The sequence below is a fragment of the Notothenia rossii genome, assembly GCF_949606895.1.
Source record: "Notothenia rossii genome assembly, chromosome: 7".
Taxonomy (NCBI): domain Eukaryota; kingdom Metazoa; phylum Chordata; class Actinopteri; order Perciformes; family Nototheniidae; genus Notothenia; species Notothenia rossii.
The window spans coordinates 48,324,185-48,396,273 of record NC_136905.1 but is presented as its reverse complement, the minus strand read 5'-3'; the positions used below and the strand labels follow the sequence as shown (position 1 = coordinate 48,396,273).

Below are 72,089 nucleotides of genomic sequence, written 5' to 3'. Positions count from 1 at the left end.
ACCAAATAGCTGTCAAAGGACACCAGAAAACAAAATTGTAGACCTGCACCAGGCTGGGAAGACTGAATCTGCAATAACTAAGCAGCTTGGTGTGAAGAAATCAACTGTGGGAGCAATTATTAGAAAATGGAAGACATACAAGACCACTGATAATCTCCCTCGATCTGGGGCTCCACGCAAGATCTCACCCCGTGGGGTCAAAATGATCACAAGAACGGTGAACAAAAATCCCAGAACCACGCGGGGGACCTAGTCAATGACCTGCAGAGAGCTGGGACCAAAGTAACAAAGGCTACCATCAGTAACACACTACGCCGCCAGAGACTCAAATCCTGCAGTGCCAGACGTGTCCCCCTGCTTAAGCCAGTAAATGTCCAGACCCGTCTGAAGTTTGCTAGAGAGCATTTAGATGATCCAGAAGAAGATTGAGAGAATGTCATATGGTCAGATGAAACCAAAATAGAACTTTTTGGTAAAAACTCAACTAGACGTGTTTGGAGGAGAAAGAATGCTGAGTTGCATCCAAAGAACACCATACCTACTGTGAAACATGTGGGTGGAAACATCATGCTTTGGGCTGTTTTTCTGCAAAGGGACCAGGACGACTGATCCGTGTAAAGGAAAGAATGAATGGGGCCATGTATCGTGAGATTTTGAGTGACAACCTCCTTCCATCAGCAAGGGCATTGAAGATGAAACGTGGCTGGGTCTTTCAGCATGACAATGATCCCAAACACACCGCCCGGGCAACGAAGGAGTGGCTTCGTAAGAAGCATTTCAAGGTCCTGGAGTGGCCTAGCCAGTCTCCAGAACTCAACCCCATAGAAAATCTTTGGAGGGAGTTGAAAGTCCGTGTTGCCCAGCGACAGCCCCAAAACATCACTGCTCTCGAGGAGATCTGCATGGAGGAATGGGCCAAAATACCAGCAACAGTGTGTGAAAACCTTGTGAAGACTTACATAAAACGTTTGACCTCTGTCATTGCCAACAAAGGGTATATAACAAAGTATTGAGATGAACTTTTGTTATTGACCAAATACTTATTTTCCACCATAATTTGCAAATAAATTCTTTAAAAATCAGACAATGTGATTTTCTGGATTTTTTTTCTTCTCATTTTGTCTGTCATAGTTGAGGTATACCTAGGATGAAAATTACAGGCCTCCCTCATCTTTTTAAGTGGGAGAACTTGCACAATTGGTGGCTGACTAAATACTTTTTTGCCCCACTGTAGGTATGGCCCTACAATATCAGAATCAGAATCAGAATACCTGTATTAGTCCCACAGAGGGGAAATTTGCAGCGCTACAGCAGGAAAGAGCCACAGACAGCTTAGTGTTGCATATCTTACCTGCGTTAAAAAAAGTACTTAGTTATAATATAATAAACAATATGCTAAAAAAGTACTAAGTTACAATATCATAAACAATAAACAATATGCTAAAAAAAAGATATTTTTTTAATACCAGCGGTAACCGGCAAAGCGCCGGGCAAAAAACAATCTTCAAATAAAAGAAAGTCACCGGAGGAGTTAAAGGAGAGTGACAGGGAGCATGAGAAGAAGAGGGAGAGAACGTTTCAGCCAGCTTGATCGATGGAGTTGGCTTCTAGTGGTGCAGTGACGCGTCCTAAAACCCTTTTATAATCTATCGATTAGATTTATGATTTGAAAATTATAAAAGTAGGATAGACATGTGGAGATTATCCGGCTGAACAAAATCCGCATTTATCAAACAGGTTCGTTTTCCACAGACTTTATTTCCAGCTATTTTCCAAAACCCTGTGGAGAAGTTCCATTGCTTTTTTGTCGAGGGAACCAGCGGCTTACTTCCTGGTTTTATGACGCATCACTGCACCTCTCAATATGATGCCAATATAAACAAGGTCTTCTGTTGGCTCTTTACATCAATGCCGACCTACGCTGACAAGTAAGTGAAGAGTAGAAAATATAAAAGGTATTGGCTATAGGGAAATGTCCCAGCAGTTTAGGATAATGAAGGTTCTAATCTAATCTACTACATAGCCATTACATTTCTAACTCCTAATGACGGCAGAAAGCGCATTATACAAATAATAATACTCATAATAATAGCAATGTTTTAACAATGACCACAATATAATTATTTTAATAAACCAAATATGATCAATTGAGGAAAGTGAGGAAGAACTGATGATTCAAATGTTGTAGTACAAGTAGTAATGTAGTTAGCATAAATTACTATTGCAACAAATGTGTTAATTTTCTTCATTATTAGTCGATTTTCTTTGGACGAATGCTCCGTGCCAGTTGTTACAATGGTGGGGCCAGTGATAATACAATTCCACCGGCCCGGAGGGCCAGTGGCATTTTACCCTTAATGTCTACCCTCGTAAGGCATAGCATGATAGGTCCACTTTAAGTGATTTGATCATCAAAGGCAGTGGCGAGCCGTGACTTTTATACCTAGGCCCTCTAAACGTAAAAAATAGAGAACGTGAACTTTGGAAGTAATCTCAGGTGCTGCGTCGCAGCGTTCAGTGTAATTTGCTCACATTGGGTTCAACGGGTCATAGAGCGAGCAAGTCATTTCATTGGACGAGAGGCATACTATGAGAGCTGGTCACAGGGATCCGTTCAAATGTAGTCAGTAATTTGAGGAAGTGGCGAAAATCCTCCAGCATTACGGCCCCTACACACGGCGTGTGTTGTCGCTTGCCCGCGGGGGGGGCTGAAACTCGACCAACAACCAATCACATGAATCTCCCGCCCCAGACACACAAGCACGCGGTTTGATTGGCTAGAGCTTATACTGGCATATGATTCGATTGGCTGATGCCTCCATTGAGGTGTCAAAAGTAGAACATTGCTCTACTTTTGCAGCGAGCACCACGAGAGAAGCTACGCTATGCTCCCACAATGCAGATTGGCAAATTGTGACGTCACCCCATTCAAAGTGAATGGGCAGAAGCGTTGAAGCGGCAACGCACGCCGCCGTGTGTAGGGGCCGTCATTGAAGTCTCCGGTTTGGGAACATTTTGGTTTCGCAGTTACGTACAAGGATGACGGACAAAGACAGGTGGACTGAACCAAAGCTGTTGGCATTGTTCAACAAAAAATTGTTACGCGGCTGGCAATACATCAAACTTGCACACTCATTTGAAAAGGCATCACCCGAACGTGAATATCACCGTTACCAAAAGAAAAATGACTGAAGTGCAAACAACTCCCACTAGCATTTAAGCCTACAACACTCGCAAAAAGTTCAGACCGAGCCAAAGCTATTACAAACGCCAAATATCCTTATGTTGCCATGTTAGCAAAGTGCTACCTGGCTGTATCTGCTACCTCTGTCCCTAGCGCAGTTGTTCTCAAACTTTTTCTGTCAGGCCCCCCCTTTGGTCAAAAAAAAAGTCGGGCTCCCCCCAACACAAATAGTCAGGCTCAGTGGCGGCGCCAGAGATTTATTTTGGGGTGCTGTGGGGTAGCTTGACGTTTCATAGAGGGTGCTCAAAAATGTTGGGTTTCCCATTAATGTACCGGGCGGGTCAATATCACTATAAAGTAACTTTGGTGTCCCCATCAGAATCACTCAGTTATCATGAAAATTTAGCAGAATAATGAAACTCTGAGGTCTTATTCTAAATGGCCAAACATTTACACACATATCAGTACAATGATAAGTCTCTTGAAATGTGTTTCCTTCCTTTTATACCGTATTTTTTAATTGGATGTACATGATTTTGGCATGTCCCACACACTGCTCTGCTAACTACAGTGTGTGTAATAAGTGGTTAAATTATACTAAATTAAAAACTTATATATATGTTTTTATTGTTCACAACGAGTTATTTGATAAAACGAGTCATTTTGATCATGTGTATTCTATTTTCATAATAATATTGAACATTTTGCATGTGTCCTTGACATTTGCTGTCCAACCTGTCATTATGGGGAAACTGCCCCATAAAAAAACATCTGATGTTTTCAGTGACATCACTACCACCATTTTGTCTTTCTTCAGTGGAGGCTGAGACATTGGCTAGGTGCAGAGTAAGTATTTACACTTATATTTTGTGATTTTAATCATATTATGTGTGTAGTTGGATGTTGTCAAGCTTAACATGTCCACTCTGTCATAGTTACATTTCAATTAATATAAAAACATTTCAGAAATTCGAACTATATTTGTTCAACAGTACACAGTCACCTTGCTAACTGAATCATGTTGCTAACTGAAGGTCCACCATGTGCTCATTAAATGCTAATATTAGCCAAAAATGTCCACCCTGTCATTGTCCACCCTGTCAGCAAGCCTTCCATGACAGGGTGGACATGGTTTGTGACAGGAAGGACATGCACATAGTTTATGCCACATGCTGATAAATGTGTGTAATATTATAATAGCTATTACACACATTTTATAACACTACATGCTATACATAGTAGGAGTGGACAATATGGACTTTTTGGGGCAATTTCGGAATCAGCAAGCCTAGTTTGATAAGGCAAGCCTAGTTTACCTGGACCGCCAATTAAAGTGTGTAAGGGAACATTTTGAATTGTCTTTTTCAAGGAATGAGCTCAAAAGGAGCTGAGATAGCAAGGAGATATCGGGAACGTCGTGATGCTGACCCGGACAGAAGAAGAAAGTACCTTGAGAAAGAGAGGGACAAATGGAAAAAAGACAGAGAGACTGGAACGAAGAAGGGTGTCAATGAGCTTAGTGAGAGAGCGAAGAGGGCAAAAAGAAAGAAATGGAGAGAGGCAAAAAGTCAAGACAGAGCCAGAGACAGGGCCAGTGCTTTGCTACAGTCAGAGACACCACCAGACTCCCCTGCAGCTCCTGAAAATCAGCCTGAGCCAGGGCTTTCCAGGTTAGATCATTGGAAGTTTAGCTGATGACTTATTAGAAAGTTTAGATTTATTTGAAGGACAATTATCAACTGTTTATGTCCCCATAAAACGACATATTGATGACTAACTCGTTAAAATCTTACTAAAAATCCTTATATAATAATATACAAACATTTTGTGTTTCAGGCAACAGCGTCTAGGGGCAAGTGCTAGAAGAAGGTCGAAGAGGAAACTGAAAGATCAGATTGAAATATTGGAGGCACAGCTCGCAAAAGAGAAAACTAAAACTGAGAAATATAAGAAGAGGCTCCATAGGGCCAAGAAAGGAAGTTTGTCTAAATCACCACGATCAAAAGTCAATGCTTTGTTGGGACGTACAAAAGTGAATTCACCCATCAAAAGAGCTCTTATTTTCCATACATCCCTGATTGAAGATATTAAAAGAAAATATGAAAATGCAAAAACAAACAGAGAGAAGCAGTTGATAGCAAAAGTGATCAGTGGAAACATTCAGAAGAAGTACAAGCTCCAAAAGCATGCACAGACTGCTTTTGGCTACTCTAACAAGAGAGCAAAGTATCCTGTGGATCTTACCTACCATGGGAGGAGGTGCGTCAGTCGAAATGAGTTGAGGAAGAACGTTACATCGTTTTTTCTTCGAGATGATGTTAGTCGAATGACGACTGGCCGCAAACAAACAGTCACACTGCTGAAGAAAAAGATGCAGAGGAGGTTGCTTACCGATACAAGGAAGAACTTGCATAGGAAGTTTCTCTCTGAGCACATTGGCCAGGTGTCATACACCTCCTTTTGCCGTCTCAGACCCTTTTGGGTGGTAACCCCCTCTTCCTCTGACCGTGACACATGTCTCTGCAAAAAACATGAGAACTTGCAATTCATGGCCAATGCCTTGCAGAGCCAAGGGTTGCTGTCCTCAAGAAACATTGAGGAAATGTCTGAAGCAACCATGTGCGACCCGAAAGCCAAGGTCTGTGCTTACGGTGAGTGCAGTGAATGCCTCCTAACTTGTCACCCGATGCTGACAATTCCTGGGGAAGAGACCATTCGTTTTTCTCAGTGGATGACAGAGAAGATCACGAAGGATGAGAAGGTGTCAACAATCACAGTGAAAAGGGAGATAACAACAACGCAGCACGACCTTAACACAGATTTCCAGGAGAGGCTTCTCCATTTTAAGCGCCATGTCTTCAACATTAAATGGCAGTTTAATGCCTACAGGGAGCTCAGGAGGAGCCTGAAGCACAACGAGTCCCTTTTGCATATAGATTTTAGCGAAAATTACTCATGCAAGTACAGCCGAGAAATACAATCTGTGCATTTTGGAGGCTCACACCAGCAGGCCAGTCTGCACACTGGAGTGCTCTACACCGCTGGTGGACAAGTGCCGCACACCTTCTGCTCCATATCACCCTCCAGAAGACACGACCCTGTGGCCATCTGGGCCCACCTTGATCCAATTCTGAAGGTAGTGAGAGAACGACACCCTCAAGTCAGCATACTTCATTTTTTCAGCGACGGGCCTGCAACGCAGTATCGACAAAAGGGAAATTTCTTCTACCTCTCAACGGAACCCTACAAGTATGGCTTCAAAGAAATAACGTGGAATATTTTGAGGCTAGTCATGGGAAGGGGGCACCAGACGGTGTTGGTGGCGTCCTCAAGAGGTCAGCAGACCGAATTGTGGCCCATGGAGGAGACATCGCTGATGCCCAGAGCTTGTATGACAAGCTGAAAAGCCTGGACACATCTGTTGAGTTGTTCTTCGTCCCAGAGAGGGATATTGAATCAAAGACTCAGGTAAAAGCTATAGTCCGTTATCCAATTCACCCCATAGTCCTTCTGCCTCGGTTTCAGATCCCTGTCCCCCCTCTCCCGTCCAGATTACAGACTAGCTTTGTCAAATCTGATCCTTTCATGTGTTGTGGTTAAATAAAGTGTATTAATGTTTGATTCCCTCCCCCCCTATCACTATAGGTACCTGCAATAGCTGCGGTAAAAGGCACTCTAAGAATCCACCAAGCTATCAGTCTGACACCCGGCCAGATGAAATACCGAGACATTTCATGCCTGTGTAAAAGGGAGGAAGGTGTTTTGGACTGCCCCTGCTTTAACCTTCAAGAGGTCACTCTAGCTGATGTTCCTGTTTCATCTGATGAGTCCCCAGCAAGTGGAAAGGCACCAGATAACCCTAGGAGACCAGCAATGATTGAGGTGAAGCACATTGGAGAGTGGTGCGTCGTTAATTACGACAATGAAGCATACCCAGGTTTCATCATGGATGCAGAAGGGCACAGTGTGAAAGTTAAGTGTATGCACCGCAATGGCATAAACAAGTTCCATTGGCCAAGTCCCCGGGAGGACATATGTTGGTACTATGACTGGCATATACAGGACTGTCTCAGAAAATTAGAATATTGTGATAAAGTTCTTTATTTTCTGTAATGCAATTAAAAAAACAAAAATGTCATACATTCTGGATTCATTACAAATCAACTGAAATATTGCAAGCCTTTTATTATTTTAATATTGCTGATTATGGCATACAGCTTAAGAAAACTCAAAAATCCTATCTCAAAAAATTAGAATAGTTCCTCAGACCAAGTAAAAAAAAAAGATTTATAACAGCAAAACACAATCAAACATTTGAAAATGTCCATTAATGCACTCAGTACTTGGTTGGGAATCCTTTTGCACGGATTACTGCATCAATGCGGCGTGGCATGGAGGCAATCAGCCTGTGGCATTGCTGAGGTGTTATGGATGCCCAGGATGCTTCAATAGCGGCCTTTAGCTCATTAGCATTGTTGGGTCTGGTGTCTTTCAGCTTCTTCTTCACAATACCCCACATATTCTCTATGGGGTTCAGGTCAGGGGAATTTGCAGGCCAATCGAGGACAGTAATGCCATGGTCAGTACACCAGTTACTGGTGGTTTTGGCACTGTGGGCAGGTGCCAGATCATGCTGGAAAATGAATTCCTCATCTCCATAGAGCTTTTCAGCAGACGGAAGCATGTAGTGCTCTAAAATCTCTTGGTACACAGCTGCATTTACTCTGGGCTTGATGAAACACAGTGGACCAACACCAGCAGCTGACATGGCTCCCCAAACCATCGCTGACTGTGGGAACTTCACACTGGATTTCAAGCAACTTGGATTTTGCTCCTCTCCAGCCTTTCTCCAGACTCTGGCGCCTTGACTTCCAAATGAAATACAAAACTTGCTTTCGTCTGAAAAGAGGACTTTGGACCACTGTGCAACTGTCCAGTGCTTCTTTTCCTTAGCCCAAGTCAGACGCCTCTTCCGTTGTCTTGAGTTCAGAAGTGGCTTGACCATGGGAATACGGCTATTGTAGCCCATTTCCCGGACACGTCTGTGAACAGTGACTTTTGATACCTGGACTCCAGCTTCAGTCCACTGTCTTTGAAGCTCCCCCAAATTCTGGAAGCGACTCTTCTTCACAATGCTGTTAAGGCTGCGGTCATCTCTCTTGGTTGTGCAGCGTTTCCTGCCACATTTCCCCCTTCCAACAGACTTTTTGTGGATGTGCTTTGAAACTGCACTCTGTGAACAGCTTGCTCTTTGAGAAATTTCTTTTTGTGTCTTACCCTCCTGATGGAGGGTGTCAATGACGGTCCTCTGGACAGCAGTCAGATCAGCAGTCTTCCCCGTACTTGTGATTTAGTTTACTGAACCAAGCTGAGTGTTTTTCAAGGCTCAGGAAACCCTTGCAGGTGTTTCGAGTTAATTAGACGATTCAAGTGATTCGTTGAACACCCTACTAGTATACTTTTTCATGATATTCTAATATTTAGAGATAGGATATTTGAGTTTTCTTAAGCTGTATGCCATAATCAGCAATATTAAAATAATAAAAGGCTTGCAATATTTCAGTTGATTTGTAATGAATCCAGAATGTATGACATTTTTGTTTTTTTAATTGCATTACAGAAAATAAAGAACTTTATCACAATATTCTAATTTTCTGAGACAGTCCTGTACTTTGCCTAATACCAGAACCACAGGCTCTGAACAAGCGCTCAGTACAGATTGAAGCGTCTGCTTGGAAGTATGTGGAAGAGCAACTACAGAAATGAGCCATGTCTCTGCAGAAAGGGAGAGACTGTTTTGGAGACGCGTCTAAGTGATCTCTCTGTAACATGCTTCTTTTTTTTTAAATCAACTGTTCTCCACTTTAAAAAATTGTTCTTCTTGTTCTACAGTTGAATGTTTGACTTTCACTGTGCAGAATGATGTACAGAATTTAACACAAGAAGGCCACATTAATGTTCTTTATTCAGTGGCCGCATGCAGGTAGAGTGGATCAAAACCAGTCTGTTCAACTGGTCATTTCCCCCTACATGGGAAAAGGACCTCTGACATTTTCTTTTACATCATTTCCTTTAGATTTATTGCATTTATGAGACCATTCAATGACATTTCACAATGTGTCCACCCTGTCATGCCCAAGGTCCACCCTGTCATGTCATTGTCCACCCTGTCATTTTCATGTTTTATGAAAATAAACAAAATATGTTCACAAGTTACCAAAACCTTTTGTGTAATTCCTTTCTAACAAATGAGGGCCAAATAGTATTGTTTGAAAGTTTGACCAGATATCTTTGTTGTTAGATTTTATTTAGAAAAGAAAGTGCAACTCTTGCAGATTTTATAGAGAAACAAATAGTTTGCCATAATTTCATTATTATCCAAATACTTTTTCCATTAACTAAAATATAATGTTGAGAAAGGGACTAAATTGCTTTCTGAAAATGTATATTTTTTAATCACTATGTAATTACAATGTATTTACTCTACTTTGAATGTGTCCATGACAGGGTGGATTCATTCACAGTTTGCATGTACATTGTCTGCTTGCTGTTAATTTATAAAAAGTGTGGGAGCTTGACCAACATCCATTTCTAACAGCATAACATATACTTAATACAATGAATATGAAGTTCAATGGAAAATCTCAGCTTTTTTTTTTGGAAATGGGGAAGTCTCAAATGCACCGTATGGTGATATTGACCCGGGCGCTACATTAGAATTTTCTACTGCAACACTCCCCACGCAAATACACGATGTACCCGTGATTGTTACAATGAAGGCTCGATACTCAGCTCACGGCATATAGGTGTAAGCAGGGGTAAAGTGCTATTTTTATAGGTGGTGTGTGGACCTTACATAGGGGGGTCCGGGGGCAAGCTCCCCCGGGAAGATTTTTAAATATTGAAGTTAGTTATGGAATGGTTTGGAGCAGGAGTTAAAACAAAGCACAAGCATAATTCAGTTTAAAATAATGTACAGAAACACTTTTTTGAAAAACTATGAGAATGAAGAGAGGTGATTGAAGATGAGAAATTATTGTAAATGTATGTATATGTAAAGATGTGAGTAGAAATAACTTGCAGAAATGGTTTAAAGGATAATCATTGATTAGCAGTAAGTAAGGGGTGGGAATTAATAAGCATTTGCTTCATCCTGCTCCCTTTCGGACAAATATGATTTATTATTCTTATTATTATTATGAATATTTTTGTTGAATATATAAATATTATTATGAATTGATAAATACTGTATTCTAACAATACGGTATTCTTTTTTTCACATTTATTCTTTTTTATTTTGTTTTTTTAAATCTGTTTGAAATAAAGATGGAAATGAAAATGAAATGAAATGAAAAGCATCAATCTGGTTCACTTTGAGATCAAATTAAGAGATCTATGGATACATCTCTCAACACCCATTTGAAACAGAACTGTAAACAAATGTACTTTTTCTTTATGGATATTTTACAAATCACCCTTTTAAACTTTATTCTTTTTTTATGTCATATAGTATTTCATACCTGTTTTGAAACCCCCCCCCCCACCGCACACTTTGAGAACCACTGTCCTAGCGAGAGGGTGTTCTCCACAGCAAGAGACATTGTTAGTGCCAGCAGATCTGCCCTTTCGGCAAGCAATGTGGACAAGTTCATTTTTCTTAAAAAAAACATGAAAATACAATGACAAGCAAGTCATAATGTCAAACTGGCTGCTTAGGTACTAGTACAGTACAGTTCAAATTCAGATTATTTCAGTTCATCGAAATGCTGCACATTAATGTTTATTTTATTATATTTTGTATTTATTTGAGTGAATATTCACAGTTTGATAATAATTAAAAACCCGAAACTAATATGTTATGTTTTGTGAATACTAGTGCAGTAAAGTTAAAGAGCAACTTGCAGGGTTATTTTTTTTCTACATTTATGCTTAAACTTGTTTGAAAATTACAATTAAAAAAAGTGAATGCAGGATTTGATATGTTTTTCGAGACATAAGGGCAGGAATTCAGAGGGTAAGGAGCAATTTTGAGCTCTGCTCTGAAAAACGGCTTTTTTTTAAGGTCATACGTCAAACGCATCATATTACATCACAAAGGGGACACATCTCCGCTCCCTGACCGCAGGAATAGTTAGTAGTTGCGTTGAGCAGTTGTGTTGAGCGGTTGTGTTTTAGTGAGCTGGTATTTTTCGGTAGTTTTACATTGTATTTCATTGTATTGCTCTCTCCCCAAAAACAAAAACGACGCCATATGTCACTGTAGTGTATATTTATGTATATTTTTTGAAAATCTAGTGTATACATCATTTTCCTACACATTTATTCACAGGTGTCTTTAACCTGGAAGTTGCTCTTTAAAATACAGATTATTTCAGTTCTTCTAAATGCTGCACCTTAAAGGTGGGCTAGGTAAGTTTGAGAAACCGGCTCGAGATAGGAATGCTCTCAACAGCCTCTTGTTTTTTTAACGCTAATTTGGGTGACTTGTGTAATTCGTGGAGAACCGAAGAGTTTTCGTTTGGGGGGGGGGGGGGGGGTGGGGTCCGTCCGTCCGTCCGTCCGTCCTTCAGTCCGACAGACGACTTCTCACTTCAAAAAAGAAGAAGAAATTTAGACCGCAAAATAATTAAACAAGCGAGTGCCTGTTTTTCCTGGCCAAGGACAGGTTGCTGGAACACAACACGAGCGTAACGTGTCTTCACGTGGTATTAGGGCTGGGCGATATGGTCTCTAAATTATATCGCGATATTTACTGACTATATCGCGATACACGATATATATCGCGATATTCTGAAATTTCCTCTAAAACACATACATTTTTTTAATTTAACCCCTTGATGTTTACAGTCACGCCAATATGATGATTCTAGTAGTCCCTGCAACATATGTCTGCATTAAAACATTGTTATTTATACTGTCTTCATTCGTGGTTTCTATTAAAACGATTTTAACCAACACACAAAAAATATATACTTGTATAGGCCCACAGTTAGCTGCAGTCTAACGGTTATATTAGCCTACATATATTTGCCTTGAGTAACATTAAGGAGGTTTGGGTTTTTTGTAGCCTCACAGTCTCAGTCACACAGGGTCTGCCACTAACTTAACATTGGACTGAGCAACTGTTTTATTGACAGTCAGTCGATGTGCACATCAGGCTACAATATAGAAAGAAATGTGGCTCATAATGTTGGCTAACTTACTTTCTGCTTCGTCATTCTGTACCATACGGGGGGTTCTGAATACATCTGTGATTTTAGCACATTTCGCTGCCTCCTCCTCGCATGCTTTTTTCTCCCTTTCCCTCTCTGCACCACCTTTTCTCCTTTTTTTCGCAGGATGGGGGTCCATCCTTCCACAATTATTAAGGCTGCCGGTGTCAGCTCAGTCGGTCCAGTCCACACTAATGCAAACAGCAGCGCGCTGGTCTCGTGAGAAACGGAGTGGAACAACCATCTTCATTATTCTCCTGAAATGTAAATGTGCCCAATCGCTAGTCTGACAGGTGCGTGGTTGACACTGCGCCTCATACCGGTGCGACTTTATTTTGGACACCTGCCTGCCGCATTCATGGATTTGGCCTGCAGTCACCGCATCTGGGCTGAATTAAACACGGGCCATGTCAGCAGGCCACATCATATTATGCCAGCGTTGCGTTCACAAGACATACACAAAAATAATAACATGTTGTGCTAAGGTTTAAACTAGCTAACCTTTATTTCGCTCTCCTCAAAACAAATGCCTCTCTGTCACTGTGCGTGTGTGTAATGTTTGTGTGCAAGTTGGGCGGGGCCTGCGTGTGTGCCTGCGTGTGTTACTGTATATATGAGGGAGAAAGGAAATCTCATTTTGGCCGCGGGCAGGAAACTGATTTGACAAAATAATACTCGATGTTCACGATGTGGTCATTTACGACATCGCATGTAGTGCAATCCACGATGTATCATGTCAACTCGATATATCGCCCAGCCCTACGCGGTATATGTCTCGTCTGAAAGGAGTGTAGACTAGAGTGCTGACGGAGAGCACCGGAATGCCGCTCCAGCTCTTCAAATATTGCAGTACCCATAAGGAGCCGGACACACCGCAGTGTTTGCGAGGCTGTGTCTTTAGTTGTAAGCACAGTGGCGATATGTTGTTATTAGCATCTGGTTAGCTAGCTATGCTAACACATTTAAAGAGCTTTTCTACAACCAGGGAAGAGATCTCTCTCCTGAGAGGCTCAAATAACCTCAGCTCAGTGAGGTTAAGGCACACCTTGATATGATCATTATGGTTATTAATGAGACATTAGAGACCAAATGAAAAACAGGTATAAAATACTATGACAATAACAAAAAAGTTGTTAAAAATAACAAGAATAGAGTTTAAAAGGGGAGTGATTTGTAAAATATCCAAAATATCTGCTTACAGTTCTGTTTCATATGGGTGTTGAGAGGTGTATCCATAGATCTCTTAATGTTGCTCTCAAAGTGCACCAGATTGATGCTTTTAACTTCAATATTAAAAACAAATCTTCCCTGGGGAGCATGCCCCTGGACCCCCCTAGAGGAGGTTAGGTCCCCCCACCACTTAAATCATGTTCACATGGATAGGATACTAAATACATTTACACACATCTTGTGTCCATTTCTTTCTGTTTTGGTGTTCATGCCAAAACCGTGCACATGCATGCACGAGTCATGGTAAAATATCTGGATTAAGAGGTTGCTTTTTCTTTGCACAGCATGAAAGAAAGGCCAAATGAATGGGCTGTGATTTTAGTTTTTTTAAGCAGAGGCTGAGTTCAATCATTTGTACGGCCCTCGGAGGATGTTGTAAAAATTGAAAGGAAAAAGGTTCCCTAGCCCTGCTCTAAATAATAATAAAAACCCTTGATTTATAACTTAACATCTCTGTCTCCTATTGATCTGAGTATATTATAAAGAACAGCCAGTTAATTGAAGCATTATAGCACAGGCCTTTGTCAGATGGTATATTACGCTGGTTTTTTTCTGCTTCGAATAGTTCTCTCTTTTTTCACCATACCTGTGTTTGCATCACTGAATATAACAAGGATTATAATACGTAACCCGGCGTTATATCTCTCACAGGCTCCACCCTCTACTGGACTCTATGGGTACAGTGGGTGGAGCCCCGATGTATGCATGCACTGTCGTCCAACACACCGTTCCACCTCACTGTCCCTGACCGGCTTTAGCAGCCGCGGCGCCTCACTTACCTCTCCCTCGGTTGTAACCGTGGAGAAGTCCGGGCTGCGGCCGATAGAGCACACCCTGACGCGCTTGCCTCACAAAAAAGTGTGCTCGAAAAACATTGCTGAGGGCTCCCCTGCATCCGCCTATAGGCAGAGAGAGAAAGTCTGCATCCCTGTATGGGTTCACTATGCACTCTCTCCTGAGTCCCTAAAGAGCACGGGGAGAGCGCAAGTGCCCCCTATGTCCCCACACTCAAACATTGACCCCGTGCAGAGTGTGTATAGACTATAGCAGGGGTCGGCAACCCCTGGCACGCGGCACCGTAACCAGTGGCACACTAGGAATAAGTGGAATAAGTGTACAAAATATTTAAATTGTATTTTCGGATCCTGAACGAGACCGCCGCCAGATCGCCTCTCGCCGTTACCTGCAGAAGGAAGCCATGCACGCAACGCAGCCCCGCTCTCTTTAACTCCAGGTGACTTTCTGCCGCTTTCCTCCGTCGTGCAGTGCTGATCGTTTCACCACGGAGGAATGCACTTCACTAATTGCAGTACCCATAAGGAGCTGTACAAATGCCGCAGTTGTTGCGTGGCTGTGTATTTAGTTGAAAGCCCAGTGGCGATCTGCTCATCTCTCATCGAAATAATATGCTACAAAGGGGCGGACTGGCCATCTGTGTGTTGAACTTTCCTGTTGGCTACCAGACCGTAGTCGAGGAGGGCAGAAGCAACAAGCTTCAGGTTCAATAACCCACTTTAGCTTAAATGACTGGAGAGAGGCGAGCTCTTCTTGGGAGGCCGTTGCATTTATTTAGCTGTTCTGCTGTTTCACAAAATACATCACAGACCTCTGTTTTTCTGCTTCCTCGTTTCACTTCCGGGAAACATACACACGTTCTCTAACTGTCGCTCTACCATCCACAAACACACATGCACAAGCCACACCCCTCTCTCTCTCTCTCTCTCTTAAAGGGACAGCGATCTCATCTCACTCTGCATGACCCTAATATCATAACATGTGTGCTCTGGAGAATCACAGAACGGACGATCGTCCTTATTATGCCGTTTAAACCAATTATTTAAATGCAGTATTTCCCCTATATACAAATAGTGGCGTCGCAGCGCCGCTGCTGAAATATCAACGCCGCTGTTAGGGGGCGCCAGCCAGGTAACCAAAAAAAAACAAAAAAAACCAACTTTTTTTTCTTAAAATATTAATAAGTGGCGAACCCTTTTTCATTTTTGATTGTTTGTTATGTGGATTTGTAGTATTTGTATTACTGGCATTCGCGACATAGGCGGTCGCCAATGTAACACCCTTTTCACCCCGGTTACACGTTTAATTTGCCCTGTACGGTGGGCGCTGTAAGTGATGAAAGTTGGGGATGTTGGCTTATCAGGCGCCCGCAGCTCACAGCCAAAGTGGTAGCGTGGTAGCGAGAGAGCGAGCAAGGGAGAGGGCGCACCGGTACCGGCGCTGATGTTATTATAATCTGGTGCTAGCTGCGCTAACGGATATAAAAAGTAGATGTTTCTACAACCAGGGTGGAGGAGAGCTTTCCTGTCAGACTGAGAGGCTCAGTGAGGTAAAGGACTCTCTGAGTATTTAGATAGTTAATTTTAGTCTAAGTTATCTCAGTGGGTCTCAAACGTTTTGACCACAAATTATGTAAACACATATTTCCAAGGCACTCCTTTATAATTATTAGGATAAATAAAAACAGGTTTGAAATCATTCCAATGTATACTATAGGACAGTTAACCAAAAATATCGTTTAAAGTTGGAGAGATACAAAAATGTGCATAAATAAATTTTAACTAGGTAAAATAAGATATGAATGAACAACAAAAATAAAATAAGCTACATTTATTTGTTATTGGCTATGGTAGGTTATTGGTTATGTTCACATACTTATTTGATTATTAAAATGTAAACCGATCTTTTTCATATGGGTCTTTTAGAGTTGTGCCCCCTAGATCAGGTCTCTAGTAATTGTGTGCTCAAAGTGCACCAGATTGAAGCATTTTACTGTAAAATGTTCCAAATAAATCTTCCCGGGGGAGCATACCCCCGGACCCCCCTAGAGGATGTGACGTCCACCCCCCAATTCCAATGTTCATACAATACTGAATACATTTGAAGCCATTTTGACGTCTATTACCTATGTCAATAACTTTCTGTTTTTGCAATGTATTTGTGTTTTGTAGAGATTTTTCATTTATTCTTTTCATATGAAATGTCGCCTAAAATCTCACCTAGGGCAGCAAATTGTCTAGAACCGGCCCTGGTACTAGGCCTCAAGAGCCTTTCTTGTGCTGACACATGGAAACAAATCGGCGGGCGCACTTCGCACGCGCACACACTAAAGAAATAATCGCGCTCCGCGCTCACAATATGCTGGGCCCATGTGCCTTAGCACCGCTGCTATGACTCCATCCTGGGGGAAACACTGGGTAGTAGTGATGGGATTTATGGCTCTTTGAAGGGAGCCGGATCTTATGGCTCCGTCCCTTTCAAAGAGCCGTTCAAAAGAGCCGTTTTTTTGGCGGGGTTACTTGGTTTGTCTGTGAAATAATCACCAGGATAAGGATTGACTGTATTGCCAGACCTAATGTCAATAATCTGCTTTGTAAACACGACACAAGGTGGCGCCATATCCATGTCATTCATGTCCGTGAATGTACTACTTTGAATTTACCCTCCGTATGTGTTAAGTAAATAAAGTTGCCTTGCCTTGAATGAAATTCACGCAACTCTTAATATTAGATACTGTGTTTTTAAGTGGCGATGGAGATCATTTGTTGGCCCTGCTTTAAAGGATATTTTGCCTTTACAAATGGTGCGCTTTTTTGGTTGAAGTGCATCAAAATGCTGCTGCGTTTTCGCCTTTGGCTCATTTTCCATCCGAAAAACACGTCTTCTACCTGTCCTGTAGCCTACCACTTGTTATGACTTCTCTCTCTCGCGTATTCCGTTAAGACCCACCCCATCTCACTCCTCCTGCTGAAACCTACTAATCAGAGTAGGGGCGGGTCTTCACAGAATACGTTTGGGGAACAAAATCAAGCTTTTTAACAGGCGAGTGGATTTTGGCAGGCAGTGAGTGCGGACTAACAATTGAACGATAACAAGAACGGCTCTCACCAAGTACGACTCGGTTCCCCTCGTTCATACCAAAGAGCCGTTCAAAAGAATCGGCTCGTTCGCGACCGACACATCACTACTGGGTAGGCCCAGCGCCGTATAGACTGAGAGTTACGTCATCTCCGTTCACTCCAATGGACCACTTTTTTACAGCAATGGCGGATCGTGGAGCCTCTCAATCGTTCCCCGGAAGTTAGCGCCAAGGCTAGCAGAGCTGTAGAGTTGCAGCATAATAGACCGTTCGTGACAGACTTTTTTAAAGGTAAGAAGAAGTTTAAAGATTTATATTGCGGATATTATCAGTACATCTGATTCAAATTAACATGTGTATTAAAGGATGTCAGTGGATTATCCCTAAATTAGTAGATTTAGGGAACGTTTACAGATAACAGATAAAGCTAGGATAACGGATCAAGTTAGCAACACACGTTGAACAGCCTTTTAATTGTAAATTCCGTTCTCTTAATGTCATTTCGTCCAACGTTGTTGAATTAGAGAAGAGGGGCTTCTACACGGGATTGTATGCGGGGGTGGAGGGAGTTAAATATTAGATAAATGTAACTTTGGTGCGTGTAAGAGTGAGTGTTTTTAGCAGAGCCATATTGTGTCCTTGTGATTATGTTGATTATTACCTGTCTGTATAATGTTGCAGCTCAGCTGATTTTGGATTGATGGCAAAGGGAGAGGGACTTAAGTGAGAGTGAAAACACAAGGTAAGTTTAAAACTACCGTTTTATATAAGTAAGCATACTAAACATGTATTCTATCACTGTATTATATAAGTCATCTTGTTGGTAACCTACTGTATGGCAGGTGGAGGGGAAGTGATGTTACAGGTGGAGGAGCAAAACTGCAAGACTGCAAACTCACAAGACAGAGAAATCCAAGTTTGTTCTCCAGAAAAGAGGTTGATTTCACTTCATTTATTTCATATTTTCTAAAGATGTAGAAATGGCAAAAAAAAAAAAACTTGAGAGCTGTAACCAAGACAACTGTAACAACATGAGTAGAGAGCCACCAAGGTTTTTCAAGTCCCTCTCTTACTCCATTTTGCTAACCCAAACTTCCAGGTACATGACGGGACACCTTGCTTGTTTTTGTTGTTTGCGCTCCTCTGGTTGGGTGCTGGCACTTGGAGGGCAGTGATGTTGGCAGGTGGAGGGGCAGTGATGTTAGCTGTTACACACCAGGCTCAAACTTAACACATTGCATCCTTGTTTGCAGTGTCCTTATTCCTGGAAGGGGAATCTGCAATTCCTGCAGAGTTTTGTAACCCGTTGGTCCGCACGCAAAGCACATTTTTAAAGCCTTCTTAATTGTCTCATTGCTCCATTTCATCCACTTTGTGGTGAGTCTGCCTAATGCCTTAAGTTGGTCTTTTGAAAACGTTTTCTTATGTTTGTTGTCCCTAATTTTCATTTTTTTCTTGAGAGCTGCATTTTCCTTCCTGATTTTTCTTAGTGCAGACTTTGCTTTTTTGGTGATTCCTTCTTGGCTCTTTAATTGTCTCTTTAATTTTTTTAATAGATCTGTTTGACTGGCTGCTGGTTCCCTCGTATGCTGACTGGCTGCTGGTTCCCTCGTATGCTGACTGGCTGCTGGTTCCCTTGTATGCTAACTGGCTGCTGGTTCCCTCCTATGCTGACTGGCTGCTGGTTCCCTCGTATGCTTACTGGCTGCTGGTTCCCTTGTATGCTGACTGGCTGCTGGTTCCCTCGTATGCTGACTGGCTGCTGGTTCCCTCGTATGCTGACTGGCTGCTGGCTGAGTGGGTGGTGTCCACCCTCCCTGTCTCTCCTCACTAGCCATGTCCTCTCTTTATTCCCCCTCACTTTCCTTTCTCTCAGTCTCCTCATCCCTTCTTCCCTCAATCTTTGAGACTAATGTAAGTAGAAGACATGGCACTGTAGATCTTCGAACATTTAAAATATTATACCACTTAAAAATAAGAAATATGACTTTTGTTACTAAGAGTTCATACTTATTATGAGCATGAGCTATGGGCTTTGTAGATACAGGTCCCGGGGTGAATCGTGGTGCAGGGGCCCTTCTGTTTTTGACCACAGGGCGATGCACGAAGATGGTGGGTATAGCCTCTGCTCTCAGCCTAGTCTTGCCCTTTTTTGTCTTGACAAACTGGTCTGCATCAAAATGTGCCTGCGGAGTGACTTGAGGTTACTTCACACACAGAACAACTCAGTTTTGTCTGCCCACATACATATTCCATAGTGGTTGAATACACGGTATTAGGAAACACTTTATACTTACTGGACATGTTATACTCATTACATACTGTATATAAAATATGACCAAGAATGTGAGAAAACTTTATAGAAATTCATATCACATCTGTTACTGATGCCATTTGTCATACTTTGTTAAACTCACAAATAATAAAGGTCCATAACTTCAGTTGCGCACAAAGACCACACCTTATCTCCCCAAGGCAATTTCCCATCCAATAGGTGTGCTATATAGGTGTGTATAACCCTTTCTCCTGTCTGTTACTCCCTCTTTCAGCACAAGAACCAGAGGGGGATTCAATGGAGCCTGAATACCTGCACTGAGACCCTCACCCTGCACCCTGAGTCTGAACTCTGTGTTTTTCAAGCCTTTCCCTGTTTTTTTGTATTAAACAAAACATTAAGCTTTCCCAATGGTGTTGTTTTCGTTTTGTGAAAAAGTGCAAATGCAGTGTTTGTATATAATAACCTCACATATTTTTTTGCTGTTGGTCGTGAAATTGCTCCTGCTGACTTGAACCAGCCATTTTTTCCTCCGCTCTGTGTCAGTGGGGAAGCCGTACATTCGTACTCCTTTCTCGGAGCGATTTGAGCATCCCCAGGCAGCACAGCAAACCATGGTGGCGACTAGGAGGCAGCACAGCAAACCAGGACAACACGGAGGAAAAGGCACAGACAAACTGCATGATATGCTATTCAATTGTTATTGAATTCCATGTATTTGCAATGGATGTTCCTAAAACAACACATTTAACATCATCATCATGCTGCTGCTGCTGCTGCTGCTGCTGCTAGTCCTTTGATAGTCACCTGTCGGTCTCCTGTCTTTTCTGAAAGCCATAAAGATGACATTAGTCATTTAGATAACTTGTGTCCTCAATTACCATGGGATTACTGAAACTACCATGAATTTAAGAAAATGGTAGAAATGAATCTAATCTGAATTTTGAAGCATTCCTTTAGATCCCCTCCCTCTAAATATATCAATAAACATTAGAAAGTGATGCTCCTGACAACCATACAAGTTTAAGAAGATAATATTGGCTTTAAAGAATTCAAAGCTATAAACAGCAACAGGCTCTTTAACCAAGGCACTGTTAGCCTAACATGTAAACTAGTTGTTCACACTAATCCTAATATTATCACTTAATATTAGCAAATTCTATTTTATTTTTTAAAACATATTGATGTAAATATATACACATATCGATTTGTTGTATAAATATTGCAAATCAAAACCTTTATTCACTAATAATGACCAAAAATCGTAGTTCTATCTCCTGTTATCAATCCATTCACATTGCCCGCCATGAACTTCCGGCGAACAATCCTCGTCTGCATGAACCACGTGACGATAACCGTTTTTGGACTTCCGCTGTCGTAACTCTTCTATCTATATGGCGCTGGTTAGGCCGATACAAAAACCTCTGGCGGTTCTAGTGTTAAGGTCATTAGGTACAGTAGAAGCCCTTTTTCATCAGTAACGAATTTAGCAGTTGAACATAAAAGTCAACTAACTGAGGGTCACTTGCAATGACAGTGTTGTGTCTAACTGTAAGCTTGTCACTCAGAGTAACCTACAGTTAATTTAGCTGCTGTAGAAGAAAGATCAGGGGGGGAGGGGGGGAGAGAGCTGTGGTTGATGGGCCATTAGTTGTGTAAATACACAGCTGAGAGCTGCCGTTTCATTCAGACTGTTTAAAAAACGGTAGCAACGGACTATTTTTCTTAGCAGATGCATGTCAATGTAAATAAATACATACAACTATTTTTTAAATCAATAAAAACATTTTCTAAATCCATAAAAACATTTCAATTAATATTGGGAGTAATGTCGTTACTTTGTTGAGAATGTGGCCATGTAATAAGCGGGATAATTTGCAGCGACTTGTTCCTTATGGGGAAAATAACACCCGTCATGCAAATCAAGATCCCGCTACGCGTTGGGATCCTGATCTGCCGACGAGGCTCCATTAAAATATAAATATTTGTAGTGAATTACTGAGTTAAGGCACGTTAATAACGTTTTAATGAAGTTGAATACAGTATATTCATATTTGTCATTGATTTCATGTCAATTCAGCGAACATAACTGAGGGGGGATGGTCACCAGCCGCCGTTTGTGCCTCTTGGGATCCAAACGCAGGCTGGAGAACCACCTCTGCAGGCGGCGCACATGCAGTAACCCCAACGGGACCACAACGTGAGCAGCCGCCATGAGCCTGTGAACCACCCGGAGAAGGGACGCACTTCTGCTCTCTGACAGGGTGACGTGCAGCGCGACTGCATCGAGCACCACTCCCAAATACAACGCCTGTTGGTGAGGTATGGGGGTGCTCTTTTTTCAATTGATGTGTGATCAACTGTGCTGTGCAAAGTATTGCCTGTTCCCCGGCCATGACAATGAGGTCCTCTAGGTAAAAGAAAACTCTCTTGCCGTGGGCGCGCAGCGGTTGAAGCGCAGTGGCCACACATTTGCTGAACGTGCGTGGGCATAGGGAGTAGCCGAACGGCAGTCTGTTGTACTCGTAGGCTATCCCCTGGAAGGCAAAACGCAGATACTTTCTGTTCTCTGGCACAATTTCCGCATGAAAGTATGCGTCTTCAGGTCGATGGTGGTGAACGAATTTACCGGTTGCACCAGCCCCATTAACTGTTTTGTGGTTAATATGTGAAATTTCCTGCGGCAAATGTGTTGATTCAGGCTGCGCAAATCTAGAATAGGTCTGAATTCCCCTGTCTTTTTGAGAACCAGGAAGTACATGGAATAAAGACCCTTTTCTCCATGCTGAGGGTGCACAACAGACACAGCCTGTTTCTGCACCAGAGCCTGAATCTCTGATGAGAGGAAACCCATCTCCTCCTGAGATGACAGATTTACCTCTTGCATGCCTCTGAATGGAGGTGGGATGCTGCAAAACTGGAGTGAATAACCCCGTTTCAGCGTCCTGTCCATCCATTTCGTCACAGCTGAGGCTCCATTCCCCATAACATTGTGTTAATAGAAAAGCCCTCATCTGTGGGGCCGCAGCTATGAAGCTGTGATACTCTCTTTTGAGACATTTAAACTGGGGGGGCGCAACTGCTCAACTTCCAACAGTAGTCATTTGGGGGGGCTCTTGGGAAAAAAGGTTGGGAACCCCTGCATTAACGAATACTTTAGGTTAAGGTCTTCTTTCAAATAAGAAAAAAGCTTTGGGGGTTTCTATCTACAGATAAATAGTAAGCCTGACAAAGTACTTAACGTCTAATATATTGCTTTCCTGCAATGTTAACTATGTTGAAGCACTTATTTTAACTGATATTATACACATTAATTATACTCTTATGTATGTAGATAGAATAAGAAATGTGCAGAATTTGACAGTTTAATGGTGGAGGTATACACACATATTGATAGATGTCTTGTAATGCACTGTTGAGGAACCTGTGACACAAGTTTTTCATTCATTGCATAACTCCACAGTAGTTGTGTATATGATATGTCAATAAACCTTTGAAAATCTTGAAATCTTGAAAGGGATGTGCAAAATAGCAATTATATACAGTTTTTAATTAACTATTAGTAGAGAATAACGAGTAATGAATATACTTTATAGAGATCTGCAGATAAATGTTTAGTCTTCTCAAGCACCAACTATCAAATATCTCTCCTGATTGTTGGCACTTGACAATCACCTTTCCCTGAATTTTACTCAGGTGTAACTAAAGTCTGCTTTCAGGGTTGTTTATATTTCACATCATTAATCAGAATCTGCACAGTAACTAAAATAAATGTAGTGGAGTAAAAATACCAGGTTAACCTCTGAATTGTAGTGGAGTAGATTTACAAAGTAACAATGAGCTGTCATGTGGGTATATATTAATGCTGCCCATTATGGATACAAGCGATGTTCACCCATTTAGTAATTACATGTTTTAAATTTGTACACACCAATTTGTTTCCTATCGCCTAAACCTCCTGGAGTGTCAACTTCTAATCTTGGGGAAAACGAAAACGTCTTTTAAAACTACAATTCCCATTAGAGACATGCCATAGAAAACATGTTGCGAAACACAATAGCCAGCATGTGTAGTTCTGGGGGGGCGTTCGAGTCCAGTTTTGAATAGTCTGCCTTGGTTTCGTTCCATCTCAAAGAGCTTGACGCTCGGCGTAAACTTGGCGCACTGCCACCCCAACATCCAATCCCAGTGCTTGAAGATTAATCACGGGGTTTGTCGCAAAGCGGACAGGCGTCGTCACAACAATAGCTGGGGATTGTGGGTAGTGTAGTCTCTTTGGCGCTCCACATTTCAGAGAAAACAAGTTGTTTCTCAGAATTGAAGGGGAAAAACACAAAAGCATTGTACACATTTAAACCTATCAATGTCGTTTAATCAACAAGGGTAATCTGGTGATTTTGAGTTGATGAGTAGTGGAGATATCACTGTCAAATATCACTGTCAAATAAATCGACAGTAAGGAGAATACTTACTTCCGGGTGTACAATTCTCCATTATCCAATGGGAATGGATGCTCACATTGCCTTTAAGAGCTGCCGACATAAACGGATGCGGTGCATCCATGAGCGTCAAATACCGCCGCCGATGGGAATACATTGCAATCAGTTGAAAGCTCTTTGAGTCCGTTTATGAAGCTGAAGGAGCCTCGGCGCTCCTGGACGTTTAGGGAGTGAGAGTGTGTTGGCCTGAAGGACACAACTGCCTCACCGTTTTTTCTCCGAGGGGCAAGAACCAAATTAAAAGCCGATGTCATGAGATTAAAGAACAATAAAGGACATTCACTTAGAAACACAAAGATCTGCACACTGAATAGTTTGTAGTCAAACAGGACCATCATTTGTTTGTGACAGCTGTGCCCAGTATGGGCTCACAAATGCAGTTTGGTGGTTTTCTTCATCAGGCCTGGTCCTCCTCCCAGAGAAAGACCGCTCCACCTCAGTCCTCTCCAGCCAAACCCACAGACAGGACATCCGTCATACTGAGGTTTCTCCCAAAGTCTCTGTAGCTCTCTGGACAACACGCTGTCTCAATTGATCCACACTGTGAATATGAGGGGAAAATGTGTGTAATAAATGCTTTAGACCAGCGGTTTTCAAAATGCGAGGCGCGCCTCCCCGGGGGGGCGCCAGAGAGCTTCAGGGAAAGTGCAACGTGAGAAAAAAATTACGAGAAACACTGAAATCTAGCTAGTTAACTTCAGCTAACTTTATGGGAGCGGCAACATGGATCGATTTTTTGTGAAGTTACCTAAAGTGAGAGAGGAGACAACGTCTGGCAGAAAACGGAGGAAGTATGACCAAGATTATTTGAAGCTAGGATTTTCATGGACCGGTCCTGGCAGGGGCGGACTGGCCATCTGTGTGTTCTGGAGAATCACAGAACGGCCGGTTGTCAGCGGGCCGTTGGCGGCCGGGTTGGCGGCCGGGTTGGTTCGCTGGCGGCCGGCACCGCCCTTTATTTTAATTTTAATAATAGCTTTGATCAAAAGCAAGTATCGGTCAAGGCTGCAGCCAGAGGATGATCTGCGTTTATTCCTGTCTACATTGCATCCCCGCATCATCCACCTATGCGCTTCAAAGACACAGACTGATTGTTCCCACTAAAGTAGGGGTGAGTGCAGGAGCGGATCTACTGGGGTGGCATGGGGTGGCAACTGCCACCCTAAAAATAGCTAAAAAGTTGTGGCTCATCGGATATTTATGAGAGAAAATCCCTAATGTCCTTGTGCAAGTGAATGCACCCCAAGACGCAAGCGTTCTTTGTGAGGCGTTTTGGTGAACAAGATCGTAATCGCCGCATTCAGCTGTTATAGGCATGTCAACTTGATGCTCTGCTCACGGATGACTTGATGAGCATAAAAAACTGTTAAGATGATGACCTTGTATGTGTGTATAGATTTTTTTCTTTGAGGGGGTCTGCCCCCCAAAAACTATTTTAAGTCCTGAGAAAGTCAAATAAGAAGGTGTAAAACTACACTGCCCAGCCAAAAAAAAGTAACCACTTTGATTTAACTAGGCCAGTAGGTAAGGACTTTCCACTGGATAATAACTGCAGCAATGTATATGTTTTTGCTGAATACACGTTATTTAACCCTAACTGATGCAGTTAGTCACTTCTTTAATGTTAGTCTTTCTGATGTAAAGTCAAGGTTGTAACTGTTTGCAGTAAAGTTGTGGGGCGCTGAACTGTTCCTTTGAAGCTTTTGAATTTTGATATATGATAGTAACTACTTGTCTTTCAAATTTGAAGAAGGGTGAGCAAGCATCTTGTGGAATATTCATCATTAACTCCTCCAAAAAATATAGTTTATTTAATAATAACACTGAATATGTGAATCATAACAGTGATTGACAGCTGATAGGAATAATATGATTGTTAATATTATCATATTAATAAACATCGACGACAGTTAATACATGTACTTATTGCAGCAGTCTGCATAGATTTGGTACCCCTGCTGGTCTAAGACTGAAAAAAACTCATTCAGTTATTGTTCAGTTAAAATTAATTCAATGATGTCTGCCACCGTATGTATTTATATGTAAGGCTTTACTGATGTGCCACAATAATCTCACCTATTGTTACTGAGTTAAAATATTAATATTGTGGCTTTCCAAGTTAACATTGAGTGATATGAGTGCGATTAAAACAGCATATACATCTGCCAAGGGATGCCACCCCTCAAAATCTCCTGCCACCCTGGTTATGGCTAGAAAGGATCCGTCTTGTGTAAAACTCTTGCGAGAGTTTGCAAGTCACGTGGCTGAATATTTACGTTTGGCAGGCAGCCTTTCAGCTATGATCGTTAACATCAGTGGGCCACAGCAAATGATGGTGAGAAGCTAAACTATCTATTAATGATGTTAATGACAGGGAGTGTGATTGTTGAAATAGGGTGTTAGCGATCTTGCTGTTCAAAGAACAATGACAACACTGTAGATCACCAACAATATGGTTTATTTTTTATTCACAGGCAAGTCAACGTTGTCGTAGTAAAAGTCCCAAGATAGCTCCTGGTGCAATAACATGTTTCAGTGTTTTACTATTATGTCTGATGTTTTTCTATTAATATTGCTGCTGCATTAATGTGTATGTTGCATCATGTTACTGCTGTAGATGTGTTTCCGAGCCGCTCCGATTACAACGAGAGTTACAACGAGAACGTGACGTCATATTTACATAAGACGGATCCTTTTTAGCCATAACCTGCCACCCTCTTGCCACCCCATGAATATTTTTCTAGATCCTCCCCTGGGTGAGTGTAATAAGGAGGCAAAGTTGACGTTCAGTGTGTCAGGAGCATAAGGATTTATCCACAATGTTGAAAATGTAAAAAAAAAAAAGAAGTTAAAAACAAAGATAAAAAGGTTTTAAAGAGTTGTTGTTTAATGTTTTAAGGAGGGGACGCTACTCAGCCAATCAAATCGGTGCAGTCAGTGAGTCAGCACGATAGATTCAAACACACACACATGGACGAGACAATAAGAGAAAAACAGTCGGAGTAATTTCAAATGGCGTGCTCAAAAAAGAGAAAGGTAGACAGCGAAAACAGATAATTTAATGACATTTTCTCTTACAGGACCTCTTTGAAATGCAATTGAATACCCCTGCATTATAGCAACAACAACAATAATAATAATAATAATAATAATAATAGCAATAATAATTGGGAGGGGGGGCGCGGCTGTTCTTGTGTTCTCTGAGGGGAGGCTCACCTTCCCACACTTTGAAAACCCCTGCTTTAGACAATAATAAATATAAAGTTAAGTGTAAGGAGTGGCTCAGTTGTTTTAGATAAACAATACTATTACTGTATTTCAATATCTCACATCTGAAAGTTTAATTTAAAAGAAGAAGAGGCACCTAAAATACAGATTGTTATTTCAATACATTTAGTTGATTTTGTCTTTTTAATTGTTTAAAGTGAAGTATAGATAGAACTGGTACCTAAGAGTTTTGATACAGTCTGGCTGTGGAGGAGGCACACAGGTAAGAGCACTAACTAGCTACCATAATTAAGCTTGACTCGAATGTATCATTACATTACATTACATTGCATTTAGCTGACACTTTTATCCAAAGCGACTTACAATAAGTGCGTTCGATCCATTCGCAGCATGGTACGCAAGTACCAGTGTCTTAAAGTGGATTCTAGCAGTTACCGGAAGCCAGTGAAGGGAGCGGAGGAGCGGCGTGGTGAGGGAGAATTTAGAAAGGTTGAAGACCAGACCAGCAGCTGCATTCTGGATGAGCTGCAGAGGTCGGATGGCACATGCAGGTAGACCAACCAGGAGGGAGTTGCAGTAGTCTAGGCGTGAGATGAAGAAAGCCTGGACCAGAACCTGCGTCGCTTCTGGGTCAGCTGGGGACGTATCCTCCTGATGTTGTAAAGAGTGTATCTACAGCAGCGGGTTGTTGCAGCGATGTTTGCAGTGAAGGACAGTTTGTTATCTAGGATCACACCCAGATTCCTTGCAGTCTGAGTCGGGGAAACAATAGAGGTGCCAATGTTGATTGTAAGGTCAAGAGTGGGACAATCTTTTCCCGGAAGGAAAAGCAGTTCAGTCTTGTCAAGGTTGAGCTTGAGGTGGTGAGCAGACATCCACCAAGAGATGTCTGCTAGGCAAGCAGAGATGCGTGCGACGACCTGGGTCTCTCAGCGGGGAAAGGAACAATTTAATTGGGTGTCGTCAGAGTAGCAGTGGTATGAAAAACCATGCGGGCTAATGACAGACCTGAGCGAGTTTGTGTACAGGGAGAAGAGGAGGGGACCGAGAACAGAGCCCTGAGGGACCCCTGTAGTTAATTGACAAGGGTCGGACTCCGACCCTCTCCAAGTAACCCTGTAGGTGCGGTCTTTTATCAAAAGTAACATTTACGTGACAGCAACAAATCAATAACTAAAATCATGTAAAAATGTGAATCTTTGCTGGATCCACTGTTGAATTTACCACATATTATATATTTTAGAAACCTGAAGGCATTTTAAGATTTGTATGCAAGTATTACCCCAAAACTCAATACCTTCGATTATTATTGAAAGTTTAGCTGAATAGTTTCATGTTCACTTACACTTATCCTGTGTCACTTTGAAATGATTACTGATAATCCATCATTCCATTTTTATGTCAATAACAGAGTTTTCATATTAGCTGCTAATGATAGCTACCAGAATGTATCGCAGCTTCCGGTTCCGGGGCATTCTGGCTTTGCATCACTCATTCACCAATGGGTAATGTTTAGATGGATTTTAGGAACTTCCCTTTGATTCTATTGGCTCTAACGGTTAAAAAGAGATGTCAATCATCAAAATCGAACGAGGGGGGCCAGAGATATAGAAAATGCACCCAAATGACCCCAGAAGTTTTTTTTTCTCTTCTAAATCTCTCTAAAAAGGTCAAATGTCACTTGTTTTGCATCAATCGTGATACAGGATACTTATTATATGTTATAGTTTGGATTCCTAAAGCTTTTAGTCTACTATCCCATCATTCAAGGGTGGTTTTCACTACAAGTAATGTTTTTTTTTGCTATGTTCAATCTGAATTTACTTTAAAACAAAAGAAAAAAATCTATATTGATTCTTACTTTTCTACATTCAACTCACAGGTTTATCATTGCTTTGAGAACAAATATTATTAATTTACCCCTTTTAGAAGTGAAGATATAGTCATTTGTTCTGGGAATGTCATTTTCGAGCCTGAGACCTGAAAAACAGGCTCAGGCAGGGTCGGTGCCATGGGGGGTCATTCGGGCCATGCCCCCCCAAATGAGTCACTCTTCCTCCCCAACGCAGGGTGGGCAAGCCCTGTGACCTTTTTTTTTAATCCATCCTTTTTTTTTTTAATCCATCCTTCTCCCGCTTATCCGTGGTCGGGTCGTGGGGGTAGCAGTTCCAGCAAAGAGCCCCAAATGTTCCTTTCCCTGGCCACATCAACCAGCTCTGACTGGGGGATCCCAAGGCGCTCCCAGGCCAGCGAAGAGATATAATCCCTCCACCTGGTCCTAGGTCTACCCCTTGGTCTCTTCCCAGCTGGACGTGCCAGGAACACCTCCCTAGGGAGGCGCCCAGGTGGCATCCTAACTAGGTGCCCGAACCACCTCAACTGGCTCCTTTCGACCTGAAGGAGGAGCGCTTCAACTCCGAGTCCCTCCCGGATGACTGAACTTCTCACCTTATCCCTAAGGGAGACACCAGCCACCCTGCGGAGAAAACCCATCTCGGCCGCTTGTATCCGCGATCTTGTTCTTTCGGTCATGACCCATCCTTCATGACCATAGGTGAGGGTAGGAACGAAAATGGCCCGGTAGACAGAAAGCTTTGCCTTCTAGCTCAGCTCCCTTTTCGTCACAACGGTGCGGTAAAGTGACTGCAGTACCACTCCCGCTGCTCTTATTCTCCGGCCCATCTCACGCTCCATTGTTCCCTCACTCGAGAATAAGACCCTGAGATACTTGAACTCCTTCACTTGGGGTAAGGACTCATTCCCTACTTGGAGTGGACAGTCCATTGGTTTCCTACTGAGAACCATGGCCTCAGATTTGGAGGTGCTGATCCTCATCCCTGCCGCTTCACACTCGGTTGCGAACCGATCCAGTGAGTGCTGAAATCCGATCCATGTATATTACAAACAGGATTGGTGACAAAGCGCAGCCCTGGCGGAGGCCAACCCTCACCAGAAATGGGTCCGACTTACTGCCGAGGACCCGGACACAGCTCTCGCTTTGGGAGTACAGAGATTGGATGGCCCTGAGTAGAGACCCCCTCACCCCATACTCCCGCAGCACCTCCCACAGTAACTCCCTGGGAACTCGGTCATATGCCTTCTCCAAGTCTACAAAACACATGTAGACCGGAGAAGCGTACTCCCAGGCCCCCTCCAGGATCCTTGCGAGTGTAAAAAGCTGATCCGTCGTTCCACGACCAGGACGGAATCCACATTGTTCCTCCTCAATCTGAGGTTCGACAATCGGCCTGACCCTCCTTTCGAGTACCTTAGAGTAAACTTTCCCGGGGAGGCTGAGTAGTGTGATGCCTCTGTAATTGGCACACACCCTCTGATCCCCCTTTTTGAAAAGGGGAACCACCACCCTGGTAGGGGTTTCACCAACTAATCGACTAGTCGACTAGTCGACTACCTTTACCACTAGTCGGCGCTGTAGGCCCTAGTCGACTAGTCGTGAAAAAAATTGAGGTAAACGAGGTGCTGCAAAATGCTCCAAAACACGTCCAACATTCTTATGTATGGCAGTACTTCAACGAAGATGTAACCAACTCCACAGTGAAGTGTCAGTTGTGTACAGCTGTACTGAAGTACAATACAAATGCATCTGCTATGCGCAACCATCTGAAGATGAGACACCCGCTGCCGACAGCTAGAACTAGCAGTAATGCTAGCACCAGTGAGCAACGGACCGGCGTCAGCACTGAACAGAGGCAAACGAACGGCAAGAAAACACGGGTCAACAGTGATGCGGATGATGAGCTACGGGATTAATGCCAGCGGACACCGCATATCACCACAATGGATAATCCACTGGAGTGGTGGGCAGAAAACGTGCACTGCTTCCCCCGCTTTCGAGGAGCTACCTGGCTATTCCAGCCACAAGCACCCCGAGTGAGAGGGTTTTTTCCCTGGCAGGCAACACTGTCACCCGAAAGCGGTCAAGCCTCCTTCCCTCACATGTCGATGCGTTGGTGTTCAAACCAAACCAAAAATATGGAAAGGTGGACGTTATCGTGGAGGACAGCGAATAAATTGTTGCGCACTGGATTTACGTGGCATTTATGTAAACAAGAGTTTTTTTTGCTGTCGATTTTGGTGAGTCCAGTTACTGTTTGTTATTTACTCAGCCATGTAACACAAATTAAAATGCAGTGTTTAATGTTGCTGTATGAGTTCCAATATAAAATACAGTTGTACACCTCTCTTTGTGTGTCTTTATTATGACGTAACGACTAGTCGACTACTATTTTGAAAAATTTGTCTACTAGTAAATATTGGTAGTTGTGAAACCCCTACACCCTGGTCTGCCACTCCTGCGGTACTGTTTTCAACTTCCACGCAACGTTGATGAGACGTGTCAACCATGACAGTCCCTCAACACCCAGAGCCTTCAGCATTTCTGGGCGGATCTCATCCACCCCTGGGGCTTTGCACTATGGAGTTGTTTGACGACCTCAGTGACCTCCCCCCGGGAGATTGGTGTTGATCCCCCGTCATACTCCAGCTCTGCCTCAAACATAGAGGGCGGAGTTGTCGGGTTCAGTAGTTCCTCAAAGTGTTCCTACCAATGCCCTAACACTCCATCAGTTGAGGTCAACAACGTCCCATCCTTACTGTACACAGCTTGGATGGTTCCCTGCTTCCCCCTCCTGAGGTGTCGGACAGTTTTCCAGAACAACTTTGGTGCCGCCCGAAAGTCCTTTTCTATGTCTTCTCCGAACTTCTCCCACACCCGCTGCTTTGCCTTGGCCACGGCTGAGGCTGCTGCCCTTCGGGCCTGTCGGTACCTTGCAACTGCCTCGGGAGTCCCCCGGGATAACAAATCCCTGAAGGCCTCCTTCTTCAGTCGGACGGCTTCCCTGACCACCGGTGTCCACCAGGAGGTTCGAGGGTTACCGCCCCTTGAGGCACCTAGGACCTTGAGACCACAGCTCCCCGCCGCGGCTTCGGCAATAGAGGTTTTGAACACCGACCACTCTGGTTCAATGTCCCCAACCTCCACAAGAATGCCCGAAAAGCTTCGCTGGAGGTGTGAGTTGAAGGCCTCCTGAACTTGGGCCTCCCCCAGACGTTCCCAGTTCACCCGAACTACACATTTGGGCTTACCAGGTCTATCCAGAGGCTTCCCCCGCCACTCGACCCAACTCACCACCAGATGGTGATCAGTTGACAACTCCGCCCCTCTCTTACCCGAGTGTCCAAAACATACGGCCTCAGGTCCGATGTTACGATAACAAAATCGATCATGGACCTTCTGCCTAGGGTGCTCCGGTACCACGTACACTTATGAGCATCCTTATGTTCGAACATGGTGTTTGTTATGGCCAATCCATGACTAGCACAGAAGTCCAGTAACAAACCACCACTCCGGTTCAGATCAGCGGGGCCGTTCCTCCCAATCACGCCCCTCCAAGTGTCTCCATCATTGCCCACATGTGCATTGAAGTCTCCCAGCAAGATTAAAGAGTCCCCTTCAGGAGCCCCATACAGGACTCTTTCCAGGGTCTCCAAGAAGGCCGTATACTCTGAACTGCTGTTTGGTGCATAAGCACACACAACAGTCAGAGTTTCCCCCCCCATAACCAGAGCCGACGCTGTGCGTAGAGATGAGCCCAACCAGATCCAACTGGTAACGCTGTTACGATTATTGTGTTATGTCATGTTTTGTGTCTTGTTTTGGGTGTTTTTCTGTTCTCCCTGTCATGTTTTCCTCTTGGTATATTGTCTGGTCCTTCTTCCTGTGTTTTTCCCCTGTCGTTAGTTTCCCTGGTGTGTCTAATTGTCTGATTGTGTTCACCTGTGGCCCTTGTGTTTCTCCTCACCTGCCCGGCTGTTTCTCGTATTGTGATTAGCCCTCCCTGTATTTAGTCTTGTCTCTTCCTTTGTTCAGTGTTGGTTTGTTTTTTGTTTGTGACTGAGTTCACCGGTGAGTTTTCTGTTTTGTCCAAGTTGTCTAGATCAGTGGTTCTCAACCTTTTTACACCAAGCACCACCTAAGAAAATAGTTCGCTCTCCAAGTACCACCATATGACCAATGTTAAAATACAGTCTATGTACAGTTCATGCAGGGCTCGGAGGCAAATGTATTCATAATAACATTATTTATTGTCAGCAACAGCTACTTGTACAAAGGGCAGTCCCTCTCCCTCTCACTCATCACTCACTCACTCACTCACACACCATAAGTGAGAACATAAAGAACAAAATAATAACTTATTCTTACACAACAAATGACAACTGTACAGTACTTCAATCATACATACAAACACACACTCAATTCAATGCAATAGCTTTATTAGCATGACCATAGTGACATATATTGCCAAAGCTCTAAGTTGCAACATCTATACACAAATACACACAAATAAACACATAAACAGTTATAAACAAACTGTTTAGAATTTGGTGTATCAGCTCAGTTTGATTCCCTCAAACTGTGGCAGGCAGAGACAAACTGCCCTGCAACAATGCAGCTCTCTTTATATTCCCGAGTAGAATTTTCAGTTTTTCATTTTTGAAATATTTGAGGCCACACATACACATCTGCCCACACACACACACACGCACACAGCAAGTGAGAACAGAACCAAATAATAACAAATGACAACTGTACAGTACTTCATTCATACACACACTCTCACTCTCTCTCTGCCACATGTTGGTGTCCATTGACAAGTCACCTAAATCTAATGAGAAGATTGCGCCTGTCTCCGTGAACACAGTCCTTTGATGTCTGGGGCAATCGAGGTGAGCTTCAGTCTCAGGTCTGGCTCAGCATTCAGCCTGCTTCTGTATTTGGTTTTAATAACAGCAAGGGAAGAGAAGCCTTTCTCGCACAGATATGTGGTCGCAAAAGGAAGGAGAAAGCGCACAGCTTTGTCAGACAGGGCGGGGTATTCTCTGTGTTGCTTTATCCAAAAGTCCACTAAAGACTGCTTTCTGAAAGCAGGCTTTCGTGTTTCATCACAAGACAACTCTATTAAACTCTCCTGCTCAGCCACAGTTAAGTTATTTGGCAGTCCAGAGGCTTCCATGCTGAATGGGCTTCTCATCCAGCTGTTGTCTTCAGTCATCACTGGGAAATACTGGCGGAACTGTTGTCTGAGCGAGACAAGGTGTGCAACCATGTTGTCCCTCACTCCTTCATCAAGGGTCAGCTCGTTCTAAGACATAAAACTCTCTAAAGCAGGGGAAGCTGAAACATCACCTGCCTTGACTTTGATTTCGAATAACTCCAACTTTTTCAGCATTGTGTTGATTTTGTCCTGCACATCAAACACATTGATGGAGAGTCCCTATAGTCCCAAATTCAGGTCGTTTAAACGGGAGAATATGTCTGACAAGTATGCCAACTGGCTGAGCCACACTGTATCATCAAACACATCTGATAAGGGGACGTTTTTGTCCTGTAAGAAGACTTGGACTTCTCTGTGTAATTCAAAAAGCCTTGAAAGCACTTTCCCTCTTGATAGCCATCTTACTTCTGTATGGAGCAGAAGTTGGACATGCTCGCTGCCCATCTTATCACAGAGCACTTGGAATAGGCGAGACTGCATCGGTCGGGCCTCTATGAAGTTCACACTCTTCACAGCAGAGTCCAGCACAGACTTCAAGCCATCGGGCATCTTCTTCACCGCAAGCACCTCCCGGCGGATGCTGCAGTGTGTCCATCGCATCTCCGGTGCGACCTCTTTGATCCGAGCTGCTACTCCGCTGTGGCGGCCAGTCATAGCCCTCGCGCCGTCTGTGCAGACTCCAACACACTTTTTCCATTCAAGTCCATTCTCTTGCACAAACACGTCTAGGAGCTGGAATATGTGCTCAGCTGTTGTTCTGGTCTCTAGTGGTTGACAGAACAGAACATTTTCCTGAGCTGCACCATCATGTTCATATCTGACATAAACCATCAAATTGGCCAAACCTGCAACATTAGTAGTCTCGTCCAGCTGGATGGAATCATAGCTACTACTTTTAATGCGCTCAATGAATGTATTTTTAACATCCTCTGCCATCTCTACTATTCTCCGTGACACAGTGTCATTTGAAAGTGACACCAAGTGTAACTGTTTGGCAGCCTTCTCGCCACACATGATTTCTGTCATTTATTTTGCGAGTGAGAGACAAAGTTTTTCGCCAATTGTGTGTGGCTTACCGGCTTTTGCAATGCGGAGGCTGGCACGATACGAGGCTTCCTGGGCATTGGCTATGGGTGTACAGCTGGGTTGGATCGTTGACTTGCACTTATTCAGTAGATCACATGTTCTTGTAAAGAATTCCGCTGGCTTGTCTTGCGGGTGGGCGTGTTTAGTTGTAAGGTGCCGTTGGAGGTGCGATGGTTTCATAGAATTATTACTTAACACTTCACCACAAATCACGCACTGTGGTCCGGGCTCATCTGTCCCACTGCAGCTGAATCCAAATTTAATGTAACCCTGGTTGTATTTCCGAACTGGTTTGTGTCTCTTTTTAATGGACTCACTTGAGCTGCTGCTGATGGAGTCACTCGCAGCTACATTAGCAGCGTTAGCACTGGGCGGCGTTGTGGCTGCGCATATCACTGTTGCGTTGCTGGCGGAGCCTGCGCTTGCGCTCGCTTGACTGTCCTCCTCCTCATTCACATGTTCCCTTTCGCTGGTAATGTTCTTCTCTGTACCTCTCTTCCATATACCTCCCTTTTTGAGCCACGTCTTCAGCATAATTCAGCTTTCTTCTTTCTTTCATAGCTTGCTTGCAACGTTCTAATCGTTCGCGGGTAGTATGGTCGTCATAGCAACGCCAAAAATAAATAAAAACATTTTTTTCATTTCTAAATCTAAAAACAACAATAGCCTATTAGAACTAATTCAAACCACAGTTTCAATTATCTCAAGCTTATTTTCATTCGTTATAGTATTTTCATAGTATGATTGAATGGCAGTCAATACAAATTTTGAAGTTTTTACCAATCCGATAAAAAATCTTTGAAAACCGTGGATTTTTGGATCTTCAAAGAGCTCGATTACGATGGCCAGTCATGCAAACAATTACATTTGATCATTGGAAATCGACAATCGGTCTTGATATACGGTTAAATTAAAATCAGTAGGCAAGGCTGTAATTTCTCCAGCTGTTACTCTCTTGAGCGATGCAGACCATAATAGTTTTATCATGCCAAAAAGCTGTGTCGTTTATTACACCTCAAACATTAAAACAAATCCAGAGTTCAGTGTTTCTGTACTTCCTCTAAGAAGAAAGGACAGTAAAAGAAGAGCTCTGTGGCTTCAGGCTCGATCGCCATTCAAATGACAGCGTTGTTTCCCCCAAAAGTGGGTGGGGCCGTAAAGTCACGTAGGTGTTACGGCCCCTACACACGGTGGCGTGCGTTGCCGCTTCAATGGGGTGACGTCACGATTCGCCGAACTGCATTGTGGGAGCAAAGCGTATCTTCTCTCACGGTGCTTGCTGCAAAAGTAGAGCAATGTTCTACTTTTGCCGCCTCAACGTCAGGGGGGGGGAGGCGTCAGCCAATCGAATCATATGCCAGTGCAAGCTCTAGCCAATCAAACGGCGTGCTTGTGTGTCTGGGGCGGGAAATTCATGTGATTGGTTGTTGGTCGAGTTTCAGCCCCCCCCGCCGGCAAGCGACAATTTGTAGGAGCCGTTACTCTCATCTATGAAAATCGATAGCCTACTGCTATATTTAACCATATATCGAGCCCGATCGTCGATTTCTAATGGCTTAATGCAATTGTTCGCCGATTTGGAATCGGGCTCTTTGAAGATCCAAAAATCTTTGGTACGGATTGGCAAAAACTTCAGAATTTGTATTGACTGCTGTCCAACTGAAAGCGTTGTTTTCCCCGGAAAGTGGGCGGAGCCGTTATTTTTGCCCGGAAGTGACGCACTTGTTACTCTCATCTATAGCCTGTTTTAAATGGAAGTTGTCTGAGGTCCTTACCACCAGCTGCTCTTGCAGTAATCAGTAGTGCACCTTCCTTACTATGTGCACAATGTAGTGACTGCTTTTCGTCTTTTTGTTTAGTTAGTGGTGTTTTCTGTATTTGTTATGTCTGTGTTAAGTGTAACATAAAGGTTAAGGTAAAATAAAATAAAATAAAAAATTTTCTTTTTTTTTTTTTATATTTCAGATCCCTCTGCGTACCACCTAGCGGGAGCTCGCGTACCACGAGAACCACTGGTCTAGATTATCCTTGAAATAAAGGCATTTGCTGCATTATCTGCATTTGGGTCCTGCTTGCTTCAATCACCGTAACAGTACAAACCAATCAAATATGGGCCCAGCAGATCCTTTTGAGCAGGAATTGTTGGATTTGACCTTTTCTTTGGCTACCTGCTCTGATCGATGGAGCGTCCGGGGTTCAGCAGCGAGAGGCTGCTCTGGCAGAGGCGCGCCAGATAACTATGGAGAAACCAGGCTTGATGAGATTCTTACCTGGCTGGATTTTGGAGTTCCTCTCTGTGAGTTATCCCCTGCCTGCTAGCCTCAGGCATGCTAGCTCACTGCCTCCCAATTCCCTTTATGACACCACACGCGGTGGTCGTTTTGGAATCAACCCTTGCTTCTGCCCCAGCTCCTGCTCCTGTCCAGGAGCCGTTCTCTGGAACTCGTCTGGCTTTTGGAGGTCCACAAAGCCTCCAAACGGCTCCTAAAAGAAGGAGTCGCAAGGCCAGGCTAGCAGCCCGGGCCCCAAGAGCATGGTCCCGGCCCCAGTTCTGGCCCCGGCAGCCATGGTCCCTGCCCCAGTTCCTGCCCCAGCAGCCATGGTTCCAGACCCAGCTCTGGCCCCAGCTGCCATAGTCCCATCTCTAGTCCCATCTCTGGTCCCTTCTCTAGTCTCTTCTCTTCGCCCTCGACCCCGGCCCCCTGAGAGCCGCGGTCTTCGCCCTCGAGCCCGGCCCCCTGAGTGCCGCGGTCTTCGCCCCCGTCCCGGCCCCCTGATTCTTCCTGCCGCGGTCCTCGCCCTCGGGCCCGGCCCCCTGACTCTTCCTGCCGCTGCCTTCGCCCTCATGCTCGGCCCCCTGAGTTCGCCCGCTGTGGCCTTCGCCCCACCTTGGACTCTGCCTTGCCCCCGGGCCGTCCGCCCGAGTCCCCCTTCTCGGCTTCTGCCTTGCCCCCGGGCCGTCCGCCCGAGATCCCTTCCGGGTCCTCCGCTGTGCTCCTGGGCTGTCAGCCCAAAATCCCGTCCTCCTGACCCCCTCCACCCACCCTGGTGGCCTAGTGATGCATCTGGTTAGCTATGCTAACGGATATAAAGGGCTGGTTCTGCACCAAGGTGGAGGAGAGTCCTCTCTTACCTCAGCTTAGTGAGGTAAGGACTCATTCAGTGTTTAGATAGTTCACTTTAGTGTAGGTTATCTCAGTGGGTCTCAAACGGTTTGGTCACCATTTATGTAAACAAGTATTTGCGAGGAATAGGCTACCTTTATATGATCATATAGTTATTAAAGAATAAAAGAATAAATGAAAAACGGGTATGAAATACTATAGGACAGAAACACAAGAATACAGTTTAAAAGGAGAGTGATTATATTATAGTAAAAATATCCATAAAGAAAAAGTAAATCTGTGTACAGGTCTGTTTCATATGGATGCTGAGAGATGTAGGCTATCCATAGATCTCTTCATTTTGCTCTCAAAGTGCATCAGATTGATGCATTTAACTTCAATATTTGAAAAAGAATCTTCCCGGGGGAGCATGCCCCCAGACCCTCCTAGAAGAGGTTAGGTCCATCCCCACCTAAAACATGTTCACATGGATAGGATACTAAATACATTTGTACACTTTTTATATGGTGGCCTATGTCCATATGTTTCTGTTTTGGTGGTCGTGCCACAACCGTGCATGTATGCACAAGTCATAGGTGCGCTATAAAATAACACTACACCCCTGCAATGTCTGTGAAAGATACAGACTTTAAAGCATGTTTTTTTAAATTAAAGTTGCGTTAGTGTTTGTATGTTGGTTGTTGACTGCAATGTGTGCCCCCCCTTGGTAAATGATTGCCCCCCCATTTGATTTGTTCTAGAGCCGACCCTGGGCTCAGGGCTTAACAGGTAGGCCTACGTACATAAAATGTGCAGACCGGGAGCAATAGATGTAGGTTAGCCGGCTAGAGCAGCACTGCTGAGCACGTTAGCTTAGCTCCGGAGCTTCCAGCTTGGTGGCAGCAGGTCCCACCTCGGCTCCGCCTCTTTGCCCTTATTTGGATCAGGCTGGAGCAGGCAGGAGTTAGACTCTGACGTCACTGTCGAGCCAGCAGCGGCCAACTCCGCCTACTAATGGCGCATTCACACTACAGCGCAGAGCTCGCTTTAAGCGTGCCGAGCCATGCGGGGCCTGTTTTTGGTTGCGCTTACACTTGGCCTAGTTCCGGCCCGGGGCTACTTTTTCAACTTTTTTTCTGGCCCGACTAAATCGTGGTTCTATCGAGGCCAACAAACAGGGCTGAGTCGGGCTGAGTTTGATAAACTAGAGAGAGAATCGCTGTCAAGGGGGCTACAACTACAACAAGATGAACATATTTTACCGTGATTTAATTGTAATACACGTTTCAAAATGATGCCGAAGTAACAACATACTGATACCGGATAGTAAAAACCATGAATTAAGGCTTGACAAGTCTGCAGACAGACGGCAGGCGAAAAACCTTTTAAAATGCGTGTTTTCTAAATGGAGCTTGGCTAAGCTAACGTTATATATGCTCCGACCGTCCACACTCACAACAACGGCCTATACAGACATAAATAAACCAGCGACTGTATTCGCCATGACACAGGCAGTCCGTGGTTTGTACTTGTTTAACTTTTGTCTAGTTTCTGAACAGATATGAAGAGCTGTGAGCTCTGAGTGCTAAGAGCTAACGGCTGTGTTGTTTTTCTGGGGCGCTCATTGAAGATGATGTCACGGCTCCGCCTACACTGCATTATTATAGATACTACCCCAGTTCCTAAACTGTAATGTGAGCTCAGCATTAAAGTGAGCCGGGCCTAATAAGGCCTAACCAAACCGAGCGAGGCCGAGCGAGGCCTGCAGTGTAAATGCGCCATAAGTGTTTCACAGCAGCTCTGCAGAAACCTATGGGTGACGTCACGGACACTACATCCATTTATATATACAGTCTATGATGGACACGCACACTTGGCTTTGTGCCTTGGCTTCCTCTGTTTCATTTGTTCATGGTGGAATACAAATTACTAGAAATGCTCTGGCTCTCACATTTTACCAACCAAAATCCAAGCCTAGCATTTACTTGTGTTTTTATCTGAGATTAATATTGTCTTCTTCCAGACCTTTGAATCAGTCACCCATGGCTTTCACTTGTTCAAAGATTTAATCTGGCCTTAAATTGACCAACTAATACAGTTTTCACCAATTGGAGTTAATCAGAGGATTGTAAACAGGATTGGGACATTCATTAAAACATATCTACAGAAATAAATACAAAATACTCTCATATCTGCACATTTCTATAAGTAAACTGCTCCGACAATCATTACTGGACAGATACATCGCTTTATTCACCCCAACAAGGAAATATCTAATATGAGGAGATGTTGAAATAAATTAGGCAAAATCATGTTTAAAAATTGTCATTGACAGTGTACAACAAAATCATTTGAGAGCTAAATGCAAAGGTTATGTGTCCCGCTGCTGATGACATAGCAATGTAGAAATAATACTCAATACTAATCAGGACATAGGCCCCCAAAGACCCCAACTAGAAACTGTCCTAGTGGAAATGAAGCTGACTCTAGAATACTGCCATGGTGTTAGGGTTACCAACACTTTGTGCTGGACTGCACAACATTTCATGTGTCACTTGTCTCACAATTTCATTGACAATCTCCCGTCAAAAACGTTATCTAGGGGCTGTTTAGAAAAAAAGAAAGGGGCTTTCACCATCAGCTGTGTCAGATGTCAATCAATCAATAAAGAAATGTACTTACTTATCGGTGTACTTTTACTCAACAATCTGAAACTTTAAAAAAATCAGTCTGATGTATTTTGTGTTTATTAAACCCTCCCAGATTACCTTCTCTTCCCTGGTGCTTAACCTGCTACTTTTATATAGTGTGACCATGGAGATGTTTCCCTTTTCCTTTCACTCTCTGCTCTGTATAATGATTATTGAGCCCTGCGAGCTGCTGTAATTTAATTTCTCCACATAAATCTCCACAATAGGAAAAGGAAATTAAAGTTGCCATTACTGTCGGCAGTATTATCGTATCCTCACTTAACCTGCCATTCAGGAGGAATTAAACATTTATACTGCGGCCCCCCATCCCCAATAACGTCTGTGATGCCAGTGTGTGTGTGAGAGAGAGAGAGAGAGAGAGAGAGAGAGAGAGAGAGAGAGAGAGAGAGAGAGAGAGAGAGAGAGATGGAAGTTTATATTTAAACTGAGGGGACATATTACCTCCACATCGTCTTAGTTATCCACGGTACAAATCTGAGCTCTATGGTAGGTTCAAATACTGCTGAAATCCACAACAATCAGACGCAACCTAAAGATAAAAAATATTTAACACCAAATATAGAATGTTTTTAACAAGTTGTTGATACATTTGCATTGTTAGTTTTGCTTTGCTTTTTTCCCCACAATCTTATGTTCTCAGTAATCCCCGGCTTAACTAATATGAACTATACCGTGCACACAAACACACAAACACACACACACACACACACACACACACACACACACACACACACACACACACACACACACACACACACACACACACACACACACACACACACACACACACACACACACACACACAAAAGGGAGAAAGAGAAAAATCAATTATGCTGGCCCTGACCATCTCATTATTTCATAGGCAATAACCTGAATGATAGAGTAATAAAGAGCAATTTATTTGGAGAGGCAGAAGATGGATGTGTTCAGATAGACGGATCTGATAAGCCTCATCACCGCTAATGACCTGAAATACAGCCGCCCACTCCCCCTCCTCCTCTTCCTCAGCTCCAAATACCTCAGTCCTGGCTCTGTGATGTGAGATGGACAGATAACCCGTGTATTCCGACGCTGGTCTCTGTAACACAAAATAGTCCTTTAATAGTGACCGTGTATTTAATGCTGCTGTTATTAACTTATCTTCCACGGGCGGCAATTTCAGCGCCCGATGCAGTCTTTGAGTTGTTTGGAATCGTATCCAAGGTGACGCTACAGTCAGTAGTTGATGAGGATGGCTGCGTCTGCAGGTGGAGACTCCGGTGCTAGTGGATCGCCGGAGCTGTAGATTAACATTTACATGCTTATTGTAGTTGTAAGTGCAATGCCTGTAGCACCATGGAACATATGTGTGGGCTGGACCTGTATTTTACAGGAAAGGAGTGAGCAGAGGGTTGAGTTGTCGATTATTGTTCAGTTTTCTATGACTCCTCACCCTCTCAGACTTTGAGTTGCGCGCGCTGCTAAAGAGACGCGTTACCATGGAAACCAAACAATGGTGTAGCTGTATTAAAGTCCGAGTGGAAACAGCCGTGAGTAAATCTGATTTTGTCAGAAATCGGGAGAAATGCGGGAGAAATATGACCCCGGGAGGAAACCGGGAGAGGGAAATAAATCGGGAGGCTTGGCAAGTATGACACACACACACACACACACGCACAGAATGTTCGTATTCAGTCTCCTGATTTGAAATGGGAATTAAATCATTTGAGTGTTCCCAAAGCACCAGTTTTCTGCAGTTTGTGTGGGCCTACTGTACTGTTGCACAGTTTATACTGTAGAAAATATGTCCAGGACAAGGTATTTGGAAGTTTTGGAAGATTCATAGCTAACCACACTGAAGATTATGGATTATCTTCCCCCCCCCCCCTCTCACATCACCAGAAGTCATAATTTAAGGGGTAATTTCTCAAAAATGTCTTCCGGGGGAGCATCCCCCCGGACCCCTAGTCCTTTCCGTTTGGTCACCATTTCCATAGCCCCACCAAAAATATTTTCCACCTGCCGCCACTGGATAAGACTTTTATAGTGTATGGCAGGGGTGGCCAACCAGTCAGAGGTTAAGAGTCACATTTTTTCTATGTTACTGCAAAGAGCCACATCAAACACACAGTCACTGATATCGCTTGTTTCAGTTTTTTGTTTTCTGGAGACAAGATTTCAACCACGTCACTGATGCATTTTTGTGGCATTGGGATATTTTTTTTTTAAATCCTCTGGAGCAGAGAGAGGAGCCTTGGATTATTGTTATTGATTAATGCATCAGTGTTTCTTAGGGTCAAAAACACTAAACTCACAACTTCAAATGAAAGCGTTTAGTTTATTTAATAAAAGAGCACATGTTCAATGTGAAAAGTGACAGTAGTTATAGATTATTTGCAATTTGGTGCTATATATATATATATTAAAAAAAAATTATATATATTTTTTAAACACCTTGAATTTCAGGGGGGGGGCACTGGGCTCCGTTGGCGGGGCGCAGCCCAAACAACTTTAACCGGCCAAATTCCGTCAGAATTATCAGCATTCAATACTTAACAGACCTACTAAATATCACGTTTAACTGTCAGGAGTAGTGTTGTCATGATACCAACATTTTGGTTTCTATACCGATACCAAGTCAAAAATTGCGATTCCGATAATTTTTCGATACTTTTCTTAAAAAAAGGGAAACAGTCTTAAATGTAATTATTGTGCTTTATTTCACACCAGAACCATAACCATAACACAAACTTTTAAACAATGAGAACAATAAATAAAATAAATGACAAGAATTCGTATTAAATACAATTAATACATTTCTTACAAACAGGCCTCGTGGTGTCCGTAGGCTTGACCTCACTGTCAGAGATATAGCTAAAATACATCTACAATAGTTAGAATACCTGATAGATCTTCAGCATTGATGGATACAGCCGATGAATCATTGGGGCGCCAGACTGCAGGAGTACGTTGAAGCTGTCAAAGTTTGGCAGGATGGCATGTAGAAAGTACATGTACAGCTGTGCTGTTGGACTCTTGAATACTTTCAGAAGCCTCTGTTCACGAGCACCACCCTTCTTCAACCTAAATGAAAGGTAATAGGTGGCTAAAATATTAATACAAAAATAAGGTATATGCTGGTTGATGAAGAACATTAAAAAATATATATTTTCACAACATATAAAGTAAACATGCATTGTCTATATTTCGTAATGAGATATATTTCACTTTCCCCAAAATTTAGAGTATAAGTAAATAATTACTCTATAATACTTAATTAAATTAATAAATTAGCTACCTAAATCATCTAAGATATCTAAGATTACTTATTATTCTTTTCAGAATGTAGCCTATTTATTTATGATAGCATTAACACTATGCCTAAACATTTTCACTAAATATTTGTATATGGTTCTCAAAATAAATACCAATGCTGAGCTTACCTCTGTCTCTTCGACGGAGGCTCCATTCATCTTCATCAGCATCGAAGGTTGACAAGATGTAGGACATCAAGCCTTCCCAGAGATTGAGCGTCCTCTCAATGCACTTGTGTAGGCTGAGCCATCTTGTGGAAACGTGCTTCAGGATCTTCCTCACGACCACATCGTTGAAGACGAGAAACTCCCTCAGTTGATGCTTCCTCTTGGCACTAAGAAACAGAAATGTAAAAATAGTTTAATAATGAACTTGAATATAAGTTTAATATAATGTATGTGCCATTTGTCTTCTAGTAATTAAATATAACAAATTAAGGTTAAAAGATAACACACTCATTTAAATTGTAAAGCATGCAAATATATTCCCTGAATTGTATATGAAGTGTTCAGTAATAACTTTGTCCACCTTTTATCAAAATGATAGTAGAGGTCTATGATGAAATCCTCCTCATCGAAACTTCGCAGCGCTTTCCCACCAGTCTTGGCTGCCAGTGCAGTAGGGTGGCATGGGCATCCCACTAAATGGATATCTTTGTTGCCCTTGCGGAGGTAGCTTATCACACCACGATGCTGTCCAGTCATTACAGATGCGTTGTCTGACGAGAGAGCCACACACTGTTCAACATCTAATCCACCTTGTTTAAGGGACGCCTTGAGGGCCGATGCGATGTTCTCACCAGTCGCTTCATTTACGACTGGCATGTCAAGGAATGAAGTTGTGATCAGGCCAGTCTCTTCATCCACATGAGTGATAAGTACTGGGAAGAACTTGTCTTCTTCGTCGCTACTCCCATCAGTTGCCAAGCTGTACGGCGCCTTCTTCAAACCCACAGCCTTTTTCAGTCCGTTAACCGAGTGGCTTGCCACACTGTACGCTATATGTGTTGCTTTGGTACGTCCACATGCATATTGCCGAGCAATTTCACTATCCGGAAACATCTGAGACACCAGCTTTGAGTAGTGATCCTTCAAGGCGAGTGGTAGATTCTGCTCGATCACCATTCCTTGGAATAACACTTCGGCATTAATCACAGCAGTTGACTGGTGCTTCTTAACAAACATATTCATGACGGATGAAGTAGTACCCTTGACTGCCATCGCATTACTTTTGTGTTTTTCGGTGGATATGTGTTTATCTACATCGTTTTGTCCGCCATGGCAAATCGAGAAGTCGGACCTACACAATTCGAAGAATGCGTGCTTCTCTCGTCTCCGCGCTACCTTGATGAATGGGTGATCTGCTGTCCACTTGGCTTTAAATACATTGTCTTGGCTTGGTGGGCTTCTTCTTCTCTAGAATTTCCATACCAAAACCATCAAAACCTGTCGCTGTGTGTCGCTGTGTCTCGCTGTCAGTGTGTCGCTGTGTGAATAAACAACACCGGGGCGGCAAAACCAAACACTAATCACATGATGAGTAAATACAATTTCATTGGATAGGAGCGAGCTTGTCAGTGTGCCAAGGGGCATTTTTAGTTTTTATAATTTGGGAAGATCGGTAGGGAAAGCCAGCTAAATCGGTAGGCGGTAGAAACATGTCAAACGCGGTAGACTACCGGCCGAATCGGTAGGGTTGGCAGGTATGTAGTACAAGCTTAAGAAATTATGTTGAACAAGGCTTGTTAAGCTGAACATCGCCACAATTGTTCTGCTCTGTATCGGTACTTATTTGTATTTTATTAACGTGTGAATGACAAGCATTAAGAATAACAAAAAGTAGCTAATTATCTTGCAGATTGTCTCATTTGATTATGAATGTAACGTTTATATAGTGGAACTACACTATTTAAAAAAATAAACAAAGTGCCACGAAGTAACTTGGTATGCATGTATTTCAGCAGGAAATGTGCAACGTAGATGACAATTTACCAACACAAACTATATAGAAATATTTGTAAAAGTTGTTCATGCGTTATTAAGTGAATATGGCATTAAAACACCTATGCTTTTTTACTGTCACATTTTTACATTTCAGCATTGTATCACAAATGTAAGTTCTATGTTTTGCTTGTTAAGCAGTCTGTAACCCTACACACCTAACATATCACTTTTCATGTATTTTTGTATAAAGGTTTCCTTTAGGTTATTCAGACAGGCTGAACCAGTGGGTGCTGAACATCCGGAGAAATAAATAGACCCCCAAAGTTTATTCTCGCCTTTGCAGTGAACACTTCGAGAGTCATCACTTCAGCACGGACTCATGGGTACAGATCCTTTTTTTTAAAATAAATTTTATGGTTACATTTGTAGGTGTCAATTGTTGTTACTAATTAAATACATTTTATACATAATACAATGCTAAATATTGTTATGGCACAGCTTGCACATCAGTGATGACTAATGTTATTTTGATTAAAGGCCAAATTAAGTTTTTGCCAGCATAGAAACATATAAATTGAATTATTTTGCAAACCATCACATTTCTCTTCAATTTATGCAAAAGACTCTTTATCATAGATAGAGAATTGCCATTTCCCCCCCACGTACTCTATGTTAAAAACTGCAAAATTAGCATGATTCTACTTTGGCAATAAGCTTTGAATACAGGTTAATTATATTACCTTTTTTTACATTATTTTAATAGCAACATTCATTCATCTTTTGTCGTCTTATAACTTAATTATCTTAATAGCTAAAATGTAATCTTACTATACAATATTTATCTTTACATTCAGTTCTTGCATATGTCTTATTATATTTACGTGTATATAGATTTCTGCCTGCACTAATTTATTATTCTTAATTTAATTTTGAATTTGTTTTATGTCTTATAAAACAATTTTACATTGTTGGAGGAGCTCGGGACAGAAGATTTTCATTGCCATTCCTACACTGTGGCTTATGTGCATATGACATAAAACCTTTGAATCTGAAACACGAAATTGTTGAATGGATTAACTGCATAGCTAACATGTTGGCCCTCTATTGTCTTTTATAATGCACGTTTACATTTAAAACAACATTATTCAAAAGAAAGTTGAATATCTACAGACCTCAAAAAGTTATTTTATGTGTTTTTGTTTATTATTTTTATTAGGGAAGGAGATGCCTGAAAAACACTGCAGTAAATAACTGTAAATCGTTGCCACAGTGGATAAGGAGGACATCCGGGGCTGCTCTTCCTCGCAGGGAGTGGGAAAAGAAGGGAAGGAGACCTCTCCAGCGGAACCCCCACCCGAACCAGCACACCATCAGGTTGAGGCCCAGGTTGCTGCCGATGGTCTCTGCAGCTCTCTGGGCTCCACGCCGGACACAGCTGTCACCGATTATCCATACAGTCACTATGGGAGGAAAATAAATGAGAGTAACAAATGCTTCAGATGAGGAAAATGAAATTAAGTATAAAGGATTGCTAATTTCTTTCCATTGACAATAACCTGTGTGTGTGAGAGAGAGAGTGTGTGAGTATGTGATGTCAATCATCTGAAGTCATGGACAATCAACTTACAGGTTGTGCAGGTTGGAGGTTTTGAAGAAGGCGTGGAGGAGGTTGCCATCTTCTTAGCACTGAAATATATAATCATTGTCTCATAAATATCAAAGCGCCTTGCCCTTTCTTTATCTACAGTCATATTTAAGTTAGACTGGCGCAGCACTTTTGAAAAACAATAACGTTGGATTAAGTTTCAGTTTCCAGTGGATGCAGTGTCAAAACCTTTATACAATTCATGATCAAAAGTATAAATATGCGCATTTTGCAATCGTTAGCCAGAGCATACAACACTGTTTTATGCACTGGCATAGTAATGACTGTATGATACTGCAGATTGCACAGCAATAATAGTTATAAGAATGCGAGCCGGTATCAATACAACATTAACTTTAACCATACATATAAATAATCGTATTAACCATGTGTTAATTGCTAATGTTATTTTAAAGTCGAAATGTAGGTAAATGTATTATCCTAAAACTAAACGTACAGCTTAATTTACAATACGCTAATTCCTTTAGGCTACAGTCTATGGCTAATTCCATTCACGCAACACTGGCCATATCTCTGCTAGTTTACAAAGTTTATTTACAAATTACATTTATATTTGAAAAACGGTGAAGCATTTAAAAACAATTGTATAGTGTAGGTTCAAGAACATTTAAATCAAAGGGACAAGCTTTGTAAAGTTAAAGGGTATCTTACCTTCAGAATATGCCGGGAACAAGGAGCAGTGACCGCAAACTGGGTTGTTAGCTTAATACTGGGAGCATATTAGCTTAGCTTCTTAGCCTGAGCTAGCTCTGGAACTTCCAGCTCTGTGGCAGGAGGTCCCGCCTCGGCTCCGCCTCTTTGCCCTTATTTGGATCAGGCTGGAGCAGGCGGGAGTTAGACTCTGACGTCACTGTTGAGACGTTAGTGGCCGACTCCGCCTACTAAGGGCTTCTCGGCAACTCTGCAGAATCCTATGGGTGACGTCACGGACACTTCGTCTATACCAGGGGTGGCAAACTCATTTCAGTTAAGGGGCCACATACTGCCCACTTTGATCTAAAGTGGGCTGGACCAGTAACATCATAGCATAATAACCCACAGGCCCTACATAACGACAATATTTCTGTTTAAGTGCAAATAAGTAGCTACAAGTACATTCGGAAAATGTCCACATGTAATGAGACGCAAAACGTTATGAACAAACTGAAATGTACTGTATTAAGACAAACAAGTGCAATTTCAAGTGCTACACACATGTTCTTTACAACAGATCACAGTTTCCACCTGAACTGACTCACCACAAAATGCAAATAAAAACGTGGGAGCTATTAAGTGAGGAATTTGAGTTACCTCCCTTGCCTTGAAAATATAGAATTTTTATATTGGCAGTGCAGCCACAGTGTCACATCAAATCAAACTATTTTTTGCCTATTGAAGCCGCTGATTGACATTATAATACACAATTTTCAGTGACAGAATAATATAACATTTTCAAATATTTCAGTAGGTTCTTATTTTCACAGAACTGAGGTCACAGAACTGATTAATTTGCTCATGAAACTTGACATATTTTAGCCCTCACAAGGGCATCAATATCAGGCTTAAAATCCTGACTAGCAGCCAATTTAATTATTTCATTCAGGCACTTGTGTGTGAGTCTTGAGCGCAGCTTTTTTTTAGTAATGTTCATTACAGAGAAAACCTGTTCACAAAGGTAGGTGTTCCCAAACATGCTCAAAACCGTTGCTGCCAGGGCTGTCAATTTGGGGTATCCTGGCAAAAGATACCGATAAAATGTGCCCAAGTCCGACGAGGCAAATTTGTCCTTTGAATCCTGATCACATTGTAAGTCGATTATCTCAAGTTGTATGTCGACGGGCAGATCCGCAGCCTTAACTGCAAATGGCGAGTGAAAAACTGCAAACTCTGTCTCAAGCTCACCAAAGACCTGAAACCGCCGCTCAAACTCCCGCAGCAATTCCGTAATTTTGTCTTTGTACCGTCTCATGTCAGCAGTAACTCCGGTCATATGCACATTTCTTAGATGAGGGAAATGAGCAGGGTCACCACTTGACAGCTGTGTCTCCCACAAAGCCAGCTTCAACTTAAATGCGCGTATGCTGTCATAATATTCTGTGACAACTTTTTCGCGACCTTGCATCGTTATGTTCAGATTATTCAAGTGCTCTGAAATATCCACCATAAATGCAAGGTCCTGCAGCCATTCTGTTTTTTTTTTAATTCATGCACTGGCTTACCCTTTTTCTCCATGAACTGTCCAATTTCCTTGCGTAGATCAGAAAAACGCTTCAGCACGGCACCTCGGCTCAACCACCTTACTTCAGTGTGATATGGTAGGCTACAGGTGATGTCTTTATCACTGAGGAGGCTGTCGAACTGACGGTGATTCAGCCCTCTGGCTCGGATGAAATTAACCGTTTGAAGAACCACTTTCATGACGTGATCCATTTTTAACGACTTGCAACACAATGCCTCCTGGAGCAAAATACAGTGGAATGTCCAAAAACGATCTCCTCCATCTGCTGCTTGTACTTTCTCCCTGAATTTCGTTGCAACACCTGCTTTTTTCCCAATCATTGATGGCGTGCCGTCTGTAGCCAGACTGACAGCACGGGTCCAGTCCACTCCAACCCTGTCCAGTGCTTCAACGAGAGCGCTAAAAATGTCATCCGCTTTAGTGGTGTCTGTCATAGGAACCAACTCAAGGAACTCTTCGGTGACCGTCAAAGTCTCATCAACACCACAAATTAATATGGCCAGTTGAGCAACATCTGTAATGTCAGTGCTCTCATCGATTGCAACTGAAAATGCTACGAATGACTTGACTTTTGTTTTTTTCTGGCTATCCAAATCTGCTGAAAGATCGGCAATCCTATCCTTCACTGTATTCCTCGTTAGACTAATGTTGGCAAAAGCTTGTCGCTTCTCAGGGCACACAATTTCTGCAGCCTTCAGCATGCATGTTTTCACAAACTCACCCTCAGAGTATGGCTTTGAGGCTGATGCTATTTCGTTAGCGATGAGATAGCTGGCTTTCACTGCTGCGTCACTTATATCTCGGCTCCGGGTAAAAATGGCCTGTTGTTTCTTTAGACCTGATAGCAGGCCATTTATCTTTTCTTTTCTCCATTGTCCTTGCAAGCAGTCATATTTCTCTCCATGGTGAGTCTCATAATGGCGGTGAATATTATATTCTTTGAGCACAGCAACTTGCTGCGAACACACCAAGCATACAGGTTTCCATTTACCTCTGTAAAAAAATAGGATGCAGTCCATTTTTCTTGGAAAACTCGGCACTCCGTGTCCACTTTTCTCTTTTTTGACAGAGACATTTGGGGATGAGGGTGTCAGAGGTTATTGACTGCAATCACTACTCTTACTCATCACTTGTTTTACAGTCTGGCTGCGCTCTCACTGGTACCGGTGCGGTAGTGCGCCCACTAGTGGAAGGATTCAAAATAGCAGTTTTTTTTCCCTCCTCACAGCCTACTTAGCAAAGTCCTTCAGCTCCGTGGGCCAAGCTGAAATGCTTCCCGGGCCGGATCCGGCCCGCTGGCCGTATGTTTGCCATCCCTGGTCTATACAGTCTATGATTCATACCCCTTCACTTTTTCCACATTTTGTTATGTTACAGCCAGTAAACGCAACTACTTTTGCGGTAACTAATAGTGTTACTATACCTATTCCCATTAAGTAACGCCGTTATAGTTACTGTGATTTAAATGGCTGCGTTACTGCGTTACATTATGTGATGGAACTGAACCGAATCTCCCTGCGGATGTAACTTACTTCGCAAATACAGCGATGTCCTCCCACATTACCATGGAAAAGTGAAAGTAACCAGAGAGGAGTGATGATTGGTTAACGCGGGGTAACATTTCAGGGTAAGCCAATCAGAGACAGAGTTGGGCGGGTCTTGTCTTAAGGGGAAAATACACACACACGAACACTTGCTAATGCTGACACACACACACACCCACCCACCCCCCCCCCCCCCCACACACACACACACACACACACACACACACACACACACACACACACACACACACACACACACACACACACACACACACACACACACACACACACACACACACACACACACACACACACACACACACACACACACACACACACACACACACACACACACGGCAACGCTCACCACCAGCACACACACACAAAATGGCAGATGCAAGTATCAGCGAGAGCAGCAACGCATTTGCAACTTGGAAATATAACCACTATTTTCAATTTGTGGGGATAAAGGACGCAAAAAATGTTATGGTAAAATGTAAACTGTGTGCAGGACAGAAAGCATTGTCCACATCGAATAACAGCAATGTCAATCTCCTGAAGCACCTAACTAATGTACATGGGGCTATAAAACTAGTCGCCAAAGACCCCACTGTCTCAACCACTGGCAGTGACCCAGATGGAGCAACACCATCTAAACAGCCAAAAAACGATTTTTTAAAATCACCACATGTCACCCAGTCAACTAAACAGATGAATTGCCAGGTATGTTGTTGAGGACATGCTGCCCATCACAGCGGTCAAGTATGTTGCCTTCAGAGAACTAGTCAGCAAAAAAAAACACAAAAACTTGTATTTTTATTGTTATTATTTTTAAAGTAAAGTAAAGTAACTTGTTACTAGTTACTTTTATAATCTAGTAACTAATAAAGTAACTAGTTACTTTTTTGAGAGCAGTAAAAGTAACTTGCCCAACACTGGTTACAGACATATTTCAAAACTGATTAAATTAATTTGTTTTCTCAACATTCTAGACACAAATACCCCATAATGACAAAGTGAACTAAATATTTAAATATTTTTTGCAAATGAATTAAAAATGAAACACTCATATCACATATCACATATCACATGTTCATAAGTATTCACACCCTTTACTCAATACGTTGTTGAAGCACCTTCAAGTCTTCTTGAGTATGATGCTACACGCTTGGCACACCTATCTTTGGGCAGTTTATCCCATTCTTCTTTCAGATCTCTCCAGAGATATTCAATCTGGTTCAAGTCTGGGCTCTGGCTGGGCCACTCAAGGACATTCACAGACTTGACCCGAAGCCACTCCTTTGTTATCGTGGCTGTGTGTTTAGGGTCGTTGTCCTGTTGAAAGGTGAACCTTCGCCCCAGTCTGAGGTCCAGAGCGCTCTGGAGCAGGTTTTCATCAAGGATCTCTCTGTATATTGCTGTATTCATCTTTCCCTTAATCCTGACTAGTCTCCCAGTTTCTGCTGCTGAAAAACCTCCCCGCAGCATGATGCTGCCACCACCATGCTTCACTGTAGGGAGGGTGTTGGCCAGGTCTGGTTTCCTCCAGACATGATGCTTGGCTTTCAGGCCAAAGAGATCCATTTTGGTTTCATCAGACCAGACAATTTGTTTTTCTCAAGGTCTGAGAGTACTCTAGGTGCTCCATGTGGGCTTTCATGTGCCTTTTACTGAGGAGTGGCTTCCTTCTGGCAACTCTACCATAGAGGCCTGATTTGTGGAGTGCTGCAGAGATGGTTTTCCTTCTAGAAGGTTCTCCCATCTCCACAGAGGAACACTGGAGCTCTGTCAGAGTGACCGTCGGGTTCTTGGTCACCTCTCTGATTAAGACCCTCCCCCCCCCGATGTTCAGTTTGGTTTGGGCAGCAAGCTCTAGAGAGAGCCGTGGTGGTTTCAAACTTCCATTTGCAAATAATGGAGACCACTGTGCTCGTTGGGACGTTCAATGCTGCAGACATTTTTCTGTAACCTTCCCCAGAACTGTGCCTTGATACAATCCTGTCTCTGAGGTCTACAGTCCATTTATTGGACCTCATAATAATAATAATAGATTTATTTTGTGAGCGCTTTTACAGGTGCTCAAAGACGCTTTACAGATATAGTGAAAAGAAAAGAACAACAAATAAATATATATAGTTAAATTCAAATAATACAAAAACAATCACACATTAAAGGCCAGATTGAAGAGGTGAGTTTTTGTAAGTTTTTTTAAGGTGATGAGGTCAGGGCAGTCTCTGATGGGTTGTGGGAGTGAGTTCCAGAGAGAGGGGGCAGCGACGGAGAAGGCTCTGTCCCCCCAGGTCCGGTGATTGATGTGGGTGAGGATGGATAGGAGGTTGGCTTCTGATGAGCGGAGGCAGCGGGAAGGGGTGTGGTGGTGCAGCAGGTCTGTGAGGTAGGGGCAGGTGCTGGTTGTTTAGGGCTTTGTGAGTAATCAGGAGGACTTTGAAGTCGATTCTTTGATGGACGGGGAGCCAGTGGAGGTTCTGGAGGACGGGAGCGATGTGGTCTCGGGAGCGAGTGTTGGTGAGGAGGCGGGCAGCAGAGTTCTGGATATGTTGGAGTTTATTGAGGAGCTTGGATGGTATGCCCCCCCCCACCCACACACACACACACACACACACACACACACACACACACACACACACACACACACACACACACACACACACACAAGGGGGTAATTAAAGTTTAAAAGTCTCAAAAATGCTACAACTACTGTCACAAACTGGATGAATGTGAAGTATTTTGTTAAAAGGAGGATGAAAGTGTAATTAAGGAGCACTATTGGAGTGACTTTGATCGTTATTGGACTCAGGATTAATGAATTTGGATGCCTGCTGTATGAAGAAATTAAAGGACGGCGCGGAAGTGGAAACAATTCACAAAGGGATTAAACTGTTTAAAACACATGCTCAAAGTAAGCCGGATTTTGCCGATGTGTTTATGTGGATTCAAAAGTCGTAAATAATCTACAAAATTGAGGAGACCGATCTGATCGGAGCAACTGTGACAAATAATCTAATAATCCAAACCGGCATAGACAATCACTATGTTTTAAAAATGAGCTTATTCAGAAAAGCCCGGTTTGGACACTTTACGGGCTGAAGAAACATTTCTATTAAAGAAAGAATTATACATTTCTGTCTTTTTATGCTTTTAGCTACTAACCTGAATTGTTATTCAGATTAATTAATCAATTATTTTGTATATTTTATTGTAATGTAGAGACAAGGCTTTTAGTGACAATCATGTTTTGCTTTACAATAATATGTTAAAATAAAATAAAAAGTCTAAATATGATATTTGGCCTCAAATCATCTGAGGCTTGGCGCCCCCCCTGCGATCGCGCCCCCCAGGTTGGGAACCACTGCCGTAGAGGATGCTATTGCAGTAGTCGAGTCATGATGTGATGAATGCATGAATCAGGGTTTCAGCAGCAGAGGAGGAAAGTGATGGGCGGAGACGGGCAATGTTTTTGAGGTGGAAAAAGGCAGTCCAGGGGCCTCATTTATAAAGGGATATACGCTCAAAAAATTGCGTACGCCAGTTTCTCCGTAATGTTTGCGATTTATAAAATACTAACTTGACGGGAAAATGTGCGGTCCTCCACGCAAACTCTAACCCATGCGTACGCACTAAGCATAAAACGGGAGAGACGAGAAACTGCAACGCCGTTGGCAGAAGGAAGTATGGAGAGAAATATGTGGAAATAATACCATAAATAAAATGCTACCTCTCATTTATCATATCTGAAGAATTCATTTTCAAACATTGATTAAAGCCAATCTTAAAATGATTTAACAAACGCCTGTTTGAGACTCCTCAGTGCACACAAAAACATAACTTGGAGAAATAAATATATACGGATATGTTATTTAAAACCGCCTCGAATATGTTGTGCTAATGTTATAAAAATGTTTTCTCATAAATGATGTGGTAAGCAGGAGGACATAATTACGTCTAAACTGACGCCATGTTGCACTTCTATAGGTTGTAGATATGAGCATGGTTTTATATAGCCTACTATCACGTTTAACCGTGTTTTATGCCATTTGCCAAGACTTGATAAGTGACTCGCAAAACACAGGAGGTATGGAAACCAATAACTCCATATGTGGTAAATTGTACAGCTAATATAACACAACACATTAGTTGTATTTCCTTTTTCTGGTAGAGATAGAGTTGCTGCGGAAAGGGGGGGGGGGGTATACAGCTTTAAATTATGTGAAAACATGTATAAAACTACACATCTTCAGATGTTGTACATACATAAGTGTCCTACACTGATAATACAAAGTTATTATAGCTGTGTGTACCTTGTGTGCACCGCCTAGTGGTTAAAGCACGTTATTGAACTATTGTTTTTATGTGTTATATTTGATTAAAAAAATATTAAGAGTACATACTTTCATAGGGGGAAAGTAGAAGGTCTGTGATAGAAATATAGAATATAAAAAATCAAGAAGATACTGTAAGTGATCTCAATAACAACAATAAAACAGTTTAGAGCAGGATGTACAAAGATATTAATAGGAGGAGGTGCAAAACAGAAAAACGAATTAACCTTTATTTAAACATTAAATAATACTTTAGATTAACGTCCTCTTTTAAATAACAAAAAAACTTTGGGGGTATCTACAGATAAATATTAAGCCTGACAAAGTACTTAACGTCTAATATATTGCTTTCCTGCAATGTTAACTATGTTGAAGCACTTATTTTAACTGATATTATACATATGAATTATACTCTTATGTATGTAGATAGTATAAGAAATGTGCAGAATATGACAGTTTAATGGTGGAGGTACAAACCCATGTTGATAGATGTCTTGTAATGTGCTGTTGAGGAACCTGTGACCCAAGATTTTCATTCATTGCATACACCGTAGTTGTGTATATGATAAGTCAATAACCTTTGAAAATCTTGAAATCTTGAAAGGGATGTGCAAAATAGCCATTATACAGTCTTTAATTAACTATTAGTAGAGAGTAACGAGTAATGAATATACTTTATTACTCGTTTCCATTCATGTCAATTGCAGATAAATGTTTAGTCTTCTCAAGCACCAACTATCAAATATCTCTCCTGATTGTTGGCACTTGGCAATCAGGTTAACCTCTGAATTGTGGAGTAGAATTACAAAGTAACAATGAGCTGTCATGTGGCTATATATTAATGCTGCGCATTATGGACACAAGCGATTTTCACCCATTTATTAATTATATGTTTTACATTTGATAACACCAATGTGTTTAATTCTGGCAACTTCTAATTGTGGGAAAAACGAAAACGTTCAGTAGAGACGTCCCATGGAACATTTTGCGAAACACAATAGCCAGCATGTGTAGTTCTGGGGGGGGGGCGTTCGATTCCAGTTTTGGATAGTCTGGCGTGGTTTTGTTCCATTTCAAACAGCTGTTTGACGCTCGGCGTAACCTTGGCGCACTGCCACTCCAACATCCAATCCCAGCGCTTGAAGATTAATCACGGGGACTGTAGTCCTAAACGATAGCTGGGGATTATGGGTAGTGTAGTGCAGGGATATTCAACTGGCGGCCCGCGGGGGGGAGCTTTCTCGTGGCCCCTGGAACGCACTCCATATTCCAATATAAAAAAAAAATTCTAATTACAGAATTTATTTTTATAATCATTTAAATAAATGTAAATATATGTTCGCTATTATGTTATCCGAATTAAATGAGTCCAAATTATTTCTCCTTCAATAGCTCTTAAAAGGCAATCTTGCATTGGACTGATCAGCGTGTAATTATCACGATATCGTGTCAATCTCGTTACTCTCGTTACTGATCCAAAATGAGCGGAGAGAAACGGCGGAAAATTGACGGTGAAAACCGACACTTCAACCCCAAATGGACTGATGATTTTGTATTTATTTTACCATCGCACGCCAATCCTAGACCTTTATGTTTAATATGTCAAATAACTGTTTCAGTCTGCAAGGTTGCTAATGTGAGGCGCCACTATGAGACCAAGCATGCTGCTAACTTCAATGCTGCTTACCCGCCTGGTAGCACAGCTAGACGTGGTAAAATAGAAATACTTAAATCTTCTTACACTGCATCAACCACTATTCTTACAACTGCTTCTACAGCCCAGGAAAAGGCCACTGCTGCTTCCCTACGAGTGATGTTCGCTTTAGCCAAAAAGAGAAAGCCATTCACTGACGCTGAAGTTGTGAAGGAGTGTACTCTTGAGATGGTGGATGAACTTTTTGCAGGAGATAAAAACAAGGAATATATAATGAACCGTTTGAAGCAAGTACCGCTCTCTGACACATCGGGAAGTCGAAGAGTAGAGGTACTGTTTGAGGACTGTTTTTCAGCATTAATTGCCGATCTCAAATCGACAGAGTACATGTCACTCGCTGTCGATGAATCGACCGATGCAACAGATACGGCACAGCTCTCGCTGTTTGTGAGGTACTTCGATGGTGACGTTTTTAAAGAGGAGTTTTTATGCCTTTTACCACTGACAACCAGCACTACAGGTGAAGTGATTTTTGCTGCAGTTTGGAGTTTTTTTGAAGAGAAAGGTTTGGATCTAGGTAAGATCAACCTTCTCGTTACCGATGGCTGCCCGTCCATGATTGGGAAAGAAAGGGGCTTTGCATCTCGCTTATGTGCAGAGCATCCCACAGTGAACACACTGCATTGCATCATACATCAATCAGTTCTGTGTGCGAAATTGTCAGGGGAGTTGAAAGAAACAATGGAGACTGTCGTAAAAATTGTGAATCATATTCGCTCGACGTCAGGTCTGCAGCACCGACTGTTCAAAATGCTGCTTCAAGAGCAGGAAGCCGCATACTCAGACCTATTGCAACATAACGATGTCCGCTGGTTGAGCCGAGGACGTGTTCTCGAACGTTTCTTTGCACTGCGAAAGGAGGTGAGTGAATTCCTCTCAAGCCAGAAATCAAGCAAAGCTAAAGACCTACTTGCACGCATGCAAAAGCCGGATTTCATTGCACAGATTGCCTTTTTGTGCGACATCATGGGCCACCTAAACACACTCAACCTGCAGCTACAGGGGGGAGGGTCAAGTGTGGCTGAGATCATTGAGAAGGTTAGTGCGTTTCGGGTGAACATGGACCTCTTTCTACCTGACGTAATGGGGAGGAAGATCCACTTCCCAACACTACGCAACGTCCCCGTGAGCAGAGCAGCAATGGCTGGAATGAAGGGACTTTTGAAAAGCTTGGCTGAAAACTTCACAGAGCGATTCAACGACTTCAAGATTCCAAAACAGGTTCTTTTATTTGTGCGCAATCCATTTGCGGTCGATGTTTCCGGGTCCTGTCCAGCCGAGGCGAAAGCCGTGATGCCCGGTATTGACGAGGCTGCATTCCAGCTGGAGTTGGTGCAAATTCAGAGCTCTGATGTGCTGAAAGCAAAATTCGGAGAAGAGGGACTGTGCGAGTTTTGGGCTCATTCTACTCATCAGTTTCATCACTGCCGGAGACTGGCTATCTACCTGTTAACCATGTTTGGATCTACTTACATATGCGAGTCCGGATTTTCGACAATGAACTTGATAAAGAATCAACATCGCAATCGACTCACGGATGAACATCTCAACCAGTGCATGCAGCTTGCTCTGACCTCGCACCGACCTGAATTCAGCAAACTGGCTATGGCTCGGAAATGCAACTTCTCACACTGATTTGTCAGGTAGCTTCTATTTTCATTTATTTTGTAATGATGGGATGCTGCCTATGCTTGCATCTTTGTTAATCTCGGACTTCTAGGCCTCCTCTGCCTCTTACTGATCGCATTTGCTATCCTAGGCCTAGCATTGTTTTCTGGTATTTGTTGCCACCCAGCATTTTGGTGTTATAATACACAAATCTATATTACATTGCATTACATTGCATTTAGCTGACGCTTTTATCCAAAGCGACTTACAATAAGTGCATTCGACCAGGAAGATACAACCTTTAAGAAAACAGAATCATATAAGTACATCAGGTTTCATAGAGCCAAACATTTCAAGTGCTACTCAACTGGCATTTAGAAAGCCAGCCCTTTATTAGTATATAAGTGCTTTGTTAGTAATTCTATCGCTCGAAGTGGAGTCTAAAGAGATGAGTTTTCAGTTTGCGTCGGAAGATGTGTAAGCTATCTGCTGTCCTGATTTCAATGGGGAGCTCATTCCACCATTTTGGAGCCAGGATAGCAAACCCACGTGTTTTTGCTGACGGGAACTTGGGTCCCCCTCGCAGTGCGGGTGCAGCGAGCTGTTTGGCTGATGCAGAGCGGAGTGCACGTGCTGGGGTGTACGGTTTAACCATGTCCTGGATGTAGGAAGGGCCAGATCCATTCGCAGCATGGTACGCAAGTACCAGTGTCTTGAAGTGGATTCTAGCAGTTACTGGAAGCCAGTGAAGGGAGCGGAGGAGCGGTGTGGTGTGGGAGAATTTGGGAAGGTTGAAGACCAGACGAGCCGCTGCATTCTGGATGAGCTGCAGAGGTCGGATGGCACATGCAGGTAGACCAGCCAGGAGGGAGTTGCAGTAGTCTAGGCGTGAGATGACGAGAGCCTGGACCAGAATCTGCGCTGATGTCTGGGTCAGCTGGGGACGTATCCTCCTGATGTCTATATGGATTCATTAGAATAAAGTAGCTGTGGTATGGGGGGGCGGGCGTGGTTTAGCGGCAGGTTGTAAAGCAGGGGGCGGAGCGGCTAATTGCCTGGGATTGACGTAGCTGTCAAGTGGATTAGAATGATAGGAATGCGGTGGTATTTAACCACGTGTGTTTTTGTTCTCTCAGTAGGAGACTGGCGGACAGACGGAAAGACGAACGTTACGCCAGGACGAGAATCCAGACCCCTGCCAGTTATCATTTGTCCGTTGAGGGATTGTTCTGTTTTAGCCACCTCGGGAACCTTGTGTGAAATAAATATCCGTTTACCCGACTGCGTCTCGCTCTCCCTCCTTATATTCCGCAGCAGACCACAAATCTGCTACAGTAGCCTACATTACTATTTTGGTTGCCTATTTTACTACTACTACAATAATAATAACAACATCAATAATAATAATAATAATAATTTATTATTGCATGGTTGGTTGTACAATAACAATGGCATTTGTTCATTTTCATTGTCAGTCTTGTGGCCCTCGCCTTCAAGACATTTTACAATTGTGGCCCCCTTCCTAATCTAGTTGAATACCCCTGGTGTAGTGTCTTCGGCCATCCTAAACTCCTAGAGGCCTACGTCTGTTTCCGGTTATTGTTATTTTGAAATGTAGTTCCTGACGGACACCAAAAAAGCCAGAGATTATGGAATTAAACCAATAAATAAAAGCAAGGATAATTGTGTGTTATTGGTGAGTAAATAACAGTGTGTTATTTTGAAAAGAATAACAAATTAGAAGGAAAAAAAGATTTAAAAATACAGATTTCAGTATTCTGAGGCTCTGAGCCCCATTTATTTTCCTCACAGACGGCAACAAAAGTCAGAAATTATACGATTTAAAATAAAAGCAATAATTGTGGGTTGATATTGAGTAAGAACATGTTTTTATGGACCACACAGCTTCCGGTCTTCCACGACCCGACCGGAGAAAAAGACGTGCTGCAGGCACGAACCACATTACCAGTAGAAATACATTGCTTTTAAAATCGTGCTGTGCAACACGAACAAAAGGAGAAAATTGTGTTGGTGAACACGAATCAATAGATTAAAAATCGTATTGGTGAACACGAAATGCCATGAGACTGGGTTGCTTTTTTAGCTGTTCTTTCGTCATTTCCTGCAATCTTCTTCATGCAGTCAGTCAAAATGAATGAATGAACAGGCGTTTCTTTGACTATTCATAGGCAAATATGGGCGTTACGTGAAGCCCGCAAAAGCTGCGCCACATTTCGAGTCGATTGTGATTTATAAAGGGAAACCGGCGTAGGAAGTGCCGTACGCAAGTCCTACGCCGGTACGCAATGTTCGGCGAATCGGAAAACTTCCCACGTGAATCCTACGGACGGCGTTATACATGAGGCCCCAGGTCTTTTGAGAATGTGTGTGATCAGGGCCGTATCCAGGATTTCCTTAATACCGAGGTCCAAACATGTTAGGGGGGTTCGGGGGATACCCCCCGAGATTCATGGGATTTTCATGATCTAGTTAGGTGCTTTTTAAGTCCTCTGGGGGGTCACACATTGGATAATATATTGATTTCAAACCATGTCAGTGGGCTGACAATGTCAGCATACATTATTTTTGAAAGTTTAATGCATAAGAATCAGCTGATTGTTACTATTAATGATCTGGACATGCAGAAGAGGCTAAAATGATCACACAACATTGTCAACATTCATTTTCAATGTCTCTCTCCTTTCCATAACCTGCAGCCTCTCTTCCATCATCTTTAGTCTCTCTGTCTTCTTCCTGTTCATTACTCTCTCTGTCCTCTACTCTTTCTCTTTGTTCAATCTCTCCCTCGTTGTTCACTTTTTGCTCCTCCTCACTTGTCGCTCCTGCCAGTGAATTAAAAGCAATTCAGCAATTTAGTTCATTTCACTTGTTTGTGTGCACTATGTTTTAAATTTAAATCTGTTTGGTTTGATTATCAAAAGAGAACAAAGATGTAATCAATGTTATGTTATTATGACATCATAACTGCAGTAGATGTATGTTGTTTTAAAAGTATGCCTATTGTAAATGAAGACTATTGTTATAGATAGATAGATAGATGGGGTGATTAAGCCTACATTCTTTTGTTTGACTGTACCTGCAGTTCCTCCCTGACTTCCATCACTTTCTCTCTCTCTCTCTCTCTTTCTCTCTGCCTGTCCTGTCTCTTCCTTACCGAAGCTGAGCTTTGACTGACGTAGTCTTTTCATTATATCTGAGTCAGTGTAAAAAGAAAACCATACAATGTTATATCTTCAATATTTTACTCAAATTGAAATGAAAGAAAAGCATTACAACGTTTGTTAAAATGTAATCCTTCTGACATTGGATGAATGTAATTAACTTTAGCTCTCTAGCTAGTTTATTCATGCAATGTAAACCCAAGTTTAGCCTATAGCTGCAATATAAGTTAGTGTGCATGTTGTCGGACGTCCACTGACTAACGTAGAGCGTTCACACAGGATCTGCTGGTCATATGATGTCCTGATGAACAGAAACACAAGCAGCCGCTGGACTCAGATCTCTAGATACCACATCACTCCTCCGCAGGACTCAGATCTAGATAACTCATCACTCCTCCTCTGGACTCAGATCTAGATACCTCATCACTCCTCCTCTGGACTCAGATCTCTAGATACCTCATCACTCCTCCGCAGGACTCAGATCTAGATAACTCATCACTCCTCCTCTGGACTCAGAGATACCTCATCACTCCTCCGCTGTTCCGATACAAGTCCGGTCTTCGGTGGTTTGTTAATACATGTCGTCTTCTTCTGTTTGCTTTAACCGAGGCTACGTAGGCATGCAGCGCCCCCATCGTCATTAAATGGAAGTACTACAAAGAACCCCGTTTAGTGCAATTATTTCAAAAGTTTTGTATACACAGCTCTAAAAAAATTACAGAGGTCCGGACCTCGGTGACCTCAATGATGGATACGGCCATGCGTGTGATAGCAGCCAGTTTGAGAGAGGGGGAAACTGATCCAGATCTGAGGGAGGAGTTAATGATGGTGGCGATGAGCTGGGAGATGGCAGGGAGGCTCTCTTTAACATATTTCGAGGGCATTTGGTCAAGTGTGCAGGTGGAGTTAATTCCAGTCATGAAATCGGACAGTTGCATGGGGGTCACAGGGGAGAAGTGGGACAGGGGCTGTGAGATAAAGGGGGGGGAGCCAGGAGGGGAGGTGGGGGGTGCTGATGAGGGTGTCAGATTGCTGTAAATGTTGCTGATTTTGGTTTGGAAAAACGAGAGGAAGGAGTTGCACTGTTCGGTGGTGAAGGATGAGGTGGCGTTGTCACAGGGTTTGAGAAGTTTGCTGATGGTGGAGAACAGACGCTTGGGGTTGCTGGAGCCAGACTGAATGAGTTGTGAGTAGTAATTAGACCGGGCTGCTTTGAGTACGTTACTGTACTGCTGGAGATACTCTTTGTAGATTTGAAGATGGACTGTTAGGGTGGTTTTCTTGTGTTGGCTTTCCAGTTGACGTTTCCTTGATTTCATTTGGCGGAGTTCGGGGGTATATCAGGGGGCGGAGTGTATGAAAGAGACATTTTTAGTTTTTGTGGGGGCCAGTTCATTGAGACAGAAGGAGAGGGTGATGTTTTAATAGTCCACAAGTTCAGATGGGTTTTCAGAAAGTGTGGGGGGGTGGGGAGACAGACATCTTGCAGGCAATGGAGGGAGCGATTGCTGAAGGATTTGAGATTTCTGTAGGCTATTGTGCGTTTTTGCTTTTGGGAGAGGATGGGGATGTTGATGTCCATGATGATGGCAAGGTGATCAGAGATGTGGAGATTGAGGCTGGACAGATGATGGATGGTGAAACCAGTGGAGCAGACCAAGTCCAGGATGTGACCACGACTGTGTGTTGGGAAGTTGATGTGTTGAGAGAAGTTGCAGCAGTGAAGGGTTTCCATGAATTCAGAGGCATATTTGCAGGCCGGGTCGTCAACATGATTGTTAAAATCAGAGGAGAACAGATAGGGATATGGCAGAAAGCTGAGTGAGAATGTCAGAGAGGTCGGAGAGAAAGGAGGGGTTTGGCTTCGGCGGACGGTAGATGATGGCTGTGACCAGGGGAGTGGGACCAGAAAGTTTAAAGATCAGGTGTTCAAATGAAGTAGCATCAGGGATGGGGATTATGGTAGTGTTTATGTCCTTTCTGATAATAGCAGCTATACCCAACCCAGTCTCATGCCATTTCGTGTTCTCAAACACGATTTTTAATCTATTGATTCGTGTTCACCAACACGATTTTTCCCTTTTTTTCGTATTGCACAGCACGATTTTAAAAGCAATATATTTCTACTGGTAATTTGTTTCGTGCCTGCAGCACGTCTTTTTCTCCGGTCGGGTCGTGGAAGACCGGAAGCTGTGTGGTTCATAAAAACATGTTCTTACTCAATATCAAGCCATAATTATTGCTTTTATTTTAAATTGTATAATTTCTGACTTTTGTTTCCTTTTCCATGAGGAAAATAAATGGGGCTGAGAGCCTCAGGATACTGAAATCTGTATTTTTTTAATCCTTTTTTCCTTCTAATTTGTTATTCTTTTCAAAATAACACACTGTTATTTACTCACCAATAACACACAATTATCCTTGCTTTTATTTATTGGTTTGATTCCACAATCTCGGGCTTTGTTGGCGTCCTTCAGGAACTGAATTTCAAAATAAAAATAACCGGAAACAGACGTAGGCATTTTGAGCGCTTACCCAAGATCCTCAGCTATGGTTTAAGCTCAATAATTGGATGTTTTAGCCACAATGCATGCTGGGATTTGGTGTTTATATGATATGAAATCTGGAAAACATTTTAAAAGAATAAAATAATACTTAATTCCGAGTGTTCTTGCTTTTCTCTTTGAAAGTCATCACATAACGGCATTGTAATACACGGTCCGGCTGCATTACATATTACAGATCTGCCGTAGTTCTTTATTTATAGAGCCCTGATGAGAAGACCTTTGGAAAAACTGGAAGAAATGCCGCCAAAACTGAATACTTAACGTGGATAATAAATATATCAACAATTAAACAACATCTTCAATTTCTCTTCACCCAATATGTCTCCTTGCAGTATCAACCTTAATTCGGCTGACTTTTATATTTGATCTAATTCGTAGATAGGTTATATTTACACCATAACGGTGCACAGCTGATATAAAAGGACTTTGATTTTCTTTGAATATAGGCCTAAGAATGTAAATACTGAGTCTGAAATAGTATAGCAATATGCTATAAAATTATGTGAAAACATGTATAAAACTACACATCTTCAGATGTTGTACATACATAAGTGTCCTACACTGATAATACAAATTTATTATGGCTGTGTGTACCTTGTGTGCACCGCCTATTGGTTAAAGCACGTTATTGAATTATTGTTTTTATGTGTTATATTTGATTAAAAAAATATTAAGAGTAGGCCTACATACTTTCATAGGGTGAAAGTAAAAGGTCTGTGATAGAAATATAGAATATAAAAAATCAAGAAGATACTGTAAGTGATCTCTACAATAAAACAGTTTAGTGCCAGATGTACAAAGATATTAATAGGAGGATGTGCAAAACAGAAAAACGAATTAACCTTTATTTAAAGAGCCTTTGACACGATTTTCCCCCATCATCCAAACCCATCAATTTGAGTAAATATTGTCCCCTTGAAAACTGTTACTGAACTGATTTGGGATATTTGTACTTTGATAACCATTAATCTGCCCTTCAATGTTGACCATTTCCTGGATCTTCTCGGGGATTCTTCAAGTCCCGCCAAATTATGGGTGAAGTCAATGCGGGCACAGCGCTCCAGCTGCACCGTTCAGGATCCCAGCATCTGCATGTAAACGCACGATGGCGCACACAGCAGCAAGCTCAGACAGTGATGACAGTTTAATTTTGAACGTGTCTGAGAGCTCATATGAGGCTGAAGGATCGGTTTATTTTGTATCTGTTAGAAGTTTAGGAATTAGGTGCGTCAATATGGGCGATCATACGGTCATCTAGCCAGTGGTGGACTGGGACTAAAAATCAGCCCGGGACTCTCGACCGGCCCACTTCGGTACAACTAGTAAATTGTCAACGGGGGGAGTGGGGGATGTGCTAGTGACTTATCCGACCGGCCCACTTCGGTACCGGCCCATCGGGATTCGTCCCAATGGCCAGTCCGCCACTGCACCCAGCCCAGCCCACGTAAACTGTCAACGGGGGGAGCCTCGCTGCGGGGAAACGGTGGACCTAGTGTCCCGATCGGAGTGGGAATAATAATAATAATAATAATAATAATAATAATAATAATAATAATAATAATAATAATAATAATCCGTGCATTTTATCCATTAATTTTCCCAACATTGTGGTAAAAAAAAAACACACGTTTAATCCATGTTGGTGTACTACTACAACCAGTGGTGTAGTGGGGATGTTTAACTGGGTGGACGGGGTGGTGGGTGGACGGGAGACACTATGGACGCGCTCGTGAACTGTCAACGGGGGGGGGGACTTGGGGACCTCTGTGTCGCCTGTCAGCGCAACTTACATGATGCCGTTTAGAAAATATAATAATAAAGGGCGGTGCCGGCTGTCAGCGAACCGATCCGGCCTTTCTGCGCGACTATCACTCAAATGCAGGACATAGTCTCAACGTGTGGGACGCGGGACAAATAATAAAAATGCTGTGTGTGCAGTCCCGCACAGTGCGGGACAACTGGTCACCCTACACACACAGTTCTGCCCCTCACACACACACGCTTCAAATCAAGTTGCATAAATGCTTGAGCTACGTTTTTATTATAATTACTGTGAAATCTGCCTATTATGTTTTCGTCATTATTACAACAAATACAAACTTGCAACTGATAACACTGGCAATGATTTTAGATATATTAGACTATTAAAAAAGAAATCATGCTTCAAATAAGTGGGGGTACGGCGTACCCCCGCGTCCAACGCCCACTACACCACTGACTGCAACTACAAAAAGCTAAGGTTTGTTTTCTCATCAGGAAATGCAGACCGGCTCAAACAAAAGATTTTTACATCATCATCCACACGATCATTTAATGTATCATATGTTCGCCGAATTGACATGAAAGCACTAATAAATGTAGTTTCATCCACTTGAGTTTACAAAAATAATCGATTTGTTTTTATATCACATCCGACGGGAGGAAATTCAGCAGCTCTCACTACCGATTTTTAATCCTAATTTAATCCTCATCTTCACCACGAGCATTTATGTTTATGTTCGCCAAATTGACATGAAAGCACTGACAAATATGAATAAACTGTAGTCAACTTCATTAAAACGTTATTAACGTGCCTAAACTCAGTAATTCACCATTTCTACGCATGACAACACACTTTGTCCGTGTTTGGCTCTCTCGCCGCACAGTGAAGCGTTCCCGCATTGATGTCCCTTCCGGCTTCCCCCAAAACCTCAAAATGAGTCGAAGGAATTTTCCCGCGGTGTTCGAAATTATTGATATTTATCGGAACGGTATCGCTTTTTCTTTTTTAAACTGACGGTTCGAGATTACTAGTAGCCCACTATTTCATTCCACAACAGTTGTTGGGTTCGTGTCACATGCTCTTTAAACATTAAATAATACTTTAGATTAAGGTCCTCTTTTAAATAAGAAAAAAACTTTGGGGGTATCTACAGATAAATATTAAGCCTGACAAAGTACTTAACGTCTAACATATTGCTTTCCTGCAATGTTAACTATGTTGAAGCACTTATTTTAACTGATATTATACATATGAATTATACTCTTATGTATGTAGATAGTATAAGAAATGTGCAGAATATTACAGTTTAATGGTGGAGGTACAAACCCATGTTGATAGATGTCTTGTAATGTGCTGTTGAGGAACCTGTGACCCAAGATTTTCATTCATTGCACTGTAGTTGTGTATATGATATGTCAATAACCTTTGAAAATCTTGAAATCTTGAAAGGGATGTGCAAAATAGCCATTATAAAGTCTTTAATTAACTATTAGTAGACAATAACGAGTAATGAATATACTTTATTACTCGTTTCCATTCATGTCAATTGCAGATAAATGTTTAGTCTTCTCAAGCACCAACTATCAAATATCTCTCCTGATTGTTGGCACTTGGCAATCAGGTTAACCTCTGAATTGTGGAGTAGAATTACAAAGTAACAATGAGCTGTCATGTGGGTATATATTAATGCTGCGCATTATGGACAAAAGCGATTTTCACCCATTTATTAATTATATGTTTTACATTTGATAACACCAATGTGTTTAATACTGGCAACTTCTAATTGTGGGAAAAACGAAAACGTTCAGTAGAGACGTCCCATGGAACATTTTGCAAAACACAATAGCCAGCATGTGTAGATCTGGGGGGGGCGTTCGATTCCAGTTTTGGATAGTCTGGCGTGGTTTTGTTCCATTTCAAACAGCTGTTTGACGCTCGGCGTAACCTTGGCGCACTGCCACTCCAACATCCAATCCCAGCGCTTGAAGATTAATCACGGGGACTGTAGTCCTAAAAAATAGCTGGGGATTATGGGTAGTGTAGTGTCTTCGCCCATCCTGAACTCGAAATGCCTACGTCTGTTTCCGATTATTCTTATTTTGAAATTCAGTTCCTGATGGACACCAAAAAAGCCAGAGATTATGGAATTAAACCAATAAATAAAAGCAAGGATAATTGTGTGTTATTGGTGAGTAAATAACAGTGTGTTATTTTGAAAAGAATAACAAATTAGAAGGAAAAAAAGATTTAAAAATACAGATTTCAGTATTCTGAGGCTCTGAGCCCCATTTATTTTCCTCACAGACGGAAACAAAAGTCAGAAATTATACGATTTAAAATAAAAGCAATAATTGTGGCTTGATATTGAGTAAGAACATGTTTTTATGAATCACACAGCTTCCGGTCTTCCACGACCCGACCGGAGAAAAAGACGTGCTGCAGGTACGAAACACATTACCAGTAGAAATACGTTGCTTTTAAAATCGTGCTGTGCAACACGAAAAAAAGGAGAAAATCGTGTTGGTGAACACAAATCAATAGATTAAAAATCGTGTTGGTGAACACGAAATGCCATGAGACTGGGTTGCTATACCACCACCCGCCCTTGTGGGCGAGGTTTGTCAATGTATGTGAATCCTGCTGGGGTGATTTGATTTAAAGAAATATAGTCCAGGGGTTTTTGCCACGTTTCGGTCAGATACAGAAAGTCCAGGTTATTGTCTTTAATGAATTCATTCAGAATGTGGCTTTTATTGTGGATGGAGCGTGCATTGGGAGGGGTTTTGTGGACCGGGGGAGTTGAAGGAGATTGGTCAGATTCACGTGTTGTTTGTTGTGATGGCGTAGTGTGGGCGTGCGACAGGATCGAATGGACGGGATGGAGTGTGGAGACGTGGAATGTTTAGAAATTAAAATCAATGTTGATATGGCGTAATTTGAATTAATACACTATTTAATTTAAATCAGTTTTATTGTGAAAAAAACGGAAGTTAATTTAACACTTTTATTCTGAAAATTCTTAATTTCCGGTTAGCATTAGCATGTGGCGAAATGCTACGTTTTCAAATGGTGAATTGAAGGTGAAATGGCGTGATGTTGTTCCCTAAACACACAGGGTTTAACACTCATTTATTGACACTGAAGTCACGTTTATTAGGGAATGTTTAACTAACCACAGACACCAGAATGATGTAATTTAGCAACAGAAATAGGCAGGAATTGCATTGGACCCGCCCCCACCACGCCGGCCAATAGGATGACAACAGGAAGGGCAAGCCAATAATCGATCTCTTCTACCCCCTGACCTGGGCTGACCGGACGCATGAGGGGAGAGCCGCCACTCGCAAATTTCATTTGTGCACCACCGCATCTTCTGTGTAATTAAATGCTGTTAACTTTTATGGGCTTCCCTTGACTCTTTTCAGTATGTCCTGCTCTCAGGGTTCTAGAATTGCTAACAAATAAAAGAAAACTTACGGCCAGAGTCTCTGTGTGGAGGACGGCGTTTGCGGAATATTTCATCATCTGCGAGGATGTCCATGCAGTCTGGAGGCAGACGGTTATTAAAGGAGTGGAGATCTGACAGGCAGTAGAGCGGCGGCATGATCCGGGGAAGTGGCGCGAGCAAGGAGCTAGCTAATGCTGGGGACCCGGGCAGCAGAGACCAGGAGCCGGATGACCGTGGAAGAAGGAGCGGTGTGAGTCCAGGTAAAATCAGAAGGATAATCCACAGCATATCAGGAGAATAACTCATGACTTGGTTTGTACTCTGATATGCACTGTCAACTGTGGGACCTCATATAGACAGGTGTGTTCCTTTCCAAGTCATATCAAATCAATTTAATTTACCACAGGCAGGGCCGTGGGAAGTAGGGGTGCTGAGGGTGCTGCAGCACCCCCTGGTGGAGGACAGGGGATCTGCACTTACAAGATATAATAAAAAAAAAACGAATTTTCAGCCTTGATGTAACAACATTCATAATTAAGTAAAGATAACACCCTTTTCACCCCAGTTACATTTTCCATTTGCCCTGTACGATGGGCGCTGTAAGTGATGAAAGTGGGGGATGTTGGCTTAGCAGGCGCCCGCAGCTCACAGCCAAAGTGAGAGAGATAGAGAGAGGGGATACCGCGGTACCGGCGGGGATTGTTGTTAGCTTCTGCTGCGCTAACGGATATAAGAAGCTGTTTCTACAATAATGTGGAGGGAGAGTTCTCTCCTGTCAGACTGAGAGGCTCAGTGAGGTAAAGGACTCTGAGGGCTTAGATAGTTCACTTTAGTCGAAGTTATCTCAGTGGGTCTCAAACGTTTTGATCACAATTTATGTAAACAAATATTTCCAAGGCACACCTTTATAATTATTAGGATAAATAAAAACAGGTTCCAATGTATACTATAGGACAGTAAACCAAAAATATTGTTTAAAACTGGAGAGATTTTAAAATATACATAAATAAATAAATGTTAACTGGTAAAATAAGATATGAATGAACAACACAAATAAAATAAGTTACATGTATTTGTTATTGGCTATGGTAGGTTATTGGAAATGTTCACATACCTACTTATTTGATTAATAAAATGCAAACCGATCTTTTTCATATGGGTGTTTAGAGTTGTACCCCCTAGATCAGTCTCTAATTGGGCGCTCAAAGTGCACCAAATTGAAGCATTTTACTTTAAAATGTTAAAAAGATCTTCCCGGGGGGGTACCCCCGGACCCCCCGAGAGGATGTGAAGTCCACCCCCCCAATTAAAACATGTTATAATA

General features: G+C 42.5%; 1 protein-coding gene and 3 long non-coding RNA genes across 5 annotated transcripts in view; 3 read left to right on the top strand and 1 right to left on the bottom strand.

Annotated features, from left to right (window-relative positions):
• Window positions 1-4,464: 4,464 nt before the first annotated feature.
• On the top strand, window positions 4,465-6,453 carry LOC307046401 (uncharacterized protein; the record flags this gene model as incomplete). Its single annotated transcript, XM_079692795.1, has 3 exons — window positions 4,465-4,854; window positions 5,021-6,344; window positions 6,448-6,453. Exons 1-3 carry the CDS (start codon window positions 4,556-4,558, stop codon window positions 6,451-6,453), a joined length of 1,629 nt encoding a protein of 542 aa, XP_079548921.1. The 5' UTR covers window positions 4,465-4,555.
• An 11,673-nt stretch (window positions 6,454-18,126) lies between these two features.
• On the top strand, window positions 18,127-20,043 carry LOC307013351. 2 transcript variants are annotated; one of them, XR_013800954.1, is made up of 3 exons: window positions 18,127-18,242; window positions 18,754-19,414; window positions 19,542-20,043. It is a non-coding gene; the product is annotated as an uncharacterized lncRNA (long non-coding RNA). The 2 variants fall into 2 exon arrangements; XR_013800955.1 differs by lacking the exon at window positions 18,127-18,242 and adding an exon at window positions 18,448-18,599.
• A 27,842-nt stretch (window positions 20,044-47,885) lies between these two features.
• LOC307045913 lies at window positions 47,886-49,190 on the bottom strand. Its single transcript, XR_013810026.1, has 3 exons — window positions 49,034-49,190; window positions 48,344-48,402; window positions 47,886-48,176 (listed from the first exon to the last, which is right to left on the bottom strand). It is a non-coding gene; the product is annotated as an uncharacterized lncRNA (long non-coding RNA).
• A 21,158-nt stretch (window positions 49,191-70,348) lies between these two features.
• LOC307045912 overlaps window positions 70,349-72,089 on the top strand; it is a 20,570-nt gene continuing 18,829 nt past the window's right edge. Inside the window, exon 1 of the long non-coding RNA XR_013810024.1 lies at window positions 70,349-71,025. This is a non-coding gene — a long non-coding RNA (uncharacterized lncRNA). The remainder of the gene's footprint in view (window positions 71,026-72,089) is intronic.